Here is a 72,089-nt window from a genome sequence, read left to right on the forward strand (position 1 = left end):
CCGATATTACGAGTGCATCGTTATGTGGTTGCATGATTCCTTCCGCGTCTTCGTTATTAAAGGACAAGGTTCCTTCAGGGGTGTAATCCCGAGTTCGGGATCGCTTTTCTCTTACAACTGACATCTTAGTGCATTTAAGCACCGACCCCTGGGGGTATTGATCCCACCAATGATCATGTGTATGACGTGTTGTGGCTCTTCTTGTTTGTTTTGTCTATTAAAATTCCTGTTTTTGAAATGGTTTTTGGCCCTGTCACTTAAAAATTCTCGAAGGTGCCCTTTGTTGAATAACCGAGCTACCTCCTCTCTTAGTTGCCTGCAATCTTCCGTTCTATGGTCATGAGTGCCATGATATTCACACATTTGATTGGGATTCCTTTGTGCAGGATTAGTCTGCATAGGTCGACGCCAATTAGTATCTTGGATGCGTCCGATAGCCGATACGATAGCGGATGCATCGATGCTGAAGTTATACTCCGATAACCGAGGTGCTTCCTTAGGTCCGGTATGCCTGTCGAACCCATTCATGTTCATCATCCCCCGAGACCCTTGGCCTCGATCATTTCTCTTTTTGCCTCGTACGGGGTTGCGTGAAGGTTTGGTACCCCTACGATCTACGTTATACGGCTGGTATCGATCCTTGTTTGACCTTGGTTCTCGGTAGATATCCCTTTTAATATTGGATCCATAACCCAACTGGTCGTCTTCGACTCTTATTTTGGATTGATACTGATTGTGCACATCAGCCTAAGTAATAGCTGGGTACTCGATCAGGTTATGCTTCAGCCACCGTGAAGCCAGAGTGAAAGCTTGAACAGCCCAATCGTCTGTTACTGGTGGTAGATCCATTCGCTCTATTTGGAAACGAGATACGAATTCTCTTAGCATCTCGTTATCCTTTTGTCTTACCTTGAATAAGTCTGACTTCCTCGTCTCGACCTTTATGACCCCAGTGCGCTTTTACGAAAGAATCTGCAAGCATAGCAAAAGAATCAATAGTGTCACGACCCAAAATCCATTAAGGTCGTGATGGCGCCGGACACCGCTGTCAGGCAAGCCAACAATAAATACTAAATGGGTTATCATTTTTATTACTTTTGAAATCATATTTTCCTTTAATATACATAGTAAAGAATGGGGATTTACATAGTAAATAATAATACTTTTAACAAATTCAATACAGAACAACCCATAATCCTCCCAAAACCCGGTGTCACAAGTGCATGAGTATTTACTAGGAATATAAAATAAAATACAACAACTGTCCGGAATACAAATTAGACAGGAAAAATATAAATAACTCTGAAGGAGACTCTACTGGCTGCGGATCGTAATATAGAATGCAGCACACCTAAGTCTCTGCATTAACCACTCCTCTACGCCCATAAGGCCGCTGGACATATACGTAACTGCACAAAAAAGTGCAGCAAGTGTAGCATGAGTACGTAAACAACATGTACCCAGTAAGTATCAAGCTTAATCTCGAAAAGGTTGGGACGAGAGGTCGACTTTGACACTCACTAAGGGTCAATAATATTTAAAATATAAATATTAAATCAACATGATTTATAGGATTAACAATAATTTTCTTTAACCAGCAAAAATAATTAAATTCCTTCAAATGCGACCATTTCCAATTTATTAATTAATTTCACAAGTTGCAATAAATAGCAAAGAATCGTGTAATTATTATTATTAGGCACGATGTCTGTCGAGGTCGTTCGGCACGATGTAGAGTGTTGTGTACACTGCCGAGGGATACGCAACGCGATCCATAGATGCATCTATACTGTCGAGGCGTTCGGCCCGCTCTACAAAAAAGGAGGACATTTTCTTATGTACCTCCGGAATGAGAATATATTTATATTTACTAAGATTTATACACCAGGAGGTACAGTTTATAGCAATAGTTAAATAATTTGAGCAAAAATTCAAGTGTGTGAAATTTCAGTCTCTTATTATTTCCTCTAAAAATTTACAATAAAAATTCCAATATTTCAATTAACTAAAAGATGCAATTATCACAAGTAATTCATGATTTGAGTCCTAAACTACCCGGACTTAGTAATATTAGTAGCTACGCACAGACTCTCGTCACCTCGTGCGTACGTAGCCCCCACAATTAGCAACAATTATTAATTTAAATCACCTAGGGGTAAATTCCCTCTTACAAGGTTAGACAAGAGACTTACCTCGCTCTGAAGTTCCATAGCTGGCTCCCAAGCCTTTCTAACAACTCGATCAATACCCAACGCTCCAAAACTCGCTTTCGCTTTATTAACATTCACAAGTTTTTAATCCTCCTACGACATCGTAACATTGAGTAAGATTCTTGTACACCACCAACAAATTGATCTCTACAATTACAATCCCAATTACAATCAAAATATGACTCAATTTATCAATATCTATTTATGGCTCACAAGTTGGCTACAAGCCTCTAACTCAAATCGTCCAATAGGTTCACTTACTAGCACATTCAACTCCACTCTTATCATTTAATACTCATTTGAAGTCATCAATGATACTACATTAATTCTCCAACACCGCCAAATTACTATTCATCATCTTCCTTAACCAACATTTTCAAAACATTCAATTTGGTGATTACTTAGTTGAACACTTCCAACTAAGCTAGAAAATGATTCCATAGGTTCATTGCATTCTTTAATTTCATTTCTAAGAACACTATTTATCTTTCCCTCATTTTCTCAAGAACACTATTCATGCCATGAACTAGGGTTTATGAAATCAATTATCCAACCATAACAACTTGAAACAAATATTAGAATTACTCTCACCGACTCATAAGAAATGAGCTTGAAGCATTAGTATTACCTTCTTGAAGTTTTTCCATAAAATTCCAATGTTTGGGAAATTTGGTGTTCTTGAACAACTTGAAAGATTTTTAGGGATTTCAAAGATTGAAGGAGGTTAATACTAGTGTTAATAGGATGTTATTAACTTAAAATATCCAAAAACACCCACCTTGTATTCTTAAGTAGTCCCCAAGGTCGAATCCACCATGAAAGAACCAATCTCTAGCTCAAGCAAATCCCCAAAAATGGATGCTTCCTGTGACTGCCTTACATAGGCACATGTGCTTCAGCGAGTTGTACCTTGCGTTGTGCAGGTTCTACCTCGTATTACAAGTTTTCTCCTGCTGGACACCTTTTACTAAAACGTCCATAACTCCTTGTAGAAATATCCAAATGACGAACGGTTTAAAGCGTTAGAAACTAGACTCGAAGATCTTTCATTTGATAGGTTGTCTACCATATAAATCCATATATATATGCATGCTCGTCCAAAGTTAGATTTTGTGTGTACTCATTTGGAACTTTAGTCTATCATGTACTTTCCAACTTTACTTAGACTTAGGGCTCTCCTTAGACCCCACATCACTTATAATATGACTCTTACACTTATTAACATACGAACTTGCTGGAACCTTCATATCTCGATTCCAAGGTTCTTTTCTAAAAAATCCAACCTTAGTCAATTCTTCCAACTTAAAGCTTTTGAAATGAGAATTTTCTTTCCAAATCAACTCTGAACTTCCCGAAATTAAATTCTGACCACGCGTACAAGTCATAATACCTGAAGTGAAGCTGCTTAGGGCCTCAAATCGTTGAACGACGTGCTAGGGCTCAAAACGATCGGTCGGGTCGTTACATTTTCTCCCACTTAAACATACGTTCGTCCTCGAATGTGCTAAGAAATACTCTGGAGTTATCTGAAATCATTATTTAACACATTGTGCACCTACCCGTGCTACCATAACTTAGTTGAGCTCACTTGCTCAAGCTAGTCTGAAGATTCTCCTTTTTTTAGTCAAATAAGCCTTAGAGCCCAATTCTAACATCCGAAATTCTCCGCCAAGCCCGTTTCCATCATCCGAACACCGTATCAATCACTACACGATGCACCAATACATGGTTGCATACCTTTGCTAAATCCACACCATGCACCGCATAATTCACATAACCATAATAACATCCACTGATAACAATAGCCAAAATTCCATAAATTCGCTGCCCATAACACACCTCATGACACATAAGTCATGCTCCAACTCTTGAAATGCTGCCACGACGGAAGAGATGTGTAGAAATTCATAACCAATTGATGAATTAACTAATCATGGAGTCTCTACTCCTCACAAGGACCATCACCACATTCTGAACTGAATAGCGATATTTTTTTTTAACATACCTTATATAAATCTGATTGCACTGATTTGAGGTCCAGTAGTCTCGTCTCACCCAATATAAGCTACACAGGCAATAAGCCACCTCAAACACTGACCAAGATCTCGTATGACGCCAACAATGCGCCAACAGGCTACAAACTCAAATGTGATACATAAGGAAAAATGAACTCTGGAAAGAACTACTCAACCCGCGTAACTAATTTAACAACTGAAAAGATGTCATGAATCTTTCTCAGAAAATGCGAACAAAGCACACAGGAATAGATATAGGGAACTGTGCTCAGCATCACGCTACTTCGGCGTGCAACCTAATTCGTATATGATACCGTTGTGGTGTGCAACCCAATCCACGCTTAATAACCTAAGGAAAACACACATCGAACCGTAATGCTTATACTCATTAATGTCCGAATATCAACCATAAGCATGCCAAGTGCATAATGCAAATCCTGGGGAGACAAGTAGCGTCATGCGCTATAAAACTCGAGCACAACTAAGGTGCAATATATGATCTGCATCTCGAGAGCCATCTTGCTCACATTACACCACCGATGTGCGGGACCTCAACATATTGTACAAATAATCAAGTCATCTCACAGCCCATACGGCACTATAAAGTATCACACAAAATAGCTGGCGACGAAATTAACATCCCACACCTGAATATTCTTCCATAAGGAATGTTATGCCGAATGAACACACTCAGGCTGGTATAGAGTACACATCCACATTTGGACCCATCAATGGACCTCAAACTGATTCTGATCATACCATGCTTAGGTAAATAATCTCTCAAGGATCCACAATGACCCTTTTTCCATGGCACGTAAGAACAACCGTCGAATCCGGAATAAACTTCCACAACCACAACCAAATGAATTGAGCGCCATTCATGCATAAATTCTCACATGATTGATAGTACCACAATCTCCATACTTGGTTTTAAATCTTTATTCAATCAGGTGACTACATGTCACACTTATACAATCTTTCTGTGGGATGTGCTCCCACGACCTTCTGTACCAGGCACCAAGTCTGCACATCCATACCGCCGGCCACATAAATGTTGTAGAGCAAAATCGAAAATCTGCAAATAAATACACAAAGCCTCTCACACAAAACACCGATCTCAAGTGATGCTAAAAACAATACCAGCTTACTCTAAACATTTGAATCATTCCCTGCTCGTCCGAGCTCGTGACATCCCTGTCAACACTGAACTGCAACCTTGATCCTCAATTTTCAAATTTTGTGCCGCTCACCGCACCCACCTTACCAACACGAAAAAACCCAAAATTTCATCATAACTCCTGAACCACTAATAGGATACACAACTTCATCATATAGAAACCTTTCACTTTACTCGTTTCAAGAGAACTATTGCAACACGTAATTAAATTCTTAATCCGAAAAAAATACAAACCTCAAGTCATGATCTAAGCCGCCATAACTCTTCCGGGATCCATTTACACACTAAAGCCATTCGAATCAGATACCTCCCAAATCAACCAAGTGGTGGTGGCACTCAATCCCAAGTGTATAACTACAAACTACATGTATAACTTCACACTAAAGAAACTGATCACTGCCACAACCATGTTGATTCAACCATTACTAACTGACCCCGCTTCTTTCAATTTATTCTGTACTTGCCTTAGAAATAGTAACAATAGCTCCATTCCAACGTAACAAACCAAATCCGCACTCGTCCTGAGTGACCCCATTTCACGAGACCATACTGTCTTAAAACCCACAAACCATCTCAGACCCTCCTTGTGCGCACATTCACATCTTCAACTGATACGCCCATTCAGATATTTCCTTTATGAATTCGAAGTCATTTTCTCCCATTCCTCCAATGCTACACCGCAAACCGAAGATAACATAGAACATCCCAAACCTTTTTCATAATCTGCTGCAAAAGCTCGATACTTAACCATACTACATGCTCGAAATACTTAGGCACCACACTTTAACGTTTTGAATCCACTAGGACCATTGTTGAGAGTCACCCATTCCGACCTGGTCCCGAATATAATCAACTCCAAGGCTCTGCTAGCAATTAAACACTCTCTCAAAGAAGCACTCGACTGAATCACCTTCCTTGTACATCACATCAACACGAAGCATAGACTCTGAGTCTTCCTAAAGCCTGAACATGAATCGATAAGGCCAAATATGGCACACATTCCCCAAATCCTTTGCTCAAATTACCAATGATAATTTCTTTCCTTAGTTGTAATGACCCACCAATACACCGATAACCAGAAACCTCACATATGGACAACCATGTAATCCAATTGTAGACGGTGGGGCTCTCCCACATAGCTTGAAGGTACAATTACATAACTCTGGAACCCACCAAGACTCCTTATTCCTCATTGACACAATCTCGCATAATCGACCCATCAAATTCCTTGAAATCCTTATGTTAAACATTTCATGAATATTCTGAATCACTAGCCACATTCACATACTTGACCTCTTAATGGATAGTTAGTAAAATTCTTCGTAGGAGCTCCATCAACACCCCGCAATCCGCTAATCTGCTTACGGGAGATATCCCACCTGTGGAAATTCCATGCTGACATCCTCCAACAATGCTACACCGAGTACTACTACCACGAAACCAATAAACCATCCTGAGCTCATGCTCGTTCACCAGCTGTACAAGTCCGTTCACTCCCCGATGACATCAACTACAGGTACGACGATACATCCCAACCCGAAGTCATGTTGCATTCCTTTTCATATCAGGAAAACTCATTTCTGTCGCATCCAATCTTCCCCCAGTATAATAGCCAAAATTCCAAATTAAGTCTGTAGACCTAGTCACTGTCCACCATGAATCCCAAATCACTCCAAACTTTCCTTAAGACGTGTAGTTATCCTACCCTGTAACCCATACGCTACCTTACCACTCTCCCACTTTGGTCAAACCCTCTCCTTTAAGTAATTACTCGACTTCTGTTTCTCAAACTTGGCCTTCTAGGAACTTAACCACCACGAGACACCTCCCACATGTCCTTCCTCATCCTCCGCTGCCCAGTTGTTGCCTTAACTCAAAATTCGTCTCTGTAGAACTTGAACCAATAGATCGCTACCAGCTTTAACCCTCTCTGAAGATCATCCTTCTCGAGCCATCAACAATAGGAACATCGATTCGATCCTGAACCACTGCACACCGTGATTTCTAACAACTGCTTCCCCGACACCAATTCCTAACACCCCGTCGTGAAGGCGAGTTGAAGAAAACCATAACACCGGCGAACCTTAACGCATTTAACAAGGAGATGACACCACATCCCAATTGAGAACTCTACCACGCTCGAAAATATCAAGCCTCATTACTCCATCAACCACAAACCTGAATATTCATAGTACGATTACCTTTCCTTTGCTGGGATTAAACATCGTACCTCTACATCATGTACTGAGAAAAACCTTCTTTCAAGTTGTTCACTGCATCGACACATAAATGAGCACCCTGCCATTACATCAATTCTGTGAGATAATAACTCATGAACATCATAGCAACCTGTGCATAGCCTCAGAACCATACGAAATATAGCTACAGAGCTGAAATGACAAAACATCATTTTGCAAGGCAACGACAATAGCCCAATCAATTACGCAGGGAGAAACATCCTACACCACATCTGTAGTACCATTACAATTCCTCAATTCCCGATTTATAACAAGCATTTCACGTCGCACAAGATTGAATAGGAAAGAAACAAAGGCATAAGCCTTAAAAGAATTAAATCGCACGATGAGGATTCAAGAAGGAAAGTGCTCCTAACAGCCCTGTAGCCTCTCGAAGATAGGTACAGACGTCTCCGTACCGATCCACAACACTCTACTAGACCTGCACATGACTCATGAGACCTAAGTGAACCTAGTGCTCTGATACCATTTTGTCACGACCCAAATTCCATTAAGGTCATGATGGCGCCAGACACCACTGTCAGGCAAGCTAACAAAGAATACTAAATTGGGTTCTCATTTTTATAACTTTTGAAATCATATTTTCCTTTAATATACATAGTAAAGAATGGGGATTTACAGAGTAAATAATAATACTTTTAACAAATTCAATACAGAACAACCCATAATCCTCCCAAAACCCGGTGTCACAAGTGCATGAGCATTTACTAGGAATATAAAATAAAACACAACAACTGTCCGGAATACAAATTAGACAGAAAAAATATAAATAACTCTGAAGGAGACTCTACTGGCTGCGGATCGTAATATAGAATGCAGCTTACCTAAGTCTTCGCATTAACCACACCTCTACGCCCACACGGCCGCTAGACATATACGTACCTGCACAAAAATGTTCAGCAAGTGTAGCATGAGTACGTAAACAACGTGTACCCAGTAAGTATCAAGCCTAATTTCGAAGAAGTTGTGACGAGAGGTCGACTTTGACACTCACTAAGGGTATATAATATTAAAAATAGAAATATTAAATCAACATGATTTATAGGATTAAGAATAATTTTCTTTAACCAGCAAAAATAATTAAATTCCTTCAAATGCGACCATTTCCAATTTATTAATTAATTTCACAAGCTGCAATAAATAGCAAAGCATCATGTAATTATTATTATTAGGCACGATGTCTGCCGAGGTCGTTCGGCATGATCTAGAGTGTCGTGTACACTGTCGAGGGACGTGCAGCGCGATCCATAGATGCATCTATACTGCCGAGGCATTCGGCCCGATCCACAAGAAAGGAGGACATTTTCTTATGTACCTCCGGAATTAGAATATATTTATATTTACTAAGATTTACACACCAAGAGGTATAGTTTATAGCAATAGTTAAATAATTTGAGCAAAAATTCAAGTATGTGAAATTTCAGTCTCTTATTATTTCCTCTAACAATTTACAACAAAAATTCCAATATTTCAATTAACAGAAAGATACAATTATCACAAGTAATTCATGATTTGAGTCCTAAACTACCCGAACTTAGCAATATTAGTAGCTACGTACAGACTCTCGTCACCTCGTGCGTACGTAGCCCCTAAAATTAGCAACAATTATTAATTTAAATCAACTAGGGGTAAATTCCCTCTTATAAGGTTAGACAAGAGACTTACCTCGCTTCGAAGTTCCATAGCCGGCTCCCAAGCCTTTCAAATAACTCGACCGATGCCCAACGCTCCAAATCTCGCTTTCGCTTTATTAACATTCACAAACTTTTAATCCTCCTACGACATCGTAACATTGAGTAAAATGCTCGTACGCCACCAACAAATTGATATCTACAATTACAATCCCAATTACAATCAAAATATGACTCAATTTAACAATATCTATTTATGGCTCACAAGTTGGCAACAAGCCTCTAACTCAAATCGTCCAATAGGTTCACTTACTAGCACATTCAACTCCACTCTTATCATTTAATACTCATTTGAAGTCATCAATGATACTACATTAATTCTCCAACACCGCCAAATTACTATTCATCATCTTCCTTAACCAACATTTTCAAAACATTCAATTTGGTGATTACTTAGTTGAGCACTTCCAACTAAGCTAGAAAATGATTCCATAGGTTCATTGCATCCTTTAATTTCATTTCTAAGAACACTATTTATCTTTCCCTCATTTTCTCAAGAACACTATTCATGCCATGAACTAGGGTTTATGAAATCAATTATCCAACCATAACAACTTGAAACAAATATTAGAATTACTCTCACCGACTCATAAGAAATGAGCTTGAAGCATTAGTATTACCTTCTTGAAGTTTTTCCATAAAATTCCAATGTTTGGGAAATTTGGTGTTCTTGAACAACTTGAAAGATTTTTAGGGATTTCAAAGATTGAAGGAGGTTAATACTAGTGTTAATAGGATGTTATTAACTTAAAATATCCAAAAACACCCACCTTGTATTCTTAAGTAGTCCCCAAGGTCGAATCCACCATGAAAGAACCAATCCCTAGCTCAAGCAAATTCCCAAAAATGGATGCTTCCTGTGACTGCCTTACATAGGCACATGTGCTTCAGTGAGTTGTACTTTGCGTTGTGCAGGTTGTACCTCGTATTACAAGTTTTCTCCTGCTGGACACCTTTTACTAAAACGTCCATAACTCCTTGTAGAAATATCCAAATGACGAACGGTTTAAAGCGTTAGAAACTAGACTCGAAGATCTTTCATTTGATAGGTTGTCTACCATATAAATCCACATATATATGCATGCTCGTCCAAAGTTAGATTTTATGTGTACTCATTTGGAACTTTAGTCTATCATGTACTTTCCAACTTTACTTAAACTTAGGGCTCTCCTTAGACCCCACATCACTTATAATATGACTCTTACACTTATTAACATACGAACCTGCTGGAACCTTCATATCCCGATTCCAAGGTTGTTTTCTAAAAAATCCAACCTTAGTCAATTATTCCAACTTAAAGCTTTTGAAATGAGAATTTTCTTTCCAAATCAACTCTGAACTTCCCGAAATTAAATTATGACCACGCGTACAAGTCATAATACCTGAAGTGAAGCTGCTTAGGGCCTCAAATCGTCGAACGACGTGCTAGGGCTCAAAACGACCGGTCGGGTCGTTACATTTTCTCCCACTTAAACATACGTTCGTCCTCGAATATGCTAAGAAATACTCTGGAGTTATCTGAAATCATTGTTTAACACATTGTGCACCTACCCGTGCTACCATAACTTAGTTGAGCTCACTTGCTCGAGCTAGTCTGAAGATTCTCCTTTTTTTAGTCAAATAAGCCTTAGAGCCCAATTCCAACATTCGAAATTCTCCGCCAAGCCCGTTTCCATCATCCGAACACCGTATCAATCACTACACGATGCACCAATACATGGTTGCATACCTTTGCTAAATCCACACCATGTACTGCATAATTCACATGACCATAATAACATCCTCTGATAACAATAGCCAAAATTCCATAAATTCGCTGCCCACAACACACCTCATGACACATAAGTCATGCTCCAACTAGTGTTAATAGGATGTTATTAATTTAAAATATCCAAAAAAAACTCACCTTGTATTCTTAAGTAGTCCCCAAGGTCGAATCCACCATGAAAGAACTAATCCCTAGCTCAAGAAAATCCCCAAAAATGACTGCTGCCCGTGACTGCCTTATATAGGCATAGGTGCTTCAGCGAGTTATACCTTGAGCTGTGCAGGTTGTACCTCGTATTACAAGTTTTTCCCTGCTGGACACCTTTTACTAAAACGTCCATAACTCCTTGTAAAAATATCCAAATGATGAACGGTGTAAAGCGTTAGAAACTAGACTCAAAGATCTTTTATTTGATAGGTTGTCCACCATATAAATCCTTTATATATATATATATATATATAAAGGCATGCTCGTCCAAAATTAGGTTTTGTCTGTACTCATTTGGAACTTTAGTCTATCATGTACTTTCCAACTTGACTTAGACTTAGGGCTCTCCTTGGACCTCATATCACTTATAATATGACTCTTACACTTATTAAAATACGAACCTGCTAGAACCTTCAAATCCTGATTTTGAGGTCGTTTTCTCAAAAATCCAACCTTAGTCAATTCTTCCAACTAAAGCTTTTGAAATGAGAATTTTCTTCCCAAATCAACTCCGAACTTCCCGAAATTAAATTCCAACCAAGCGTACAAGTCATAATACCTGAAGTGAAGCTGCTCAGGGCCTCAACCGTCGAACGATGCGCTAGGGCTCAAAATGACCGATCGGATCGTTACAAATAGAGTTAGACGGTAAATTATGATACCATATCATTGCTCCCTTTGACAGGGTTTCACCGAATTTTTTTAATAATACAGATTCGATTTCATCGTCCTCTAGATCATTCCCTTTGATAGCACATATATAAGAGGTGACATGTTCGTTGGGGTCGGTCGTTCCATTATATTTAGGAATCTCGGGCACGCAAAACTTCTTTAGGATCGGTTTAGGAGCCGCACTCGGGGGGAAAGGCTTTTGTATGAATTTTTTGGAATCTAAGCCCTTCTATATTGGTGGTTCCCCCAGGATCTGATCAACCCTGGAGTTATATGTTTCTATTTTTTATCGTTTGCCTCGATCCTCTTTTCTCTTCACTCTATTCGTTTTGTCAGTTCTTCGAGCATCTTAACGATTTCGGGATTAGTCCCCGATTCTTGCTCATTTGACCTTACTATAGTTGGACCCGTTTTGTGGGTGACTTCTTAGGGTGGACTGGGCTCGAGTCTGGTCGGTTCCTGGGTTTGGCTCTGCAACTAGGCTGTTGCTACTTGTTGAGCTTGCAACATCTCGAAGATCATACGCAAGTTGATTACGTTTTCCTTAGCGTTTTGGGTATTTCGAGCTGCAGACCGAGTTCTACCATGAATGTTGTTTTCAGGGTCGGAACGTTGGTTTGCCTCGATAGCCGCATGTGAATTGACGTATATTGGCTCTTTGACCCGAGCTCCAACGGGATCGACGAGTAGCCTTCCACCCCAGGGGTTAAGTTGGTGTTCTCATCTTGAAGGCTAGCTCTATTGTTGATAGGTAGGGCCATTACTTGAGAATTCGTCGTTTTCAACCTGAAATCAAAGATACTTCCAAGAGCAAGTGTAAAATGTTGTGTTTTGTAGAGGTTCGTACCAAACAGCCACTGTTATCCTTAGCCACATGGTGGGTGCTAAACTGTTTACCCGAAAAATGGATAAAGTTGAATTTATACGTAGTTCTAAGGATACGTGGTACAACTTGGCACAAATCGGAAAGTAAGTAAAAATATAGTAGGTATTGACTGTATAAAGAATGAAATACAAACCAAACTGAGTGGAAAATATTTTATGAACAAGCAAGATGAATCAATATACTGAGCCCAGAAAGGGATAATCTCTATATGAATATCAGTATGTTTTTCTATGTGAATATCAATAATATGAGAGTGTATCAATGCCTTGATCTCCTTTACATAAATAATAGTCATCCCTCTTATAGTGGATGGATCCTACTTTGGATATAATTAAAAATACACAGTGGGAACCCATGATAAACTAGCTTTTCTCTAATTTCCGTCGAGATTATCTCCCTTAGTGCAGCTGTAACGGCTCTTGTCTCTTGGCTCGATCTTGTTCGGATTTGGTATTGGTCGATTTCCAAGTTTAGAGCTCAATATTGGTTCAAGCTCGATATTGGCTCGGGACCCGGTATTGACTTTGGCTCGGTATTGGTCGGTCTCTGGCTTTTAAGCTCGATAACGCCGCCTCACATCATAGTTCGATTTGGAATCGAGCTTGGTATTGACTTCGAGCTCGGTACTTAATTGGTCCCCGAAACTTGAGCTTGGTAACCTGGCTTCGGATCTCATACTCGATATTATGAAGATGACCTTCGATCCATTATGTTCCAATCTTGACTAATCATACGAAGGTCGAAACCAGTTTTGACTGTATACAATAACACAGAAGGGAATAGTGATGTGGTTAATACATGCAAGAAGTCTGAAATATTTGCTTGTAGTCCTATATGAAATTCTTGAGTTCTTGAATTTCTTGAACACGTGCGTGTCACATGCATCTTGTTTTAATCAATATAAACTTTTTAGAAAATACTTAACCTATATTGTTAATCTGTTATAAAAGTCGAAACTCTCAAAAACTCATAATTTGTATTTTCTTTTATTTATAGTTGAAAACTTTTCTCTTTAGCATCTAACCTTTGCAATAGATACTACTCTTCCCGTTTCTTTTTAACTTGTACTCCATATACTTAAAAACAATGTTGTTTACTTGTCCACTTTAGCTAGTCGGGATAAAATTTATTAAATTTTCTAACTTTACCCTTCTCATTAAGTAATTATTTTTCTAATTGCATGCTTTACATGTGTATCTTGTATCAATTAATATAAATAATTTAAAAATCACATAAATCTATACTATTATAAATTATGAAGCTCCAACATAAAATAATGTTCGGTCTTTTTACCCTATAAAATATATACTTCACAAGCAAAAATATGCATATATTGAATAACTAGTTTGTCTATGCTCTTTTATTTGGAATTACCCTCTTCGTTTATAGTAACCAACACAAGCAAATTTATTAATTCTCTTTATATTGCAATATTTGGACAACTCATTCAAATAATTGGCCCGTTGATTTATACCTCAGAACTTATATATCATATTTTCTGTTTACTAATCTTAGTATACGTGTGTTGTGCATGTATCCATCTCGGTGAATAATATTTTCCTAAAAATCACATGAATATTAAGAGCAAGAAAATACAACCTTTGAAAATTTAAAAGCATTTCTGAATTTTCTTGGAAAGCTATTTTCAAGTTCATCATTTTTTTAAAGTTCATTCTGGAACACGTAACTAACATAAGATAATTTATTTTCTTCCTCTCAAGCAAAATGCAAGTTGTTCTATTTTTTTAATCAATAAGAAATACTATATAAATTATCTCCGGCAAATAAAAAAAAGAATAAAGTACTATTGCAAAAGTAAAATACAAAAAGAAAAATCGAATTAGGAGAAGACCCGTAATTGGTCCGACTGTTGGACCCGACCCAACAATCCCATATATTTTATGTAATAATATTTATCTAAAATAGCATTTTATATATATATATATTTCCTAATGTCTAAATTATAAACCTAAATAATATCATTTGTGTTAAAAGTCAATATAACCGATACAACAAAAACTTATAATTACCTGAAATTTCTTATAAAGAAAATATAATTTATTTCTATTAATTTCGATGTATACATTTTAGTAACAGTAAAGTACATTATATTATTTAATATAATCGTAAATTATAATTCAAAACTTAGTCCTGTCATTTGCATACTTAATTATAGATATTATGTTTACTCATAATTATTTATAGATATTTATAATAAAAGATTGTAAACTTAGTGGCAGGTAAAAATATAGGTTTAGTTTACGATGCATACTAAACTTCTTTATTCTTAGACTTAAAATTAGAACTTAATTTTATTAATAAATTTCAAATGAACTTATATACTTTAAGTAGTAAAGGGGAATTTTTTTGCCTTTAATTATCTTTTAGAGTTATTTGTTGTAAGGTTGAAATATTCACACTAAAAAAGTACTATTTTATAATTCTATCACATTAGATTAAGAAATCCTAAACCTAAAAGATGATAATTATTCTTTTGAAAGTAAAGGCTAAAATTATAAAAATTTCAGAACAATAATAATAAGCAGGCTTTATGTCCTTGTTTGGTACTTATGCTTTAGGCTCCTTATTTGTATTTCTTACGTGCATCAAATGATGAATTCGTCATATGTATTTTTAGTCCTAAAAATTGTTTGGAGTATATGTTGTGAATTTGAGTTGGTCTTTTCAAAATCCAACTAAGAGTTGGTCTTTTCAAAATCCAACTACGACCTTCAAAAGGGAAAAGGGCCAAGTAAACCAGTAATAAATAAATAATTTCTTAGAAAAAGTACAATCTGAATTATTTTTAAAAAAAAATTTGAACAATTCCATTAACTAGTAGTCAATTTTTAAATAGCACCAATTAGACCTGGAACGTGCATCCGCCTATACGAGTAGCCTCCAAATTTATGCTCTTTTTAATTTTCATAATTGAGACATTGATGGCTTACAACCTAAAATGATTTGGTCATAGCCATCAGGTAAAAAGAATTTTCTAGTAGACATGATCTGTTGCAATAAAAATTAACCCGCACCTATATTAATACCGAACCAATAAGATATATACTAGCATTTTTACCCATGAACTTTGATCACATAATGATGCATTATTTTTATAGGTCACAAGTTCGAGTAATGGAATCAATCACTGATGCTTGTATCAGGTAGGCCTGTCAAGTGGGCCGGTCCAGGCCCGGGACCGGCCCAGGATCGCGGGTCAGACGGGCCAAACGGCTAAACGGGCCAGGAGCGTTTGGTCCGGTTTTAGCGGGCCTGGTCTGGTCTTGTGGGCCGGTCCTATGATTGGGCCGGCCAGGCCCGGGACCGTTTGGCCGGCCAGGGCCCGGAACCGGATCGGCCCGGTCCCCTTAGCGGGCCTAGCGGGCCCAACGGCTGATTTTTTGAATTTTTTTTATTTTATTTTTTAAAAAAAACGTTGGACTGTAAAAAATAGTCGTTGGGCTGTCAAAAATAGTCGTTGGCTCATTCCATAGGAGGGAGGAAGACTAAGAAAGATATTACCATGATTTTTAATGCTATAATAAAAATATAACGCATTGATTTGAATATCTCTTTACAATATTTTTGTTCTTTTATATCTTAAGCTATACATATAGTATAGTATACATATAAGCTTATATTTATACTATACTATAGTCTATACTATATATACATCTCATAAGATATATAAACTATATTCGATATACTATATATACATCTTAAGATATACTATACTATATATACATCTTAAGATATACTATATATACATGTATATATAGTATATCTTATGATGTATATATAGTATATAAATCGAATATAGCTTATATATAGTAAGATGTATATATATTATACTATAATTTAGTATACATATAAGCTTATATATATACTATAATATAGTCTATACTATATATACATCTCATAAGATATATAAACTATATATACTATACTACATATACATCTTAAGATATACTATATATACTTTACTATATATACATCTTAAGATATACTATATATACTATACTATATACATCTTAAGATATACTATATATACTATACTACATATACATCTTAAGATATACTATATATACATAGTATACTAGATATACTAGATATATATAGTATATATACATGTATATATAGTATATCTTAAGATGTATATATAGTATATAAATCGAATATAGCTTATATATAGTAAGATGTATATATATTATAGTATATCTTAAGTTGTATATATAGTATATATACTATACTATACTAAAATATATATACATCTTACTATATATATGTATATATAGTATATAAATCGAATATAGCTTATATATCTTAAGATGTATATATAGTATAGTATAGTATATATATATATATAAGCTTATATATATATGTATATATTGTATAGTATATCGAATATACTATGTATATATAGTATAGTGTGTATATAACTATATATATATATATATATATATATATATATATATATATATATATATACACTATAATATACTATATATACTATAATATATATACATAGTTTATAAGTCATACTCGATAGTATACATTTTAAGATATACTATATATACATCTTACTATATATATATATATATAGCTTATATATCTTAAGATTTACTATACTATACTATACTATACTATACTCTATATATATATATATATATATATATATATATATATATAGTATATCTTAAGATGTATATATAGTATATTTTAAGATGTATACTATGTATATATAATATAGTATATATATATTTTAAGATGTATACTAGATATATATAGTAGATATACATGTATATATAGTATATCTTATGATGTATATATAGTATATTTTAAGATGTACACTATGTATATATAATATAGTATATATATTTTTTAAGATGTATACTAGATATATATAGTAGATATACATTTATATATAGTATATCTTATGATGTATATATAGTATATAAATCGAATATAGCTTATATATAGTAAGATGTATATATATTATAGTATAGTTTAGTATACATATAAGCTTATATATATACTATACTATAGTCTATACTATATATACATCTCATAAGATATATAAACTATATATACTATACTACATATACATCTTAAGATATCCTATATATACTTTACTATATATACATCTTAAGATATACTATATATACTATACTATATATACATCTTAAGATATACTATATATACTATACTATATATAGTATATCTTAAGATGTATATATAGTATATAAATCGAATATAGCTTATATATAGTAAGATGTATATATATTATAGTATATCTTAAGTTGTATATATAGTATATATATACTATACTATACTAAAATATATATGCATCTTACTATATTTATGTATATATAGTATATAAATCGAATATAGCTTATATATCTTAAGATGTATATATAGTATATAAATCGAATATAGCTTATATATCTTAAGATGTATATATAGTATAGTATAGTATATATATATATATAAGCTTATATATATATGTATATATTGTATAGTATATCGAATATACTATGTATATATAGTATAGTGTGTATATAATTATATATATATATCTTAAAATGTATATATACACTATAATATACTATATATACTATAATATATATACATAGTTTATAAGTCATATTCGATAGTATACATTTTAAGATATACTATATATACATCTTACTATATATATATATATATAGCTTATATATCTTAAGATGTATATATATGTATATATATCTTAAGATCTACTATACTATATATATATATAGTATATCTTAAGATGTATATATAGTATATTTTAAGATGTATACTATGTATATATAATATAGTATATATATATATATATATATATATATTTTAAGATGTATATATAGTATATAAATATATATATATATATATATGATGTATATATAGTATATAAATCGAATATAGCTTATATATCTTTATTGCTATTGTTTTCTCTAACTTCTATAAAAAAAAATATATAAAAAAAAAAGAGAAAGTTTATATTGGGCCCGTTTGGGCCCGGGACCGGCCCACTAAACCTGGGCCCGTTATTTCGTGGTCCCGGTCCTGAGCCGGTTCCAGCAATAAGCCCGCGAAGCCCAGGACCGTTTAGGACCGGACCGCATAGGACCGGCCCACTTAGGACCGGGCCCGCGAAGCCCACTTAGGACCGGGCCCGACCCACTTGCCACCCCTAGTATCAGGGTAGACTGCTCACATCACACCTTCTGAGATGCGTCCCTTCCCCGAACCCTACGCGAACTCGGATAGTCTCTACACCGGGTTGCCTCGTTGAATTACTTAAATATAATAAGTACTTGATATGATTTACTATAAACACCTAATCCGGGCAAGTGTTTACGGTTTCGATGAACCACACTAGTTAGTATAAGCTTCAATATATCACCGCACGTATGCATTGCTTCTTGGTCAACAAATTGAATAGGTTAATTATCTGAATTATTTCCTCTTTCAGTGGGAGGGGGCATAAGCTTTGAACTTACTAATAATAAAAAAAATAGCTGTCCTTTGAAGAGACATCTCAATTTGTATATCACATACAACGAGAATTCATTTCAGATTCTTTACATGAATGAAGTGTTGACAAACGCTTTACAATAATGCACCACACTGTAGCATGTTCTTGTGTTATACTAGACTTCATAAAGAGTCAATAACGTGTAATTGTACTCAATTCAATATACAAATCAAAATCAAGTCAGCTCTTACCGAGTCGAGACTAATTTATGATATGTAAAAAAAAATGCAATTTGCTAAAACAACTTGAATCATAAAATGAAAGTAAGCGTATCAAGGGGTGCGGTTCAGCTATCAATAAAATGGAAGAAAATTATAAAAACTAAAGTTACAAAAAAATATTACTATATTATTATTTTTAATTTGCCTAAACTTTGGTGGACAAATTTCTCGATACTTGTGCAGCTGTGCTAAGTGGTACAACCATATAGGTATCTAGTAGAATAGTGGACGAAGAATTAATTCAAATAACCGCTCACTTAATCTCTTAAACTAAAAATAGCTGACATGTAATGTGTGTATATATATAACGGGATTGTTACACAAATATATAGCCGATCAGATTCAATATTTACTTTTCCTAGTCAGTGTATATAAATTATACACAGTTATACTCATATTATCCATATATTATATATTCGATAGTTTAAAAGTATAATATTTAGATTGGCTCGAGCACCACCATTATAAAAAAAACGAATCATAAAATGAAAGTAAAAAAAGAAAACGAATAAAAGGACGTTGGGAGAAAAGGAAAATGGTTATTTTGAGAAACCATCGTCAGTGGCGCGTTTGGATTATAAAATATGACAATCATAGTCAAACTATTCTGTCCTCATTCAACAGTGTTACCTATAAATAGCAGAATCTTGAAAGAAAGAAGACATAAATTTTCAATACTAGCAAATATTTTAGCAGTTTATACAACCCAATTGTATAATTTGCTAATTAAAAATGGCAATGCTAAGAACATTATTGAGCTTGGCAGCCATAGCCATGGTGCTTAATTCAGCCATGGCCGCAAATCACACAGTGGGAGGTAATGGTGGATGGAGTCAGGGCGCTGATTATAAAACATGGGCTGCATCCGAAACTTTCTTAGTTGGTGATAATTTGAGTAAGCCATTCCCATCCCATAATTCACCCAATAAAACTTATGCCTCTTAGCACTATATTTTTTCTTTCTCATGCTAGGGTATACATTGGTTTTTATGATTGTTTTAAGGTCGTTTGAATGACATTCCGTCTAAATCTAATCTTAAAAGTTCTTTCTTTTCATTTTGTGCCGGGGTTGCTTGCTCTTGGTCTACTTCCCCTTAGGGGGAGCTCGGGTTGTGTAGGGTTCTAGAGCGAAATCTACTTTATTATTTGATAAAAAGGTGCAAGATTGACACCAACTCTCACTTTTAGAGTCAAAATGTTAGTTGGTGTAAGTCTTATAGAACCCACCTTTCTTGGTATTGAGGAAGGGCTAATATCCCCGTCTTGATCCTCATTCATTTTTCGTTTTCATGAAGAGGGCAAGTCTTTGTCATCTTGAGGTTCCTGTCGTTGGTGGGAGGTAGGGGCAGAGCTAGAATATGGATTATGGGTTCAACGGAACCAATAGTTTTTGTCCAGATTCTATATGTGTCTTACAAAATTTATTGATAATATACAAATTATTAACTTGAAACCTAATAATTTAAGTGGACTAAAATTTTGAATTTATAAATTTCAAATCTTACCTTGTCTCTGGTGGGAGACCCTATCATTCAAGGGATCAACCGTGCATGTTTTGTTAATTATTTTCAATGGGACTCAAAACCTCTAACCTATTGTTAATGTGGAAGTGAATTACAAAATTTACAAATAAGTCGAACCCCTCTCGTTCTCAAACTAACTAACATCTTCTATTTTTGTTTATCTTATTGACAGTATTTTCGTATGGTCTAAGCCACGATGTGCTTGAAGTTACAAAAGCTAATTATGATTCTTGCGCGACAACAAATGCAATATCAACAAATGGTGGTGGGATGACTGTCATTGCTCTATCTTCTCTAGGCAGAAGATACTTCATTTGTGGAACTGGTGGACATTGTGCCTCAGGAATGAAACTTGAAGTCAACACAATTGCCACAGCTTCTCCACCGCCTGCAGCCGCACCTCCGGTTCTGCCACCAGCATCGACACCTTCCACCACCCCAGTGATCAGTTCCCCTACTAAGTCCCCTGCTTCATCACCATCTCCCAAATCTTCAGCGCCGTCGCCAAAAATTGCACCTAAAATTTCCCCTGTTAGTAATCCATCATCCCCTACTGTTGACGCTCCTGCATTGCCTCCTTCTGGTGCTTCTGTTCCGACGCCATCTCAGCCGTCATCAGCTAATAAAATTGGCGTCATTGCTGGTTCTACTGTGGGATTTGGCTTTGTTGTTACGATGACGTTCATTCTTTAAGTGAAATCTATCATCCGAGATGTCCTCTTTTTTTTTAATTGTTTCAATTCTATTTTGTATCATGATTTTACTCAATCTTGTGTATCACGAGAGATCTATTTAACATATTCAGTATATATTGAGCATATGGATGTGCAATTCCTAGTGAGCATACTAGGAAATTCTTTTTATTCAAATATATATGGATTAGTTAATATTTTAGCTAGAATCATGGGATTAAGAAAATTTGGAGAACAAATAAATTAAATATTTATTAATCTAATCATAGTTAAGACCTTGCTTTGGTAATTAAATCTCAACCTTCAATTTTTAACTATGACATTTGGCTCTAATCCAAATAGGAACTTAGAGAAATGGAGAGACATGAAAATAGAGAGGAGTCTCATCCTAGAAATAGCATTAAAACCATATAATGTAAATGAGTAATTGGAAAGAAGAACTTTCAACCCATTGGTCTAATGTAATTTCTAGCATCACAAACCTATTTTTCTGTTTTTTTTTTTTACTCAGTTAAGGTTGCAGTAAATTCCAATCGTGCAAGCAAAGGACCCATGCACACTAGGGCTCATTCAACCTCACAAAAAAGAGCAATTTTTCCCCCACTTGCGTAAACTTGCCTCTGTATAACTTCTAAATACTCAATGTGCAATCTATTTCTTCACAGAAAGACATAATAATTGACTCAGAATCTGAACTTGATAGAGCAGAAGAATGCCTAAGTTTGGATTCAAAAAATTAATTACCTAACCAGTTGATTTGAGAAAAAAAAGTAAAAAACACTTCTTCTGCTATTACTTACCTTTTTGTGGCCTAAAATCGTGAAATGCGTCTTTCATAATTAAATAAACTGAGAAAAATAAGAATGGAGATGCGGGGTATCGATCCCCGTACCTCTCGCATGCTAAGCGAGCGCTCTACCATCTGAGCTACATCCCCTTTGATAAAATTCTTTCGTTTTAACTTTATGGTTGTGATAGAAATGGTCTTTTTATTCTTACTGTTCATCCGAGCTACCTCTTCATAACTTTATTATTTCTGATTTTAGTTTACATTAACCTCAATGAGTACGTTGCCAATAAGCATTGATCGATTCTTTGATGCACAGTTTTGTACTTCAACTCCTTAACATAAGATTTTTCGTTTTCTTGCTACGTACTTGAATACTTTTCAGTCATTAGATGCTTGAATTTGGCCTCATGCTAGTCGGAAATTAAAGTCTTTGAATATCAGGGCACTTAGTTGAGTGCATGTCTTGAAGCATTGATTAACTTCTTCGAATAATATCGATCTGCTTAAGTCGAATGCTTGTCTTTTGTTTGTGTAATTTGCAATTACTTCTCTTGGCAAAACTCAAAAAGCTTTCTTTTTATATTCAGTGAAGCTTATTATTTTATTTACTAGCCATGCATTAACTATAGCAGTCCAACATGCTCGTTGTTTGCAGCTTCAAGTACTAATGATTGGGTTTTACATTTCATATTTATACATGCTCAATGAATTTTTGATACAAAATATACTATTTGAGCAAAAGTTACTGACCCAAATTCTTATGGGGTTGCAGCCCTCGAGAAGACAATTCTTTATAAAGTGAAAAATGGAGCTCTTCCTTGTCAATAAGAGACACTCCGTTTCTTCCAACAATATAGGCATTCCAAAATACTGTACTTCTTCAAATGATTTATTTTCGTGTGCTTTAATTAGTTGAAATATTTGAATTCATGGTAGAGTTGAAATTGCGGACGAATAAGTTGTTTCACTATTCAACGTAGCTGGCCAAATTGTTAATTTCATGAATACTTACAAGACTAACAAGTTTAAGCTGACTTTCTAGGTTAGTTCCCGTTTGAACATAAAATTTGATGGAAGACTTTTTCGAAAGTTTTCATATAAATATAAAAATGATATCGCTTGTCGTTATAGCGATTTATTTATTTGTTTACTTCTTCAAATATTGACACCGCTTACAAAATTCATGCGTACGCTACTGCACACATAGGTCATCTAATAACAAAAACAACAACAAACCTAGTGGTGGTCCACAAGTGAGATTTGGGAGGGTAGTGTGCACCTAGGGCTCAAGAAGATAAAAGAACAATGGAAACAAGCAATAACAATAACATAAAAGGTCCTGTAATAAGCTTCTCAAAAATAAATATGCAATTGTCGTCGGTTTAAAACAAATCATCAAAAACACTTCATCAACCTTGGAGCATCCATAAGTCATATCCCAGCCAAAACTAATTGTCATAACTATGATCTATAATCAGAAGTTACGCCAGATGACAGTTACTCTATCAGTATATCACCAACCTCTAAATGATCAAACAAAGAAAGAGAGAAGTGAAAAATTGAAAACCTCGTAGAGTAAACTACAAGGTTACTTCATAGCAAGAAATTATGAGGAGAAAACAAGAGGAAGCAGGGGTGGATCTAAAACTACTGATCTAGGTTTATTTGAATCCATAACTTTTAACCTAGACTTTGATTTTCGTGTGTCAAATCCACTGGAATTGCTGAAAATACTGAACTGTGAACCCATAACATAAAAAGGTGATGCTTTTGGTTGTTAAAACAGAGTCTTGAACCATAGAAGTAAAATCCTGAGTTTGCCGCCGAGAGGAATAAGTGCATGGTATTGGACTATGCAAGAGTCATAGTAGATGTGGCGTAGTAGGCAACAGAAAAAATGGCATGTACGAAACACAAAATTCCACCAATTGAGAAAAAATGACGATGCCCGAACCCACAGGAAGCTCTCGACCTGTTGTTTGCCATTGTCCCAATCACTAGCATTCCCATTCCTCCTGCCAGTATAATCCTAAAACCACAGAATTCGAACACATTAGCAAATGGTGAGGTATGTCACGCACTTAGAAAAAATGTGAAATAAAGACAATAAGTTCCCTCCTAAATGTTTTTGCTATTAGTTAGAGATTAATATGTTGACCCCACAGCAACTACGGCGGTGTTACATACTCCCTATATCATAATTTAGATATCGTTTTTTACTCTTTTTAAAATAAAATGTTTACAATTAAAAGCAAGAAGACGTTAAAAGCAAGACAAAAGTAGTATAAATTACGACCGCGAAACTCTTTTCCTTCCTCGTCTACCTTTACATCCTCTTCTTCCTCCTCAAATTGTAAACTCGAAGAAGACGTTAGCTTTGCTGATTTGCAGCAATCAATTACTGTCTGGAAAATTCATAAACATCCCCAATCCACCATCTTAAATCTTCAAGATGGGCTTTGACAAGTGACTATCACGTCTCAACCATAGAACAAACCATTCATCTTGAGTCAGATCATGAAGATACCAAGTAGAGTAAGCGGAATTTTCGTAAGCGATATCAATTTTAAAGAAGTGAACAAATGAATAAATTACTGTAACGACAAACGATGTCATTTTTTGTATTTTACTGAATATTTAAATTTTATTTATTATTTATACATATAGATTACAAAAGAAAATTCTCCTCCTATGAAAATATCAAACTTTTAAATTCTATGTCTATAGAAAAGTATAGACGAAAATATAATTACCTCCATTTTCGTTCGGTACAAATTGCAGCTAAATCTCTTTCAAAAGAAGGTTTATACACATCTCTTCTCCTCTGCCTTAGAGACTCTAGATTTCTGGAATTCAACGATTACCTCCTAAGAATGGTAGAAATCAGCCTTTGTAGTGGTCCAATTTACTTTGATTGCTTTTCCAATTTTACAGTACCCTTTAAACACGAATATAGTGTATTCCTTGACACTCAATGTCAAAACAACCAATTATAAAACCAGAACTGGATCTCTCCCAGTTGCTATCATTTATAGAATCAGCCTTTAATTCTGGAACATGAAAACACTTCATAAACTGGTTATTGCAAGAAGCTACTCCAGCCCAACTTCATAACTTCTTTTGAGTGGTTTGAAGCTTATATTGAATATCACCAAATAGAATCTCTCTTTTCTGAAAGAAACTAACATTTCAAAGGTTTGGAAAACTTCCCCCGGAGAAGTCACCTCTGAATTTCCTCTTTCACATAGATTTTAAACAAATTATAGAAATAATTCATTAGTATCTAAACCTTTCAAATTAAAGGGTAGTCCGGTACACATTGCGGGTCCGGAGAAGAGTCGGATCACAAGGGTCTATTGTACGAAGTCTTTCCTATATTTCTGTAGGAGGCTGTTTTTACGGCTCGAACTCCTGATCACGTGACAACAACTTTACCAGTTATGTCAAGGCTCTCTTCGGTTAATCCTTTCAAATTAAAGATTGAAAATGAAGTTATACAGGCAAAGATATTAAAAACAATTTGAACAAAATAACTATACAAAGAAATATTTACAAACTCTTAGTGAATATTTGATAACAAAACCATCTTCACAGCATCCACTAGTTCTAAGCCAACAGAAATCTCCACTTCTCCAATCCCCTTATTTAGCCCTAATGAGATCCTTAGAACGTTCGCTACAGAACTTCAAATTCACCAAGCTAAAGAATTTTCTCAGGTTTCTAACCTTCAGTGTAGGATCCTAAAATATGAGAAAACTCTGATAGCTCAGGACACCCCAACTAAAGATAACACTTCTTATGTATCTGTTCTCCGAGAAGTAGATACTGACCAACAAACCCATTCACAGCCCGAGCACTTTCATGACAATTCTCCGCTATTAGAACATGATCTTTCAACTGGCGTCAACCTCAAAGACTCTATTATTCTAGATCTACCCATACTGATGGAGCCTTATAAGAAGGACCTAACTTTATGCAAAACAATTATAATGCCAAAAATATCTATGAGTGAAATACAGATGGTTGTTCTGAATATAATATTCTGGCCAAATTACAGCAGATGACTATGGTAGCCACTGCATACCGGACTTCTCATAACTGTTCTGACCAGCTTACTACTCATGTCTTAGTAGTAGGTTTTACATGTCAGCTTAAAGGATGGTGGGATACTCATCTTAGCGAGGAAGATAAGAACCAAATTCTCTTAAGTATTCGAGTTGATTCAACGGAAGAAAAAAATCCTTAAGGTTGGTCATACCATTCCCGATTCAACCAACACCCTAATTTATTCTATTATCAAAACATTCATAAGTAGTGCATCTATCTTTAGGGAAAGATCTTCTGAGATACTTAACAACCTAAAATGTAAAACCCTTTCTGATGTCAGATGATATAAAGATTCCTTTCTTACCCGAATCTATGAAAAAACATATGGAAACCTCCCATATTGGAAAGAAAAACTCCTCGATGGCCTACCTAAGTCTCTTAGAGATTTAGTTAAAAAGGAACTCCAAAATCTATACTGTTGATATTATTCCTTAGAAATAAATCACCTATGGCCAACTTACCAGTCTCATTCAACATTTTGCTCTCAAGTTCTGTCGACATGATAAGATATTGAGACAATTAACTAAAGATAGAACACAGACTCACCGAGATCTAGGTAGTTTCTGCGAACAATTTGGCTTACCTCCTTGTAGAATTTAGTCTTCACAAAAGATCTATATTTTGTAATCTCCTTATCTTTAGATGTTCGTCTCTTATGAGGCCTTTTACTACAAGGAGGTAAGCCCAAATTGTTCACAGAAACTACCTAGATCTCGGTAAGTCTGCGTTCTATCTTTAGCTAATTGTCTCAATATCTTATCATGTCGACATATTTTGAGAGCAAAATATTGAATGAAATTGGTAAGTTGGCCATAGGTGATTTATTCGTAAGGAACAATATCACCAGTATACTGATTTTAGAGTTCCTCTTTAACTAAATCTCTAAGAGACTTAGATAGGCCATCTAGGAAATTTTCTTTCCAATATGGGAGGTTTCTATATGGTTTTTCATAGATTCGGATAAGAAAGGAATCTCTATCATCTAAAATCAGAAAGGGTTTTACACTTAAGATTGTTAAGTATCTTAGAAGATCTTTCCCTAAAGATACATACACTACCTATGAATGTTTTGATTATAGTATAAATTAGGGTGTTGGTTGAATCGGGTTGGTTCTCCCGATGTATAGCCATCCTTAAGGGTTGGTTCTCTCGTTGAATCAACTCGGACAGTTAAAAGAATTTAGTTCTTATCTTCCTCGCTAAGATGAGTATCCCACCATCCTTTAAGTTGACTTGTAAAACCTGCTACTAAAACATAGGTAGTAAGCTAGTCAGAACAGTTATGAGAAGTCCGATATGCAATGACTACCATAGTCATCTGCTGTAACTTGGCCAGAATATTATATTTGGAAAAACCATCTATGTTTCACTCATAGATGTTATTGGCATTATAATTATTTTGAATAATGTTTGGTCTTTCTTCTAAGGCTATATCAGAGTGGGTAGCTCTAGAATAATAGAGTCTTTGAGGTTGATACCAGTTGAAAGATCCCGTTCTAACCGAAAATATTTCTAGGGAAGGATTGTCATGAAATTGCTCTAACAATGAATTGGTTTCTTGGCAATATCTACTTCTCGGAGAACCAGTATAATAGAATCGTTAGTTAGGGTGTTCTGAGCTATCAAGGTTTTCTCAATTTCTAGGATCCTACGTTGAAGGTCAGAAAGCCGAGGAGAGTCTTTAGCTTGGTGAATCCGAAGTTCTATAGAGAAAGTTCTAGGGATCTCATAAGGTTTAAATAAAGGGATTGAAGAAATGGAGGTTTCTGCTGGCTTAGAACTAGTAGATGCTGAAGGTGGTTTTGTAATCAAATATTCACCAAGAGATTGTAAATATTTATTTGTATAACTATTTTGTTCAAAAATATTTTTAATATCTTTGCCAGTAATAGCTTCATTTTCGATTTTTAATTTGAAAGGATTAGCTACTACTGAAGTATTTCTATAATTTGTTGAAAATCCTTGTGTCGGAGGGAGTTCAGAGGTGATCACTTCATTTCCCGTGGAAGTTTTCAAACTTTTGAAACGTTAACCAACTTAGAAAAAGAAAATTCTAATTAGTGATATTCAAGATAAGATTCAAACCATTCAAAGTAATCAATTTGTTTTCAATGAAGTTTAAAGATTAGAGATCTTTTCTTTTGTCTCCTTTGAAAATTTTGGAAGAACCAAGTTCTTTTTAAAATATTTTCATCTGAATAAAAAAAAGTAAAATCAGTGATATATATATATATATATATATATATATATATATATAAAAAAAATTTGTGATAGATTATTATTTAACTTTCTAAATTGTATAATAATCTCACTTTCTAAATTGTATAATAATCTCATATGGTAAATGAGAGAAATGGACCAATTGTTCTCTTCTTTTTTTCCGGTCACACCAAGAAGTGTCGCCTCAAATCATGGACAAACTACTTGATTGGAGCAATTCCCTTTACCCCATTCCAAAAATGGTGTGGGGCTCGAAGAAAACTCGATGAAGTTTACTTTATGGTGGTGAACGTAACCCGATATAATTTGTTCTGAACCCACCGGATAGATTGTGGATACGAAAGATGAATTAGATATCTGTCTTTCACTTTATTTTTTCTTCTTCTATTATTGTGGTGAAAGATGGATTTTTTTATTTTTTTAAAAATAAATACATGATTTAAATCAAAGTTATTCGATCTGATCGAACCTGTAATCATCTACCAAAGATACAAATATTATCACATAATAAGAATCCCAATAATAATCTAGCAAAGGTGCTTTTCAAGTTAGATTAATCCAACACAAAATATTCTCCAAAAGCACTTTTTCGAAGAAACACTTAAGATAAAAAGTACTTTCAAAATAAATAAAATTTGAAAATTTAAACAAACAAGAACAGTAATTAGTATCATCTATTAAGACTGTTAATAGATAGTCCGATAACAAAATATTTTAACCCACTAGAAGAGACATGTAAGATTTGAAACACTCACAAACTTAGAACTCCTGCTAGATTTATAATAATAAATCGTTAATTAAAATGCCCCAGTCCCCTCCTTCAATAAATAAGGGACGACGTGAGATATGTAGTCTTAAATAAGTTATACAATATTTGTTAGCCGTACAACTTTTGAAAATTGTTATCTTAAATCTGTCGATAACATTTGTGTGATTATAAATGCTTAATAGTAAAGAAATATTGACTAATAAGGAAATATGGTCATTTTTTTTTTGAAATGAAAGAGTATATAATTTATCACATACCAAGTGAAAAGAAGACAAGCGAGTGATAATTGTCTGCTTGGGGGTGCTTTCTGAATCTCATCGCTAGTACAGTAGAGGCTGCACCCTCCGACGAGGTTGGCAAGAATATGAGCTGCTCCTAAAAGACCTGCTGCAGCTAAACCTAGTATAAATGCATCATGGCTTGGCTCTTTACACTCGAACAACCATAGTTTCATGTGTTTTTCCTTCCAAACCACAAAAAATAAAAGAAAGATTTAAGTTTAAAAACTACTTACAGTAAGGTCAAGTAAATTTCTGTGTAATAAAAATTTATAATTATTAACCTGATAAAAATGTAGCTTATTAACCTACAATAACATATTAAACTTAGCTATTACACTATCAACGCATATAACTTAAATCGAAAAGGAAAAAAAAAACATTTAAGTTTTGTGCATTAGACTGTGTAAAAACTACTTACGGTAATTAAGGTCAAGTAAATTTTTGTACGATAAACATTAGTAATTGTTAACCTTATAAAAATGATAATTCACTAAGCTACAGTCACATATTAAACTAGTTGTTACAATGTCAGCAAAGAATTAAATGTCATCAGACATAACAGATTTCTGGGAGGATTTGAAGGAAGCCATATAATAAAATAATAATAATAATTATTATTATTATTAAAAAAAAATTTTTTGCAATGTTTGGTACAATAATGAGATTGGCATTGGAAGAGATATACCTGGTTTTGAGCTCCTTCGGCTTTAATTCCAAGAAGTCCAGCTACAGCATCTAAAGCCACAATTACTAAACATGCAAAAATTCCAAATACCTTTGCCATTTTTTCTTGAACTTCAAAGACCTTTAAAGAATAACAAGGAAAAGAGTGACTGACTGAGAGTTGAACCTCTCTATTTCTATCGTGTGAAAATGAGTAAAACAAGATATATTGCAAAAGAAGGGATAGTTAAATAATGGACTACACTACCAAGTAGTGAGCTTAATAATAGTTTGAAATTGGATTTTTACTGATAGTGGATATTTGTAGCTTTATAGGAGACAGTTGGATGATGGCTGATTCTACGGAAAGATTCTTGTGACAATACAATTCTATTTTTATTTTTGCCTCTTTTCTTCTGTTTTGTTTTTCTTATCTAGGATTCTCTTTTAGTGGGGAACCAAGAAAAGTTGGGTATAAAAAAAGTCATCCAGCACAGTCAAAAGGTAAATCGGCGAGTGACTAAAAAATGTCCTTTTGCTCAGTACATCAACAATAATATACCGTGTGATCCCACATGTGGATTTAGGAAAGTAAAAATATACCCAAATGTTAGAGAAGTTGTTACCGATAGATTTTCGACTATTAAAAAAAATAAATTTTTTAAATATGTTTGAAAAATACAAGAATTAAAATCTATGATGAAAATACTAAATAAAAAAAAAGTATTGCCAGCAAAAATAGTAAAAAGTAACAATGTATATAAAAGATACAACAATAGTAATAAAATTGAAGATTAAATAATAATAATAATAATAATAGAAGAGGGAGTAAATAAGGTGTTCTAAACTAAAATCATAATGCTCTCCAACAGAAAAGGGTAAAATCGTTGAACTACCTATTAACGTTCTAGCTTAATCTTCGATCTACGAGCTATCCTATTTTCCTTTAGCTCAATCCGAAGTTTAATAGTATACAATTTTTCAAACCAAATATTATTTGCAACTAGTAAACTAGTGTTTCAATCAGTATATATTTACTATTTTGTCAATTATTTCAATTTTAATATGAAATAGGAATATAAAATTGAAAAAACTTGTTTAACATATCTTTAAGTGCTGGTTCAATTTCAGAAGATTGCATGTTGTCTATCTTTGCTTCTGGCGTTAAAAATATTTCAGTTTTGTCGAAATACTTCCATCATAATGTTAAAAGAAAACGAAAGGCAATTTCTCGAGGAACACACTGGATTATAATGAGATCTTTCGAACATTAATTAGAAATTTTAAATTCTAACACTGTGAATAATAAAACTGCTAAGAGAGAATATTTTCCGTTTCCCATTAAATGGAACCTATGCAGCTCTAGATTTGGATTAGAATCCCGGATACCAGATGGTCGATGGTTTATTTATTTATAAAAACTAATCTATATTGTTTGAATTTTTCAAAAATATCCTCTACTCAAAAGCCAGTTAACGACAGGACTAGACAGTAAAACATGCAAGCAGCCACTTTTTCATTCTATTTGGCATTTAAATTTAATAGTGTGAAAACTGTCTTCTTAGACAGACTTTTCTGCCTCAAACGAATCAGCCTGATGATGATATTCGGTGGCAGTAAATTGCTGCTTTTATGTTTCTCCTCATTTAGGCCCTCTTTGCCTCCATTTTCTCTACCAAAATAGAGTAAATTCTAAAATTGAGTAAAATTACTTCAATTATTACTTTATTTTTTACTCCAAAATATAATATTTTATTTTATATTCTTCCCTTTCTTTAATATTATATTCTTATTTTTTATTTAAAATTTTATTTTCTTATTTCTATTAAAGAATTTTTTTCTTTTTTACATATTCATCACATATAATTTATATTCCTTTCTTATATAACCATTTAATATAAAATTATTTTATACCATATATTTTGAAATAATATAATTTGTAAGCAAATATTATAGATTATATATATTAATGAATAATTCAAATAAAAGTAAAATCGTTGAGATACAAGATAATTAAATACATATTACATTATGGTAAAATTCAGATTAAATACTACATAAATATTCAACTTCCTCTAGTATGCTCCCATAAATGATTTGTTAATGCGTTACGAAGTACAAAATGAGCATCTTTGTCCTCAATTCTTTTGTGTCGAGCTAAAAATTATTCAAATCGGTGATTTTCATCTACTATCATTTGTACCCTTGGAGGTGGACATTCTCAATCATCTTGAATTGGTGCATTAAGATCACGTTCATTCTCGATTATCATATTGTGCAGTATAATACATGTAGTTATTATTATTTCGAGAAAAAGGTCCCAAATCAACCTTCATTACTTTTAGAATGTCGGAGATAAGCAGACCATGGGATAAACAAGCATCAGAGGATGATATATCTCTAATACTTTCAAGTATATACTGACGAATCTACACAAACCAGTCAAGTCTTTTGTTGTTCATATGACAATAAGAACAAAAATATCCCTAGTGGTTAAAGTGCTGAAAGATCCAGTCCTAGTAAGAAGAGTGATTGCAATCATGTGAGCTAATACACAACGTTCAAATTTAAGACTTTTGGAACCAATATCAAGGGGGTTTTCAGACATGGTAGCTTTTGCCTCTTCTAAGGTCACTTCGAAATCTTTTGGCCATAAATTCTGAACAAACACATCATAACCATAAAACTTAGCAGAAAAATATTTCTCAAATTGATATGCATCAAGCACAATACGAGCACCTAGGACCATTGACTCCAAGTCATCTTTGTCATTCACAAACAGATTTGCATAGAACATTCGCACATGTTTTTCATACACAGTCTTTCCAATAGTATCAAACAGAGGAGAAAGGCGCTGAAAGTCAAAAGTTTAAACAACATCACAATGAACATACTTCATAAGAGAGACACTTATAATGCTCCCATAAGTCATAGATTTTGACTTTAGGATTCAAACCTTGTTTTCTCAGTTGGACTGTAGAAGTTTAATTTGTCCTCAGGCCCAAAATTAGTGCTTTCCACTTTTCCCTTTTTGCATGCAGGCCTTTTGGGGGGTTTGATCCATGGGTCTCTTGCCGGCTCTTTTTTGGCTTAGTGCTTGATCCTTCGATGAGTTACTACTCTCATTATCAGTTTTGAGAGCATCTGAATCAAGAGATAACTCAAGGTTGATAGTTTCTTCAAGATTTTAAGTCTTTTGGAACTGTCTGCTTCATCTTGTGACAGTGGAGGAGGAGAGATTTTTCTTAGCCATGGTAGAGAAGTTTGGTGAGAAGTGGGGGAGAATGAGATAAAATGGGGTACTTATTTAGCCGTTTGGTAGATTGAAGGGTTGCATTGGTTAGAGGAAATGTTAGTAACAGATCGGAGTTATATTTCTGAGGAGTTGCTTCGGCGGCACCAATGGAAAGTAATAATTACACTCACATCAAATTAATGAAGGCAATCACTTTGGCAAACATATAAAAGAAAGTAAAATATTTTGTAAATATTAAAAGATCTTTTCATGCAATAAAACAAAATTCCAATATTACTACGCAGTAGGCAAACCGTTCTTCCAAAAGAGATTTTATAAAAATATCAGTAAGTTGAGACTTAGTATTAATATATTCTAATACTATATCACCTTTAGCAACATGATCACGAATAAAATTATGCTTAATTTCTATATACTTTGCCCTGGAATGATGCACATAATATTTTGATAAATAGATAGTATTGATGTTATCACACAAAATAGAAGTAGAAGTAAGATTGAGATCATAGTCGATAAGTTGATTTATAATCCAAAGAATTTGAGTGCAACAACTTCCAACAGCTAAATACTCTGCTTCAGTAGTCGACAATGCAACACAATTTTATTTCTTGGTATGCTAGGAAATTAGTGCATTTCCCAATTTTTGGCAAGTTTCACTTGTGCTTTTCCTGTCACTTCTATCACATGCAAAATTTGCATCTGAAAATCCTTTTAGATCAAAATTGTTAGAATAAGGATACCATACACCCAATTTAGTAGTCCCAATAAGATATCTAATGATACATTTTACCGCAGTCATATGTGATTCTTTTGGAGCCGAATGAAATCTTACACACTTACAAGCACTGAACATTATATCTGGTCGACCATCCGTAAGATATAAAAGGGATCCAATCATTTCCCTGTACATGGTTTCATCAACACTTTTCCCGTCGTTGTCTTCTTCAAAAATTATTGACGAACTCATAGGAGTTCCACTAGGCTTTGTATTTTCCATACTAAACCTTTTAATAAGCTCTTTTGTGTACTTGATTTGGCTAATGAAGATTCCTTTGGAGGATTTCTTAATATGTAACCCAAGAAAAGAAAGTCAGCTCTCCCATCATGCTCATTTCAAATTCTCCTTTCATAGTATGAGCAAATTCCTCACATAACACAGAGTTAGAACTTTCAAAAATAATATCATCTACATAAATTTGAGTAATGAGATTACCTGATTTTGAAAGCTTAATAAACAAAGTTGTATCACTATTACCTCAGTTGAAGCCATGATTTAACATAAAAGAGTTTAGTCTCCCATACCAGGCTCGGGGGGCTTGTTTGAGACCGTATAAGGCCTTTGCTATCTTGAAGACATTATTTGGGAGAATGTTGTCTACAAACCCATGAGGTTGTTTCACATACACTTATTCAGAAATATATCCATTTAAGAAAGTATTTTTGCATCCATCTGAAATAGTCTGAACCCTTTATAAGCAGCAAAGGAAAGCAATATTTAAATAGATTCCAACCTTGCCAAAGGGGCGAAGGTTTCTTCATAGTCAATTCCCACTTGCTATGAGTAACTTTGAGCGACTAGTCTTGCTTTATTGCGAACTACTTGACCAGACTCATTCAACTTATTTTTGAATACCCATTTTGTTCCTACAATTGATGCATCAGAAGGTTTTGGAACTAAGTTCCATACCTTATTTCTTTCAAATTGTTCAAGTTCTTATTTCATGGCTATGACCCAGTTGTCAGCCTTGAGAGCTTTGTCAACTTTCTTTGGCTCAATTTGAGATATTAGGATCATGTGAGAGTTCAACTTCTGAGATGTTTTGGTGCTAATGCCTTACTGTGGATTTCCTATGATGAACTTATGAGGATATTGAGGTTCACTTTTTCATTTATTTGGGACAACTGAGGCTGACTCCTTTTCGATGGGAATTGATTGTTCAGTTGTAGGTGATTCCTAATTTTTCATGTGACTGTCAGTCGACTGATGCTACTGATTAGTCACCTCATCGTGAATGTCCGTACTTGTATGAACATATTTTGGAACTATGAAAATTTTATCATATTTATGAAGTTTTTCATTCCTTGAGCGAGGGTTAGTATCCACAAATACAACATGTATGGATTCTTCAATAGATAAAGTTCGTTTATTAAAAACTCTATATGCTCTACATGAGGGATAGTATCCAAGAGAAATACCTTCGTCGCTCTTTGGATCAAACTTTCCAAGGTTGCCTTTTTCATTTTTGTGAATAAAGCATTTGCAGCCAAATAGATGAAAGTAACTGACGTTGGGTCTTTTACCTTTTCATAGCTCATATGGAGTCTTTTTTAGAATAGGTCGAATCAAGCATCTGTTAATGATGTGACATGCGGTACATGCAACTTCTGCCCAGAAGTGGTGTTGAAAAGAGTTTTCTACAATCATAATTCTTGCCATATCTTACAAGGTTCTATTTTTGTGTTCTACCACTCCATTTTATTGAGGTGGTCTTGGGGAAGAGAAGTTGTGAGAAATTCCTTGATCATTGCATAAATTTTCGAATGCTCTGCTTTCAAATTCTCCTCCGTGATCACTCCTTATGGCAGAGATGTAATATCCCTTTTTTCGTTGTACCTTCTCGCAGAAGACTTCAAAATTCCTTAATGCTTCATCTTTATGACTTAGAAAAATAACCCAAGTAAATCGAAAAAAATTATCTACTATAACAAAAATATATTTTCTACCACCAATGCTAGCAGTTCTGGTTGGACCAAAGAGGTTCATATGCAAAAGTGGAAGAAGTTTTGTAGTACAAACTATGTTTTTGACTTTAAAAGAAGAACGAATTTGTTTTCCTAATTGACATGCATCACAAATTTGATCTTTTAAAATATCTAGTTTTGGAAGACCAATGACAAGATCGCATTTGGAAAGTTTTTGAATTGTATGCATGCTAGCATGACCAAGTTTTCTATGCCATACCCCGGGATCATCAACATAGAAGCTAGACAAATTTTATTTCCTAGGCTATCAATATTACTGAGAGTATAGACATTCCTATCACTATTCCCGGATAGAATGATTTTACCTTATTCGTCTTCAATGAGCCATCCATGCTTTTTTAAAATAAACATCATAGTCATTGTCGCATAGTTGACTGATGCTGAGTAAGTTGTAACCAAGTTCATCTACCAAGTAGACTTTGTCTACATCACATGATGAGCTGATGGGGACTTTTTCAACTCCAATTGTGTTTCTTTTTTATTTGTCTCCAAAGGTGACTGATCCACCATCTAGTTTAGTGACAGTTTTGAGTAGTTGTTTGTCACCTATCATGTGTCTGGAACACACGCTATCGAGATAATATTTTCCTTTTCGATTTTTCTTGCGGTGTTCCGGTAAAAACAAATTACTTGTTATTAGGTACCCAAGCTTGCTTGGTCCCGGATGGTTAGTATTCTGATTGTTAGCCTGATTTGAGGCCTTGGGTCACCGACCCCACCTTCTATTGTTCTTAAACCTGCAATGGTTAGATGTATGGTTAGGTTTTCCACTAAAAACAAGATGGATCACTAAAATTTGCAGAGACCTTTTCTCTGCCTTTTCTAAACCTGCAATGGTTAGATTTGTGACTATCTTTGCCACAATGAATGCATGCAGAAAGATGTCTTGTCCTAGAAGAGTTTTCATGAGAAGTTGACTGGTTTGATTTGATGGAACTGTGACTGGTGGATTTTTGCAATTCATTCAGTTGAAGTTGAAGTTCATGAACTTCTTCTTGAAGCATGTCTCTTTCAATTTCACATATTTCTAGTTTCAGTGACCAGTCTTTCTTTTCTCTTTGAATCTTTCGAAGTTCATGTAGAACTTTCTCAATGTCTACAAGAGCAATATCAATAGATTCTTAAAGTTCATTACATTTAGGACACATAGGTAAACGTACCTCACTTGTTCCTTCATCTGCCATGAAGCCAAGCTCACCTGAATCTTCATCACTATATTCTTTGATGGCCATAAAATAAATGTTGGCAATTTCCTCAAGATCAGATTCTTCATCATCACTCCATGCTCCAAATGACTTCTTCTTTTGGAAATTTCTGCGGGTATTCTACTTGAATGTGTCCGTATTTTTCACATTCATAGCACCTTCCATCATTTTTGTTATTCTCATTTCCCATTTTTTCTTTTCTGAAATTTTGTTTACCTCTTCTACTATTTCTGTTTTCACTCATCATGCTTGTTACAACTTTAGAGAGCATAGCTATATATTCATCTTGTTCTTTTTATCCTCCTCCTCCTCCTTCCCCTCCCCCTCCTTCTCCTTCTTCTTCTTCTCCTTCTTTTTCTTCTTCTTCTTCTTCTTCTTCTTCTTCTTCTTCTTCTTCTTTTGCTTCTCCTCCTCCTCCTTCTTCTTCTTCTTCTTCTTCTCCTCCTCCTCCTCCTCCTTCTTCTCCTGCTTCTTCTTCTTCTTCTTCTTCTCCTCCTCCTGGTTCTTCTTCTGCTCCTTCTCCTTCTTCTTCTGCTCCTCTTTTTTCTTCTTTTGCTCCTCCTTCTTATCCTTCCCCTTCTCCTTATCCTTCTCCTTCTTTTCCTTCTCCTTCTCCTTCTTCTTCTTCTTCTTCTTCTTCTTCTTCTCATCCTCCTCCTCCTCCTCCTTCTTCTTCTTCTTCAGATTTTTCTTCAGACTCAGCCACGGTTGCTTTAAATGCGATTGTATTTTTTTTTCTTGCTGTACTTGCCTGTCTAAATGAGTTTTTTTAAAGGCAATTAGATCACCTCTAAGTTCATCATATGACATCTTGTCAGGATCCTGACATTCCAGTGTAATAATTTTGGGTTGCCAAATGGTGGATAGGCTTCTTAGTAGTTTTCTAACATGCTCTCTACTTCTGATTGGTTTACCAAAGGATTTTAAATCTCCAATAATTTTGCTGAATTGTGAGAACATTTCTTCCACTGATTCTCCGTCTTTCATTTGGAATAATTCATAGTCACGAACTAGGAGATTAATCCTTGTTTCTTTAACTTTATTTGTTCCTTTATATGTGACTTCTAACTTGTCCCACATTTTTTTCACAGTTTCACAACTTGATATCTTTCATACTCTTCTCCGCTTATGGCATTGCATAGGAGATTCTTTGCCTTAACATTCACTTGAATAAGGACTGCTTGTTCTTCAGTGTAATCATCTAAATCGAGAGAGCCATATGATACTATGATCTCACCGTCTTTAACCTTCCTTGGTGGAATTGGAATATTTCCCTTTTTTATCACATGCCATATTTTACTATCATATGATATAGTGTAGGTTTTCATTCGCACTTTCCAGTGTAAAAGTGCTGACCGTTGAAGTAGGGTGGTCTTACTTGAGAGGTTCCTTCTTGGAATAGTGCTCAAACGACTGTGTTTGATCCCATGATATTTTTCGCACTTACTGTTAGGCAATACTTGTGAGTCCTTGCTCTGATACTAATTGAAACACAAGAGGGGAGGGGTGAATTGTGACCAATTTAAAAACTCAGTTGACTAGAGAAGGGAATAGTCGACTAAACTTTTCCAGCAGGTTCGATCACAACAGAAGTAAATTGTGCAGAAGTAAAAACAATAAAGACACATAAGTTTTATACTGGTTCAGCACCGGTGTGGTACCTACATCCAGTTCCCTTGGATCACAAGGGTTCTCTTAGATCTTCAATAATGAGTCATTACAATAGTTGTGGTTTTAGTTCGTTCACCACTAACGATATTCAGCAACAATGTTTGTCTATGCTTGACACAACTCTTGTTTTGTTTTCTAACTTTTCCTATCTTTTGTGACCCTTGTAAACTCAAGAATACAATATTTGTACTAAGAACTAGAAAGATATAGAAACATGTACATTAAGTTGTGTAACTTTTTCTTCCGTCTTCCAACCTTCTTATAGGAATGTCTTGAGGTCTTGTAATTTTCTTTTGAACTAGCCGTTGCATATTGACCATTGATTGAGGCAAAAATATTCTAAGAGATTTGACCCAAGGGTTGCCTCTGAATCTAGCTTACAAGAAGGACTAAATTCAATGATCTTCTTTCCTTCTTGCGTTCTTGATATATAGGAGTGATTTGCGACTCGATTTGATTGATCTATCATCAAAATCTTCTCATCTCTTTCTACATGAACTCTCCTTAATTTATGAATTGACTTCCCCATATCAGTTGCACTTGATCTTATTTCCTTTTGATAGCATTGCCTCCCCGATTTCCTGTAATCAATTAGAATAAATTAGATTAGTGTCATCGTTAAAACTTAAGTGTAATAGAATTGACTTATTTGAATCTAAACTTCATAGCGGTGGATCGAATAATTCTGCGTGCAAATGTTTTTTGAACCTATATAAATATGTATGTGTGGGAAAAAGTAATAATATCAAATTATCAATAGAGGTTGACGTGCATTTCAAACACACTCTCTTAGTTCGAATTTTACAGTGTTTAAATTTTACAGTGACCAGGAAACAGAAAAATCAAATTACAAACGACGTCGAAGAAAACGTAGATACTGTCATGATCAGATCAGGGACGTAATTTCCTGCCTAACATAAAAGCCACAAACTTCAGCTCACTCATTTCTACAATATGTTCACAAGTAATATGGAAAAAATAAAACACACTGTTTCAAAAAAATAACAAGAAAAAAAAGAAGTCATAAGTGTGTTTAGAATGACGGAAAATATATTTTTGAATAATATTTCTTGAAAATATAAGTTTGTTAATTAATTTGCTAGAAAACGTTTTTGAAGGAAAATATTTTTCTCCAAATTTGAAGAATGACTTATCTCACCTTTAGTGGAGTTTATTTTCATCCACAACTATTTTAACTCTTTGTTTGATATCATCACTTTAACAATACTAAGATTTTATTTAACACTCCAAAAATTTATCGATTCAAATACAACAACGTACCCAGAATATTCTCACAAGTAAGGTCAGAAGAGGATAGTGTGCTCGCAAATCTTGCCCTATCTTGTGACCATCGGTATCGACTCAAATAAATCTTTAATAAATAAATAACTTCAAAATGAGAATTCTCAAACACCATACTTAGGTTGTTTAGAAAAATATATTTTTAAGAAAATACTAGTAAGTCGTACCAAACAATGCACCAAGTTAAATAGTATTACCAGAAAATTTAGCCATGCATGGAAGATGGTATAGAAAGTTTTCTAACTGTAGATTTAGCTTTGACTTTAACAGCCGTTTTGCCTTTGGAATTTCTTTGATCAACGTCACAAGTCACTCTATCTTCTGCTATAACACGTAGTGAAGGTCTCCATTTTTTAGTGTTCTTTGGCTTTAGCCTTGACCTCTCCTGATGCGGAAAGAGAGTTCGGGCAGCGGTTTCCGCAGTTGGCGTCATCGTGGCGCCGCCGCGCCCAACATGCACCGAAGTTCGGCAGATACTTCTTTGGTCACAATAAATTTTAAATTATGTTTTTTGATCTTAGAACAGATAACTTTTAAGACTGATATATATAGACTTACAGTGTGTATGTGAGAGAGGGGGCCAACCTACGTAATGCATTGACTTTGTTAATTATGTGTTATTCTTTTATTTATTTATAATCATGATTAATTAAATATTTGAACAAAGTATTTTAAACTTCCATACAAATTTTCATATAAAAATGAGTTAATACCCTAAAACCCGCCTAAATTATACAACTTTTGTCAGTTTTCTACCTAAACTATCGCTTGTCCCTGAAAACCCCTGAACTATATCCCCGTTCATAATAAAACCCTTTCATCGCTTAGGTGGCATAATTTGTGTAATAAATCTTAATTGAGTCTTTTTTTAGATTAAGCTAAATAAATATCCACGTAGATTGCCACATGACAGATTTTAAAAATAATTTGGAGAGTGTATTATACGCACTAGTAAGAATATGACGAGGGGATTTTATTATGAAGGAAAATATAGTTCAGGGGGTTTTCGGGGACAGGTAATAGTTTAGGTAGGCAACTTGTAACACTTCGTAAATTTGGATTAGGTGTGAACGTGTTAAATGAATATTAGTATAATATTTTAAACATGTGAAGTCCTATCGGGATGATTATGAGAGGTAATAGTTGTTTTGGAATCAAGACGGAGAGTGAGGTGCATAAGATTCGATAAAATCGACTACGTTTATGAAAGGTCTTCCAGCCTGATTTCGTAAATATCTGTTAGGAATTTGAGAAAACTCATCAAAGTTGTAGCCATTTGAAATACCTTTCCAATGATAAATTGTGGAGCCCAAACGAATCTCTATACAAAAGGTTATGTGCGTTTTACTGAACAATGTGCAATATGCGTGCCCAGGTGTGCGCCTAGCTATCCCGTGCGTGGCAACGCACTTGTGGCAGGGCTATTGCCCTTGCTGCGCGTTCAGGTGCATGTTTGGGCCTTTAGCTGCGTGGGAGCGCACCCGAGGGATCGTTTTAGAAGCCCTACTTCGTCCCCCACACTCCAAAACACAAAAACTTGCTCTGAAAAAGGAAGCTCTCAAGAACCTAACTTCCTCCAAGGTCCCTCCACCATCCAAGGTAAGTTCTAATGGTGATTCTAAGTTAATTTTATTCTCCAATACCTTATTAACATGAGTAAACCCTTCAAATCATTAGATATTCGATTGGGACATCATTGTTGAGCAAAGAAACTCTAGAGCTCGAATTTAAGAGGATGAACATCAAAAGGGTAATATCTTTGCCCTCTAATTGATTATAGCATTGGATTAATGATTATACACTCTAAGTTCATGAGGTATGAGTAGATGAGTTTGATAGAAAAGCATAAATGGTTATAGGTTTGGGTTGTTGATTGATAATTATTGATTATTGATTATTGATTATTGATTAAGGGTGTTGTTTATCTTATGAGTGATGAAGAACGATATTGATTATAACAAATTGAGATTTTAGAATTTATCTAGGAGCAAGAGAATGGGTTGTTAGGTGTACAAACACCATTAACGAGGGTTATGAGGCTTTACGCCCATAAGGTGTTTGATAAAATGCCCAAGTGACCAAAACATGAGCATTAGTGCTATTATTGATTCCTCTTGATATATATATATATATATATATATTATTATTATTATTATTGAATGAGGCGACGAATATTTTGATACGCCTAAAGGGCCAGAGTTAAGGTATGTGAGGCTAACTCTATTTACGTTTGGGAATATTTATGATTCTCCCTACGTCTCATTATTTATGACTATTACGAATTTTCTCAGAAAGTAATTATGCCTCAGTATTATGAATAGTTGTAGAACTTCTATTCTCTAGATGGCAATAGTTTCATAATTCATTCAATATCCTATGAGTCTCAGCTATAACAAATTAGTTCATTATGAATACATGTCTCAGTCTAGTTCTATTCAGCATTCCAGTATCATGTAACTCAATATGGTTCAGTATTTCAGTATCATGTATTGCAGTATGATTCTCAGCTCCTGATTCTATATCCCTGAATGTTGAACACATGTATTTGGGCCTGAGGCCGTAATTTATGCGCATATTTGGGCCAGAGGCCGTATTTTATGTTTTATGTATATTTGGGCCTGAGGCCGTAGTTTATGCTTTATGCATCTTTCGGCCTGAGGCCGTAGTTTTGTATACATATACTTGGGACTGGGGCCATAGCTTGTGCACATTTAAATTGGGCCCGAGGCCATAGTTTATTTATTCAGATAAACATGTGGTTCATCATTTAAAAGAGAGAATATTCATATCCTTACTTCCTTGTTCAGTTATCTGTTTATCAGCTATCAGTTATCAGTTATCAGTTATTAGTTCAGTTTCAGTATGTACAGTTCTTTCTTTTAGTTATTTTACATACCAATGCAATTCAAATGTACTGACGCCCCTTTTGCCCAGGGCCTGCATCTCGCGATGCATGTAGAGATTTATAGGTTAATGATTCTACTTGCTAAGAGATCTCGTATCAGCTATTGGTGAGCCCCAGTCTTTCGGGGCATTATCCCTCCTTTTCAGTCTTTGTAGTATTTCAGTTAGTAAGGTATGCCGGGAAGACCCGGTAAACAATTAACATTTCAGTATTCTGTAGAGGCTTCGTAGACTATTATCCAGTCAGTCAGATGTTAGCAGACTTTTATGTGTTAGCTTTGTTGGCTACTCGTTTATCCTTAAAGACTTTTAATTACTTTCTGCATTTATGATATTTCAGTCAGACTCCTTAGTAGATCATCATGTTGCATGTTTATATTCAGCTTATAGTTATATCACATGTTGATCCATCCATCCAGTTGGTTCGCACGGTCACATGTAGTTAGTAACCAAATGTCGTGTTATCCCCAAGCCATTGTTCGGGGCATGACAAAGCTTGGTATTAGAGCCTAGGTTCAAGAGTCCTAGGGAGTCTATGAAGCCGTGGCCAGTGGGGTCACTTTTATGTGTGTATGCGCGCTACATCTGTAAGCAGTTGACCACCAAGACATCTAGGATTGTTTCATTTTTTTCATACTCTAGATAGTGCAGTTAGAACTATGCTTTTAGGAATCCTGCGTATTACGTATTTCATAAAATGCCTGTAAAAAGAAAGTACACCAAAAGGGCCTCAACTACTAGCTAGGGGACTACAACTAATGGTGCTCAGGAGGAGGACACTCCGGCCCAGAGAGTTATATCGGGCTCAGTGCCCAGTGCTTCGGACATAGATGTCAGGGGATCTATCCAGTTGCTCACCCAGATTGTTACTACTCAGGCTCAAAGTCAGGGAACAAGTGTTGTTGATAAGACGGGTAGTTCCAGATCCAGGGAATTCCTCAAAATGAAACCTCCAGTTTTCAGAAGGTCCACAAAGGATGAGGATCCGCAAAACTTCATTGATGATGTTCAGAAGATATTTTGAGTGATGCATGCTACAGACATTGAGGCAGCAGAGCTTGCTGCGTACCAGCTGAAGGATATTTCTAACACTTGATATAAAATATGGGAAGAGTCCCGAGGGGAGGATGGAGCTCCCGCAACTTGGAAGGAAATTACATATGAGTTTCTTGAGCATGTTCTACCCATTGAGGTCTTGGAAGCTAAGGCTTTAGAGTTTGAGAGACTCAAACAAAATGAGATTAGTGTGAATGAGTACTTCCTCAAGTTCGTCTCTCTAGCCAAGTATGCTCCGGAAATGGTACGTGATATGAGGGCCAAAGTTAGGCGGTTTGTGTTGGGGCTTTCAAATGGCTTATTTACTGATGCTAATATAGCTGCTTAGAACAATGACATAACCATTACCAAGATGGTTGCCTTTGTTCAAGGGAATAAAGACAATTTGAAGGAAGAAGAACATCTACTGAGAGAGAAGGATATGGAATTCAACAAGAGAGCAAAGTCTGCAGGAAAATTTAGCCATGGGGATTTCAAGGAGGTGGTAATCGTCAGTTCTTCAGGAAACAAAAATCAAGACCTGCTCTAACTTCAGTTAGTGCACCAATTTAGAGGTCCAAGTTTAACAAGAAAAGCCAGAATTCCATAGCAGCATGCTCACAATCACATGCTAGTATGGGCTAAAGATCCCTTGAGTACCCTACGTGCACCCAGAGGTGTGTCGTTCGGGAACAAATGATTGCTTTGGGTGTGGTCAGCAGGGCCACTTCTTAAGGAATTATCCATCAGCAAAGCAGAACAATGGAGGCAATATAGCTCAGTTCACTAATTCAACAGCCACTCATAACTTTCATACCCAATAAGGGCGTGATGCAGCAAAGTCCGATAATACAGGCGATGATCGGAATTGCTTGTATCTGATGGCAGGCCGTCAAGATACAGAGGCTCGTGGAGATGTCGTCACATGTATGCTAATAGTCTTCACCTTTGATGTTTACGTAATTATGGATTCGGGATCTACCCTATCTTATGTAACCTCAAATATTGCTAAGAAATTTGGGATATAACCAGAAAAGTTGTCTGAACCCTTTGAAGTGTCCACTCTAGTTGAGAATCAGTTATCGCTAGACGTATCTATAGGGAATGTCCAGCCAAAGTGTATCATTGCCTTACTGTAGCAGACTTAGTAGAATATGAGATGGTAGGCTCGAAGTAATCATGGACATGGATTGGTTAGAGTCATGTTATGCCATAGTGGGTTTTAGAACCAAAATAGTAAGTTTTGAATTTCCCGGTGAACCAGTCTTAGAATGGAAAGGTGATGTAGTAGCACCTAGGGGTAGGTTTATTTCCTATCTTAAAGCCAGAAAGATGATCTCTAAAAGGTATATCTATCACTTGGTTCGAGTTAGGGATGAAGATGCTAAGATTCCCATTCTTCAGTCAGTACCAATTGTAAATGAGTTCCCAGAAGTGTTTTCCGAAGATCTTCCTGAAGTCCCTTATGATAGAGAGATTGACTTTGGAATTGATCTACTCCTCGACACTAAGTCGATATCTATTCCTCCTTATAGAATGACTCCAACAGAGTTAAAAGAGCTAAAAGTTCAGTTGAAAAATCTTCTAGATAAGGGATTTATAAGGCCAAGTGTCTCACCTTGGGGCGCAACGGTCTTGTTTGTCCGAAAGAAGGATGTGTCTTTGCGCATGTGCATTGACTATCGTCAGTTGAATAAAGTCACCATTGGGAACAAGTACTCTTTTTTCCAAAATAGATGATTTATTCGATTAACTTCGCGGTGCCCAGTGGTATTCCAAGATTGACCTCAGATAGGGGTACCATCAATTGAAGGTTAATGAAGTTGATATTCCTAAAACAACTTACAAGACTCGATATGGGCATTTTGAATTTTTGGTAATGTTGTTTGGCGTAACAAATGCACCAACACTTTCCATAAACCATATGAATAGGGTATTCAAGCCTTATATTTGTTCGTTATTGTGTTTATTGATGACATCTTGATTTATTCCTGTAGCGAGACAGACCATGCAGAACATCTCAAAATTGTATTGCAGACACTGCATAGTCAAAAGCTATATGCGACATTTTCTAAGTGTAACTTTTGGTTCAAATCAGTAGCGTTTTTGGGCCATGTTATCTTAGGTGAAGGCGTGAAGGTGGATTTTATAAAATAGAGGCAGTGAAGAATTGGCCTAGACCCACCTTAGTATATGATATAAGAAGTTTCTTGGGTTCAGCAGGCTATTATAGGCATTTCCTAGAGGGATTTTCCTCTATCTCGTCCCCTTTGACTAGACCGATTCAACAGAAGGTCTAGGTTTAGTCGTCAGATTCTTTCGAGAAAAGTTTTGAGGAGTTGAATAAGAGGTTGACTTCAGTTCCAGTCTTGACACCACTGGAAGGAATCGAAGGGTTTGTTGTTTATTGTGATGCTTCAGGGGTTGGTCTTAGGTGTGTGTTAATGCTGCACGGTAAAGTCACAGCCTATGCATCTAGGAAACTCAAGGCTCACGAGAAGAATTATCCGACTCATGATCTTGAGTTAGCAGCCGTGGTATTTGTGCTAAAGATCTGGCGCCATTATTTGTATGGGGTGCATGTTGATATTTTCACAGATCACAAGAGTCACCAGTACATATTCAAATACAAATAATTGAATCTTCGTCAGAGAAGGTGGCTCGAGTTGCTCAAGGATTATGATGTTGATATCATCTATCATTGGGGGAAAGAAAATATTATAGCTGATGCTCTCAGTCGGCATTATATGGGAGCTTAGCTCATGTTAAAGCAGACAAGAGAACTATGACGAAGGAAGTCCACCCTTTAGCATGTCTAGGAGTTTGACTTTTGGACTCTGATGATGGTGGCGTTATTCTTCAGAACAAGGTTGAATCCTTCTTAGTAGCCAAAGTGAAGGAAAAGAAGTTCAGTGATCCCTACTTATTGCAGCTGAATGAGGGGATTCACAAACACAAGACTACGACTTTTGAACAAGGGGGAGATGATGGTACTTTGAGGTATAGAGGCAAACTATGCATTCCAGACATAGATGGGCTCAGAGAGCGGATTATGTCAGAAGCCCATAATTCTAGGTATTCTATTCACCCAGGTTCCACAAAGATGTATCATGCTCTGAAGGAAATTTATTGGTGGAACGACATGAAAAGAACGTAGCAAATTTTGTGGCTAAGTCTCCAAATTGTCAACAGGTGAAAGTCAAACACCAGAGGCCTGGTGGTTTGACTAAGAGTATAGAAATTCCCGTTTGGAAATGGGAGATGATAAATATGGACTTCATAACAGGTCTACCTTGCTCGTTTCGGAAGCATGAGTCGATTTGGGTTATTATAGACCGACTTACCAAGTCAGCTCACTTCTTGTTAGTGAATACTACATATTCAACAAAGGATTATGCCAAGTTGTTGTAACGACCCGACCAGTCGTTTTGAGCTCTAGCGGATTATTCGACGATTTTAGTCCTTGAGTAGATTCACTTCAGGTATTATGACTTGTACGTGTGGTCGGGATTTAAGTTTGGGAAATTCGGAGTTGATTTGGAAAGAAAATTCTAATTTTGGAAGCTTTAAGTTGGAAGAATTGACTAACGTTTGACTTTTAAGTAAACGGCCTCGGAATCGGGATTTGAAGATTTCAATAGATTTGTATGATAATTCCGGACTTGGCTGTATGTTCAGGTTGAGTATCGGGTGGTTCTGAAGCATTTCGGCACCTACTGTGGAAAGATGGCAATTCGAAGGTTTTAGAATTTCTTAAGTTTGATTTGAAGTGGACTTTGGTGTTATCGATGTCCGTTTGAGTTTTTGAGTGTTGGGATAGGTTCATATTATGATTTATGACTTGTGCATAAAGTTTGGCGTCATTCCGAAAAGTTTAAGTATGATTCGGACGCGTTCAATGAAGTTTGGATGTTTGAAAGTTAAAAGGAGGATTTAATCGCCGATTCATGTTTTTGATGTTGTTTTACGTGGTTTGAGTCTTCGACTAAGTCTGTATCGTGTTTTGGAATATGTTGGTATGCTTGGATGGGATCCCGGGGGCCTCAGGTGCGAATCGGGTTGGAAACAGATCGAGATTGGACTTGGAAGGATAGCCGAGGCAACCGAGATGTGGTACAATCACACCTGCATAGAAAGGGTCGCAAGTGCGTGTCCGCAGAAGCGGCCAAAAGGGTCGCAGAAGTGAAGGGGGGTGAGGTTGGGTAGATCTTCAGGTGCGAGGAATTTACCGTACCTACGAGCTTGCAGGTGCGGGCAGTGGAGCCTGGGATGAAGACGCGCAGAAGCAGAGAAAAATCTGCAAAAGCGAAACCTTGTCCGCAAAAGTGAAGCATTGGAGGCAGTGGGGTGTTCGCAGATGTGATGGTTGGACTGCACCCGCGAGACCGCAGATGCGGTCAAGTGGCCACATGTGCGGTCAAGTGTCCGCAGGTGCGATGATCGATGGGCAGTGGTGCTTTTTAATCGAGACCTAGATCTCATTTCTCTAATTTTCTCTTGGATTGGGGGAAGTTGAGGAGCTATTGTGAGGGAGTTTTCATCGAGCCTCGTGAGTTAAGTAATTTCTACAAGTTATGAATTAAATATACGAATGTGGGCTTGTAAATACATGAAAGATTATGGAATTTGTGAGATTTTGGTAGAAAAACCTAGAATTTGGTATTTTTGAATTTTGACCACGAAATTAGACATGGAATTAGGAATAAATTATATATTTGAGTTCGTGGTGTTATGGGTAAAGTTTATCTTCAAAAATTTCAGAATCCGGCCACGCGAGCCCAAGGGTTAACTTTATGAACTTTTCGAGTAGAGTTGGAAATTGTTGTAAATTGATTAATTATGGGTAATAGAGTATATATTTATGGATTTGCACATTTGTTTGACTAGTTTTGGAGAGACGAGCATCGATTTTAGGTGTTGGAGCCGGTTATGGAACTTTAGAGTGAGGTAAGTCTTTTGTCTAACTCTGTGAGGGGGAAACTACCCCTAGATGATATATTTGTTATGTGCTACTTGTTACGGGGGCTACGTACGCACGAGGTGACGAGAGTCCGTACGTAGCTAGATTCATGTTATGTCCAGGTAGACCTAGGTTCCCGCCATGCTATAACTGTACTATTTGAGTTGTCTCTTGTCTATTAAATTCCTTTATTATTCATTGCGACTTAAGACTAGACTTGTGCAAAGTGATAGACTTGCTATTGTAGATATTTGACGGGCTTCATGATTAGCCGCGAAATAATTGTACTCCTCTTACGAATTTCTCACGCGTTATGCGTTCTCATCGAAAGGTTTCCCTTAAAATTTATAACTCACACGTCTATTCGTGAGTGGGGTCAAGGACACGTCAAAGCTTCTTATTTTAATGGGATCGAGCTGTTCGTCTCGGCAGTATAATAGATACATCTATGGTTTATGCCGTTTGACCCTCGGTAATACGCATATTATGATGGGATCAGGTCGTTCGCCTCGGTAGGATTATGTATCACACTTTCATGGGAGAAAGTCGTTCGCCTCGGCAATACAATATATGTATCAATGGTTCGGCAATATTATGATGGATCGGGTCGTATGCCTCGACATTTTTATAAAAAATACTCTTATGAAATCGTGCGTAATAATTGGCAAGAAGCCAGTATATCTATGAGTTTTTCCTGATTTGAACTGTGACGACCTAACTGGTGAGGTCCATTATATATATACCCCGATGGAGGAGGTAACTACTAGCTGAGAGCTTGAGTCATTGTTGAGAGGAATATTTTACCACGTACTTATACTTGTTATTTCGTTTATTTACTCTAACTCGCATATCTTTACTTCTACTGTATTTGTCTTATTGGACCGCTAGTATGTGTCAATGTCGATCCCTCGTCACTACTTTTATGGGGTTAAACTAGATACTTATTGGGTACTCTTTGATTTAAGTACTCATGCTACACTTGCTGCACTTATTGTGTAGGTACATATATGTCTGGTGGTCTTTTGGGCGCAAAGGCGCGGCTATTGCTGGTGCTTTACCGTGCGTTGCATTTCATGTTATGATCTGCATCCTGCAGAGTCTCCTTCAGAGTTATTTATATACTCCTATCTAATTTGTATTCCACACATATGTTGCATTTTATTATATTTCCTAGTTGATGCTCATGCATTTGTGACACCGAATTTTGGGGGTTCTTGTAGGTTGTTCATCATCGTAGTTCGTGCCAATATTATCATTCTCCCTGTAAATTATATTTCATACTATTTAATTAATTAAAATTATGATTTTAAAATTGCTAAAATGAGTAAGTAAGTTGATAGATCACCGTTGGATTGCCTGATGGCGGTATTAGGTGCCATCACGACCTTTAGCGGATTTTGGGTCGTGACAGTTTGGTATTAGAGCGTTAGGTTCACTTGGGTCTCACGAATCATGAACAAGTCTACTAGAGTCTTGTGGATCGGTACGGAGACGTCTGTACTTATCTTCGAGAGGCTACAAGGCTGTTAGGAGCACTTCCCTTCTTGATTTCCTCATCGTGCGGTTTGATCCCATTGAGGCTTGTGCCTTTATTTCCTTCCTAATCAATCTTATGCGACGTGAAACGCTTGTTATAAATTGGGCGTCGAGTAGTTGTATTGGTACTGCAGACATGGTGCAGGATGTTTTTCCCTGCTTGTTCGGGCATGCTATTATCGTTACCTGTGGAAGGGTGTTTTGTTATTTCAGTTCAGTATCTGTACTTCCTACGATTTTTAGGCTATGCATGGATTGCTATGATGTTCTTGTGTTGTTATCGCACAATGTTGGTGTAATGGTAGGGTACCGGTCTATGTGTCGAGACAGTGAATGCCTTAAAGAGAGGATTTTTCAGTGCATGATTTAGAGGTTCAGCATTTAATTCCAGCAAAGGAAGGGCAAACGGACTATGGATTTCAGGCTTGGGTTGATGGAGTAACGAGGCTTGATATTTTCGAGCGTGGTAGAATTCTCATTTTTGATGTGGCGTCGTCGTCCTTGTTGGAACTCATTAAAGTCCGCTGGTATTATAGTCTTCTTTGATTTTTCCTTCGGGGCAGGGTGTTGTGAAATGGTGCCTAAGACACGGTTGTCAGAGATAGTGGTGTGTAGCGGTTCTGAATTGAATTGGTGATTTTAATGTTGATGGCTCGAGAAAGATAATCTTCCAGGAGGTTTAGAGTTGGTAGCAATTCATTAGTTCAGGTGCTACATGTATGGATTTGGTATAGGGCAACAGTTGGGCAGCAAAGTATGAGAGAGGACATGGAGGGAAGTGCCTCGCGGTGGTTGAAATACTAGCAAGTCAAGTATGAACAACAGAGGTCGAGAAGTTTCTTAAAGGAGATGGTTTAACCGAAGTAAGAGTGGAAGATTAGCATATGGATTCTGTGGTAGGATAGCCGCGTGTCTTGTGAAAGTGTAGAACGGTTTGGGAATCATGATGGAAGGTGATTTGGTCTACGGATTTTATTTGGAATGGTGGTTACTCTACGAAGAAAGATTTAATATGGCAGAAAGGAGTTTACTTGAAATGAAGAAGGGGTGAAGATTTGATAATCGTTTCAGATGCAACATGACTTGAGTTTGGAAGTTATTGTTGAACTTTCAGTTGATGTCAATGGGGAATGAACGGACTTGTACAGCTGGCGGATGAGCACGAGCTCATGGGGGTTTACTAATTTCATAGTAGTTATAACCAGAGTAGCACCGTTGGAAGATGTCGGCATGGAATTCCACAGGTGGGTTATCTCTTGTGAGCAGGTTAGCGGTTGCGCGATGTTGATGTCACGCCCCAAACTCGGGGAGCGCGACCGGTGCTCAACCGAGAGAACCCGGCCGAGTAAGCCTGTTAGATTACCTTCTACCCAAACTCATCTATGAATAAAGAAGAAATATACTCCATTACTCAAACACTGAAAAGATTCTATTAGCAACTACCTTTTTATTCCCATTAATAGCTTCATTCATAACTTACAAAATATTATGAGTTTATAGAATTAATGTAAAACATGATTTCTAAATACCAACATTTCTAATTTATTTCCCAACATCAACCACAACCCACAACCTGTCTATGGAGCCTCGAAGTACAATAGAAGAGTAATATGGAAATGCCGGCAATAAGGCTCCGGCTATACCTCAAAACACAGTACATGAGAAACGAAAGTTACATGACTCCGAAATGAAGTGGGGCTCACCAAATCAGCTGAAAAGAGTGTACTGCTATCGCTGATCAATGTCACCTGCTGTAGAACTACCTGCATCCATTAAAGATGTAGTGCCCCCGGCAAAAAGGGACGTTAGTACTGTTAAATAGTACTAGTATGTAAAGCTAAGAGTCCTCTTTCAAAATAAAATGACCATTTAAGAAAAGACAACGCATATAAATGGCAAGTCACAATCAACAATATCCAAATGTTCAGTAAAAATATAATAATTTTCAAAATATGAACTTCATATACAATTTTTGGTTGGAAGATCATTAGCACCGATATACCACCGTCTTTGTTAGTACAGAGTCCGATCATGCCTGATAGGCTAGGCCATCTCCCCACGAACAATGTGGTTTGACAAGTGATGCGAAAGAAAGTTGTTACCAAGAGTAGTACCATATTGTGTGCAACATGGCATCCGATCTCCACCCGATCAGCTAGGCCGCTTCCTACATATGCCGCGTGGGTTGACTTTTCCAATCCACATTTGTTACCAGTTTCATCCCAATTAAGGGGAATAATATCACAATCTCTCCAATATTTCAATTTCATCCCAAATAAGGGGAATAATTACAATCCAACCCTACACCGGCACGTGTAGTTTCAGGTGTGGGCCTTATGACCCACCCTTCCTCGGTTTTGCTAATGATGCTCCCAAAAATATTTTTCTTGATTTGATTTGCATAAAAAGGTAACATAACCACAATTGTACTCACCTCAACATCTTTCACATTGTATAAATTCTTATTAGTATTTTCAGTCACTCACAACAACAATATTTTCTTGGCTCATTTGGCTATTCACAAGATTCTTTATTCCAGGCACGGTGGCCATATTTCATATTCCACACTTTCACCTCTTTCAATTTCAAAGGTCACCATCAAATATCAACATATGGAATATTTCAGGAATCATATACCTCAAATTTATTAGTAATGCAAACTTTAAACACACAAGGTTCCTTCCCAAATAATGGGGCATACCGACCAACAATACAAGTACACATCAAAATCATAAGCAATCAATACACCATTTATTCTTGAAATACTCCTTCCCAGAAATGACAATATACAATTTCAATACCTGAGTATGTAAGAACTCGAATCACAGTGGATATATTTATAAAGCAAAGCATTGGTTAAAACATCCACTTATGGGCATGAATTGAGTACAAAAGCCTCTAGGCACTTCTATTTTCGAAATCGTTTTTAAACAATTGAGTCGAGACTCATTTCATATTCTTTGTCACATTCTCTCAAATCATTTGCACTACTAGCCACAGTCATAACTTAAATTCTTGGCACGTTGGCCACACTCTATTTCTTCAATTCGCTTATTTTATTTTCAAGCATCATTAAAGAATAGCAACAACACGACACTTCCAATCAAGACTTTAGGTACACATATAAGCAATTATGAGTCTTAGGCATATCGTGTTTTTCTCAGCCAATTGGTATACTAGTTTTCATTTAAAACATGACTCAAAGCCACAACATTTTAATACGCAAACCATACTTTGAACATCTATCTTTAGACATAAGGCTCATTCGGAATGAACAAGTTTATAGGGAATAACCTGGAATATATAAGTTAGGAATCCTGAGCCAATCATACTTGATCTTACGAAAACAATATGGAACTCGATTTTAAGAGAGAAATTTTAGCCAACATACCTCAATTGAGCTTCCTTACACTCAAAATATTCCGGAAATCTTAGCAACTTCAATCTATTTTGAAAATGTAACAAATTGAATCAAAATTAGGAAGATAATTATGGTTCTAGCTCATTTGAGTATTTTATCAAACACTAGGTGTGCATTAAGGTTCTACGGCCCTTTTGTGGAAGATTCCATCATTTCCCAACCCATTCTATACCATTTTTTAGCTCACAACCTTTCCACATACTTCAAGAATACATGCATGCAAGGTAAGCACCCCCATCCCCATGAACTACCTGAATAATTACCCATTCTAGTTACCTTTCAAAATTAAGAGTTTGGTGATAGAACATTACCTCTTAGGATGAAGACCTAGGGTGCTTCTCTTGATAATCTTCAAGGGTTTATGCAAGAATTGAATAGTAACTTGATGAAGATCACTTTCTCCCTCTAGGACTCTCTCACTCACTCTAAGGTATCAGATTTTACTCAAAAATAGTCTCTGGGATGTGTTTTAACGGAATTGGGTTGGGTTTAAAAAGCCCCAAAATGAAGCTCCAGAATAGGTTCTACGGTCGCATATGCGACCGCATAATGGTTATGCGGTCCGCGAACCGACCGCAAAATTGGGGTGCCAGAACTGGAAGAAAACTGACCTGGTCCGCGGTCACTATGCAGCCCGCAGACCTGTTCTACGGTCGCATAATGCACCGCAGAATGGTACTGTGGTCGCATAGTGCACCGCAAAACGGTTCTGCGGTCGCATAATGCACCGCAGAACCTCCCTCCGAAAAATCACAAGGCTAGATATGCGACAATAGTACGGCCCGCGAAACGGTTATGCGGTTGCATAATAGCCACGAAATTGACATCAAGATGACCCAAAAAGTTGCCCCACTCTGCGACCAGTCTGCGGTCCGCAGAGTGGTTCTGCAGCCACAGAATGGGCCGCAAAAATGTCTACTTCTGCCCAACATTTTCTTTAACTCCCCAGCGCACTGTTCAATCCAAAAAGTCCGAACCGCAATTATTAACCTCTACGCCTGCCCCAACATCATAAAACCTCGGTTTTTAGGAAATGTTTTCACGGGGCCTTACAGTTGATGAAGCTTATTCGAATAATACTACTTGTTACCTGGTGAGAGGTCGAATATGTGATTGTAACGGATGATTCAGAATGTTCATGAAAGGCTTAACCAAAGACTTCGAGAAATTTGGCGGGTTAATGGTACAAGATCATGGTAATTGAGGAGGAGGAATCTTTGTGGGCTCTACCTTATGTAATGGTAACTTAAAGCTAAGTGAGGGACCCCCACCGTCTATGATTGGATCGTGTGGGTATCTGCTTGTGCGGTTTCTGGTTATCGGTATATTGGTGGATTATATATGACTAAGAAAAAAACATATCAGGAGTAATTCGAGCAAGAAACTTGATGAATCTTTGCTATACTTCACCTTATCGATTGAGGTGCAGGTTTTGGGAAGACTCAGAGTTTATGCTTCTTGTGGATGTAATGAACAAAAAAAATATAATTCAGTCGGTTGCTTCTTTAATAGGGTGTTCATATGCTAGCAGAGCGTTGACGTTTGGTTGTATTCGGGATCAGGTCAGAGTGGATGACTCTCAACAACGGTCCTAGTGGGTTCAAGAATCTAAGTGCAGTGCCAAAGGATTTCACATCTGTTGTGTGGTTAAGGATCGAGTTTTCACAGACTTGGTATGTTCAATGTTATCATCGGGTATGCGGTGCAGTATTGGAAAAAAGGAAGAAATAGCTTCGGATTCGCAGAAGGTCTTGCAGAATGGGTGTACCAGTTGGAGATGCTATTATGCGCATAAGTAGAGTATGAGATGGTTCATGAGTATTGAGACGATGTGGTCTCATGATGCAGGTCACTCGACATGAGTGCGGATTTGGTTCGTTACGTTTTTAATGGAGATATTATTATTTCTAAGGCAAGTCGAGAGTAAATTGGAAGAAGTTTGGTCGGTTAGTTAAGGCTGAATCAGTATGATTGTGGAAAAGATCAGTTCCTTCAGCGTGTGAAGTTATACATGTGGTTTGTGGTTGTACGCGCATGCTTGACAGCCACCACAACTTGATTGATTTAGGAGGTATTTGATTCAAATGGCCTTGTGGTGTAAATGGACTCCGAGGAGTCATGGCAGTTTTGATCATGACTTGAGGTTTGTATTTTCTGCGGTTTGGGAATTCAGTTGCGTGTTGTATTGGCTTTTCTGAAATGAGCTGAGTGAAAGGTTTCTAGCCAATGAAGTGTTTATTCTACTGGTAATTCAGGGGTTATGATGCGTTCTTGTATTCTCTCGTAGTGGCATGATAGGTGCAGTGAGCGGCATGTGAATTTGAAAGTTGAGGATCAAGGTTGCGGTTCAGTGTTGACAGGAATGTCACGAGCTTGGATGATCAAGAGAGAATTTAGATGTTCATAATAGGCTGGCATTTCCTTTAAGGTCACCTGAGAACGGTGTCCTGTGTAAGAGGCTTTGTGTATTGATTTGTGGACTCTTGATTGGCGTTACAAAATTAGTACTATTGGTGGTATGGAGGTGCAGACCTTGCTACCTGGAGCAGAAGGTTGTGGTAGCGTATCCCACGGGAAAATTGTATAAGTGTGACATTTTGGTCACTCGATTGTTAAAGATTGAAACCAAGCACGGGGATTTTTGGTAATATCGTTAATGTGAGAGTTTATGCATGGAAGACACTCTATTCCTTTGGTTGTGAACTGTCGGAGTTGTTCCGGATTGAGATGGCTTGATTATTCGAACATGTGTTGTGATCCCATGTAGCTTGTGGTATTAAATGAGTAGGATGGCTCTCGAGATGCAGGTCATTTATTGCACCTTAGCAGTGCTTGGGTTTTGTAGCGTATGACGCTATCTGTCTCCCTAGGGTGGTATTTTTGCACTTGGCGTGCTTCTGATTGATATTCGTTATTTCGTAGGTATAAGCATTATGGCTTAATGGGAACCTCCTTATTTATCGTTATGTGTGGATCAGGTAGCACGCCACCATGGGTACATTGTTTGGTTCGGGTTGCACATCGCAACGGTATCATGTTTAGATCGGGTTGCATGCCGCAATGGTATCATGTGTGGATCGGGTTGCTCGCTACAACAGTGAGATGTTGAGTACGGTTCCCTATATCTATTCTCGTGTATTTCATTTCTCATTCTCTGAGAATGGTTCATAGAGTCTGTTCGGTTATTTTATTCGTTACGCGGGCCGGGTAGTTCTTTTTCAGGGTTCATTTTTATTTATGCATCACATTCGAGTTGTAACGTGTTGGCGCATTGTTGACGTCATATGAGATTTAGGCAGTATTTTAGATTGCTTATTGCCTGAGCAGTTTGTAGAAGTTGGAATTCAGTTCTAAGGCTTATAGACTAAATAAAAGGGAGGGGCTTCAGTATGGCTCGAGCTAATGTGCTCAACTGGGTTATGGTGGCACGGGTAGGTGCACAAGGTGTTGCACAGTGATTTTGGACAACTTCGGAGCAATTCTTAGCACGTTCGAGGACAAACGCATATTTAAGTGGGGGAGAATGTAACGACCCGACCGGTCATTTTGAGCTTTAGCCTGTCGTTCGGCGGTTTGAGGCCTTGAGTAGCTTCACTTCAGGTATTATGACTTGTATGAGTGGTCTGAATTTAAGTTCGGGAAGTTCAGAATTGATTTGGAAAGAAAATTCTAATTTCGAAAGCTTTAAGTTGGAAGAATTGACTAACGTTTGACTTTTGAGTAAACGGACTCGGAATCGGTATTTGAAGATTTCAATAGGTTTGTATGATAATTTCGGACTTGGGTGTATGTTTAGGTTGAGTATCGGGTGGTTCTGAAGCATTTCAGCACCTATTGTGGAAAGTTGGCAATTCGAAGGTTTTAGAATTTCTTGAGTTTGATTTGAAGTGGACTTTGGTGTTATCGATGTCCGTTTGAGTTTCTGAGCGTTGGGATAGGTTCATATTATGATTTATGACTTGTGCATAAAGTTTGGCGTCATTCCAGAAAGTTTAAGCGTGATTCGGACGCGTTCAATGAAGTTTGGATGTTTGAAAGTTAAAAGGAGGATTTAATCGCCGATTCATGTTTTTGATGTTGTTTTACGTGGTTTGAGTCTTCGACTAAGTCTGTATCGTGTTTTGGAATGTGTTGGTATGCTTGGATGGGATCCCGGGGGCCTCAGGTGCTAATCGGGTTGGAAATGGATCGAGATTGGACTTGGAAGGATAGCCGAGGCAACCGAGATGTGGTACAATCACACCTACATAGAAAGGGCCGCAGGTGCGTGCCCATAGAAGCGGCCAAAAGGGTCGCAAAAGCGGAGGGGTGAGGATGGCTGGATCTGCAAGTGCGAGGAATTTACCGCACCTGCGAGCTCACAGGTGAGGGCAGTGAAGCGCAGAAGTGGAAAGGAGCCCTGGATGAAGACGCGCAAAAGCGGAGTAAAATCTACAAAAGCGGAGAAAATCCGCAAAAGCAGACTCGTAGAAGCAGAACCTTGTCCGCAAAAGTGAAGTGCTGGAGGTAGTGGGGTATTCGTAGATGCGATGGTTAGACTGCACATGCGAGGCCGCAGGTGCGATGATCGATGGGCAGTGGTGCTTTTTAATTGAGACCTAACTCTGATTTCTCTCATTTTCTCTTGGATTGGCCGAAGTTGAGAAGCTATTTTGAGGGGGTTTTCATCGAGCCTCATGAGGTAAGTAATTTCTACAAGTTGTGAGTTAAATAAACAAATGTGGGCTTGTAAATACATGAAAGATTATGGAATTTGTGGGATTTTGGTAGAAAAACCTAGAATTTGGTATTTTTGGATTTTGACCACGAAATTGGACATTAAATTAAGAATAAATTATATATTTGAGTTCGTGGTGTTATGGATAAAGTTTATCTTCAAAAATTTCAGAATCCGAGCACGTGAGCCCGAGGGTTGACTCTATGAACTTTTCGAGTAGAGTTGCAAATTGTTATAAATTAATTAATTATGGGTAATAAAGTATATATTTATGGAGAGACGGGCATCGATTTGAGGTTTTTAGAGCCGGTTATGGAACTTCAGAGCGAGGTAAGTCTCATGTCTTACTCTGTGAGCAGGAAACTACGCCTAGGTGATTTATTTGTTATGTGCTACTTGTTGCGGGGGCTATGTACGCATGAGGTGACGAGAGTCCGTACGTAGCTAGATTCATGTTATGTCCAGGTAGACTTAGGTTCCCGCCATGCTATAACTGTACTATTTGAGTTGTCTCTTGCCTATTAAATTCCTTTATTTTTCATTGTGACTTAAGACTAGACTTGTGCAGAGTGATAGACTTGCTATTGTAGAGAGATTTGACGGGCTTCATGAATAGCCGCAAAATAATTGTACTTCTCTTACGAATTTCTCCCGCGTTATGCATTATCATCGAAAGGTTTCCCTTAAACTTTATAACTCACTCGTTATTCGTGAGTGGGGTCAAGGACCCATCAAAGCTTCTTATTCTAAGTGGAGCGGGCCGTTCGTCTTGGCAGGATTATGTTTCACACTCTCATGGGAGTGGGTCATTCACCTCGGCAATACAATAGATGTATCTATGGTTCGACAATATTATGATGGATCGGGTCATACGCCTAGGCATTTCTATAAAAATACTCTTATGAAATGGTGCGTAATAATTGGCAAGAAGCCAGTATATTTGTGAGTTTTTCCTGATTTGAACTGTGACGACCTATCTGGTGAGGTCCATTATATATATACCCCGATGGAGGAGGTAACTACTAGTTGAGAGCTTGAGTCATTGTTGAGAGGAAAATTTCACCATGTACTTATACTTGTTATTTCGTTTATTTACTCAGACTCACATCTATTTTCCTCTACTGTATCTGTCTTATTGGACCACTAGTATGTGTCGATGTCAACCCCTCGTCACTACTTCTCTGGGGTTAGGCTAGATACTTACTGGTTACGCGTTGATTTACGTACTCATGCTACACTTGTTGCACATATTGTGCAGGTATGTATATGTCTGGTGGTCTTTTGGGTACAGAGGCGCGGCTATTGCTGGGACTTTATAGTGAGTTGCATTTCATGTTACGATCCACAGTCTGCAGAGTCTCCATCAGAGTTATTGTTATACTTCTGTCTAATTTGTATTCCAGACAAATAGTGCATTTTATTATATTTTCTAGTTGATGCACATGCACTTGTGACACTGGTTTTGGGGTTCCTGTAGGTTGTTCATCATCGTAGTTCGTGTCAATATTATCACTCACCCTGTAAATTCTCTTCCATACTATTTAATTAATGAAAATTATGATTTTAAAATTGCTAAAATGAGTAAGAAAGTTCATAGATCATCGTAGGCTTGCCTGACGGCGGTGTTAGGTGTCATCATGACCTTTAGCGGATTTTGGGTCATGACAGTTGTATATCAGGAAATTGTCCGATTGCATGGGACTCCTTTTTCCATCATCTCAGATCGTGGCACTCAGTTCATATAGAACTTTTGTAAATCCTTTTAGAAAGGATTGGGCACAAAGGTGAATCTCAGCACAACTTTTCATCCTTAGACAGATGGCCAAGAAGACCATTCAGGCTCTTGAGGATATGTTGAGGGCGTATGGTATCGATTTTAACGGTAATTGTGATGATCATCTACCCCTCATTGAGTTTGCTTATAATAACAACTACTCCTCTAGTATCAAGATGGCACCATACAGAGCTCTGTATGGGCGAAGGTGTAGATCACCAATTGGTTGGTTCGAAGTTGGCGAAGTGGAGTTCCTAGGACCCGATTTGGTCTATTAGGCTATGGAGAAAGTCAAGTTGACTCAAGAGTGTTTGAAGACGTCTCAGATTCGTCAAAAGTCATATTCGGACGTGCGGCATAGAGACTTAGAGTTCTACGTTAATGATTGGGTATTTATGAAAGTTTCACCTATGAAAGGCGTTATGAGATTTGGGAAGAAGGGAAGCTTAGTCCTAGCAATATTAGGCCATATAGAATCCTGCGAAGGATCGAGCAGGTGGCTTATGAGTTAGAATTGCCACAAGAATTAGCTGTTATACACTCAGTGTTTCAAGTGTCTATGTTAAAGAAATTCATGGGAGACCCGTCTCTTGTGGGTCCTACAAAGATTATAGGGGTTAAAGATAGCCTGACTTATGAAGAAATTCCGGTGGCTATTCTTGATCGTCAAATACGCAAGCTCAGAACTAAGGAAATTTCTTCAATGAATGTGCTTTGGAGGAATAAGAAGGCCAAAAAGGCTACGTGGGAAGCCGAAGAGGACATGAAGTCCAGATATCCCCATCTCTTTGAAGAACAAATAGAAAATGTAGAAGGTAATTAACCTTTTCACTTATACCATATATTATAATATCCATGTCTTTTAGTATTTAGTGAGCTCAATATTCAGTCAGTTCAATAGTCATTCAGTTTATTATCTCAGAAGTTCAGTTCAGTAATCATGTATTCATTCAGTTTAGTATGTATGTGTTCATGATAGTTCAGTGTTCATATGTTTCCATCAGACCCATTTAAGGTCCAGAGTTAGCCGTGGTTACATAAAGGACAACCATTCGAGGAAGAATAATCCCAAGGGGGAGATAATGCAACACTCCATAAATTTGGATTAGGTGTGAACATGTTAAATGAATATTACTATGACATTTTAGACATGTGAAGTCTTATCAAGATGAGTATGGGTGGAAATGGTTATTTTGGAATCAAGACAGAGAGTGAGGTGCATAAGATTCGATAAAACCGACTAAGTTTATGAAAGGTCTGTCTTCCAACCAGATTTTGTAAATATCTGTTAGGAATTTGAGAAAACTCATCAAAGTTGTAGCCATTAGAAACACCTTTCCAATGATATATTGTGGAGCCAAACGGATCGTTGTACAAAAGCCTATGTGTGTTTTACTGAAAATTGTGCAGTATATGCGCCCAAGTGTGCGCCCAGTTGTCCCATGTGTGGCAGTGCTACTGCCCTTGCTATGTGTTTGGGTGCGCGTTTGGGCCTTCATATGCGTGGGAGCGCACCCGGGGGGTCATTTTAAAAGTCCTACTTCGTCCCCCACACTCCAAAACACAAACACTTGCTCTGGAAAGGGAAGCTATCAAGAAACTAACTTCCTCCAAGGTCCCTCCACCATCCAACGTAAGTTCTAATGGTGATTCTAAGTTAATTTCAATTCTCCAACACCTTATTAATATGGGTAAGCCCTTCAACTCATTATATATTCGATTGAGACATCATTGTTGAGAAAAGAAACTCTAAAACTCGAATTCAAGAGTATGAGCATCAAAAAGGTAATATCTTCACCCTCTAATTGATTATTGTATTGCATTAATGATTATAGACTCTAGTTCATGAGATATGAGTTGATAGGTTTGATAGAAAAGCATAAATGGTTATATGTTTGGGTTGTTGATTATTGATTAAGGGTGTTATTTATCTTATGGGTGATGAAGAAAGATATTGATTATAATAATTTGAGATATTAGAATTTATCTAGGAGCAAGAGAATGGGTTGTTGGGTATAGAAACACCATTAATGAGGGTTATGGGGCTTTACGCCGATAAGGTGTTTGATAAAGTACCTAAGTAACTAAAACATGAGCATTAGTGCTAATATTAGTTCCTCTTGATATATATATATATATATATATATATATATATATATATATATATATATAGCCATAAATTATCGTTGAAAGAGGTGACGATAATTGTGACACGCTTAAAAGGACAGAGTTAAGGTATGTGAGCCTTACTCTCTTTAGATTTGGGAATGTTTATGATTCTCCATACGTCTCATTATTTATGACTATTACGAATTTTATTAGAAAGTAATTATGCCTCAGTTCCATGAATAGTTGTATAACTTCTATTCTCTAGATGGCATAGTTTCATAATTCGTTCAATATCCTATGAGTCTCAGTTATGACAAATCAGTTCATTATGAATACATGTCTCAGTCTAGTTCTATTGAGCATTCCAGTATCATATAACTCAGCATGGTTCAGTATTTCAGTATCATATAATGCAGTATGATTCTCATTTCCCGATTCTATATCCCTGAATGTTGAACATCCGTGTTTGGGTTTGGGGCCGTAGTTTATGCTTTATGCATATTTGGGCCTGAGGCCGTAGTTTTGTATATGTATACTTGAGCCTGAGGCCATAGCTTGTGCACATATAAATTGGGCCCGAGGACATAGTTTATTTATTCAGATAAACAGGTGGTTCACCATTTAGAAGAGGGGGTCAGCCCGGCCCATCCCGGTCCCGACCCATCCCGGCCCACTTAGTCTTAAAGAGGACTGGGCCCATATTAACCAGACACAAGATGGGACGGGCTGCCCATTTCGTCCCGTTTATTCCGTCCCGCCTGTCCCACCAGCCCGCGTGAAATTTTGTTTAATTTTGTTTCTTTAGAAAAAGAGCCATTGGGCAACGACATTCTTTGCAAAATTAGTCGTTTCCAACAGCTATAAACGACCATTTTGGCCCCCATCCCTCCAAAACACCCCCTACACCTAACTTTTAATTTAACCCTTAAGTTTATTAAATTATATTTTGACCCTATTTTCAACTATAAATACCCCCATCCTTCTTTATTTTTTCCACAAAATTCAATCATTCTCTCTTATATCTTTTATATTCTATCTATATTATTCTCTCAATTTTCTCACCATCAACTACGTTTCAAGTATTTGGGCAAATTCTTGGAGCAACGTTCAAGCTTCAAATTAATTCGTCAAGTATTTGGAGCAAATTTTTGGGCAATTTCTTCAAATTTTAATATTTAATCACGATGCACTTGTTCCATCTCCTAATTTTAATATTTAATTTTTGCGTATCATTTTAGTGCTTAATTTTTGTGTTTACTTTACGTGTTCTATTTTCGTATTTTATTTGTGTGTTTAATATTTGTGTTAACTTTTCTAATTTAATTTCATATTTAAATTATGGCTCCTAAAAGTGTATTTGATATATTAAAAAAAAGTAGTAAAAATAGTAGCAGAGGTGTTAGTGGTAGTAATCCTAATCCTAATCCTAATCATAATCCTTCTCCTTGAATTAAAAAACATATAGATGAAATGACTCATGTTGATGAAACTTTATTTTCCTAACCCCATGCATGTTAGAATATTATTTTGGGAGAACAACTAGATCATGAAACTTTACAAAGATAATTTGTCAATGTTATTTTTATTTAGGAAGAAGAATTAGATGAAACACCCAGTAGTCCAGCAACACAAGCTCCAACTCAGAGTCAATCTCGGTCTAGAGCTTTACCTCCTGTAAGGGGTAAGCTTAAGGTTGAACATACCAAAACATCAGTTGTATGGAATTTTTTCAAACATGATAAAGTCAATGAACTTACTATATGTGAAAAATGTAAGGCACAATTTGTACATGGCAAATCAGGTGGGGCTTTAACTAGGCACTTAGTTAAGGAACACAAATCTTTATGGATACAAGCTCAAATAGATGCCGTAAAAATTCCAGATCCTAGTAGCAGTATTGGCGCTCCTAGTAGATATAGAGAGGGTTCTAACTTTTTACAACAACAACTTCACCCTGCTTCTGATAGTATTATACGTCCCTATAACAAAGATAGAGATCGTGAAAATTTAGCAAAAATGGTCGAGATCTGTGGCTTACCTTTTACTTTTCCTTCTCACCCTGCTTTTGTGCTTTATATACAAGAAACTTATAATCCTACTTTTTATGGTTTTTCTAAGACCACAATTAGAAATGAAGTTTTTAAATTTCAAACTAAATATCTTCAGTATATTCGCTGTGTATTTTTTTACTTAGATTATAAAGTGTTTATCACATCTGATATACGTCGTAGTTGTCATATTTTACTTTAATTGATTTCTCAACTTAAACTCCTTACCATATTTGATGTTTTTACTTTACTTAAAAATGGATATTATGTTTTAATTTAACAAATTCTATATTTAATTCAATAGCTTATCTGATGCTTTATTTTATTTGAAAATATTATTTTCTTCACCCAAATGATTTCTAAAATAAACTCATTTTTACATTTGATTCCCTACTTTATTCAAGGTTGTTATTATTCCTTATCGTATATAAATAAATCTCTTAAGCTTTTTAATTAGCATTTGACACGGATACAATGTACATGGTACGCGTGAGTTTCGCCGTGCGAAAGTGATTTGGAAATAATATGGGCACAGGGTGCCATACGTGTAAGATTTGAAAGTTGTGAATTATGATTTAAGATTATGAGGAGCGGTACCTCAGGTAATTCTTATTGTAAATTGTGCATTAAGAACGATTTGATCGATTGAGTTGTCACTCGTTTCTTTATTACTCATTTATTTCTTGTTGCTATTCGTACTTTTATTATTTTTGCTATTGATTGTAAATTCGTGATCCTTCTGATGTTGGTCTTACATTGTCGTTCTTTCATTGTTAGCTTTAAGTTATATCCTACACAGGTTTACATGTCTGGTAGGTGTCTTGACTTGGCCTCATCACTACTCTACCGAGGTTAGGCTTGATACTTACTGGGCACCACTGTGGTGTACTCATGCTATGCTTCTGCATATTTTTGTGCAGATCTAGGTACTTATGATCGAGCTAGTTTTAGACTTATGTCTACGCGACTAGAGACTTCAAGGTAGACTTGCTTGACGTTCGCAGGCTCCGAAGTCACCTTCTATTATATTTTATTTCCATTGTTTCCTATTATTCCGGGACAATGATGTCTTGTTGATTCTAGTGACTCTTAGAAAGGTTTATGACTTGTACTACCGGTGTAACGACCCGACCGGTCGTTTCGAGAGTTGTAGCCCTGTTCTCCTATTTATTACTCCTTTTGTGCTTTATAGCTGTTACTACTTTTAGTCTAAAGTTTGGATTTGTTACTTATTGAGTTTGTTGTACTCACCCTACACCCTGTACCTCGTGTGCAGATCCAGGTGCTTCCGATCACGGCGGTTGCTGAGTGAGGAGTTGAGATCTCGGAGACTATCGAGGTAGCTGCATGGCATTCGCAGTCTTTGATTCTCCTTCATTGTCTTTATTTGTATTTCAGTTCTTATTGCCTAGACATTGTAGTAGACTGTATCCCGGTATAGATGCTCATGTACTTGGTGACACCCCGCTTTTGGGATAGATTATATTGTGTTGCGGATTTAATTCTGTTTCAAATAGGATTTTCTTTAATATAAATTGCTTTCGTATATATTTCCAAAGCTTTTACTGTGTTGAAATGATTGTGTAGTGGATTTCCTAGTTCCACGATAAGCAGCATCACGACGGTTGGTTTTGGGTCGTGACAAGTTGGTATCAGAGCCTAGGTTACATAGGTCTGACGAGTCATGAGCACGTTTAGTAGAGTCTTGCGGATCAGTATGGAGATGTCTGTACTTATCTTCGAGAGGCTGCCGAAACATTAGGAAACTTTACATTCTTGAATTCTTGTCATGCGAATCTGTTGATTCTGGTAACTAAACTTATGTTATTTTATTCTCTCACAAATGGTGAGGACACATACTACTGGGCAGGATGGACTGTCACCAGTACCACCAGCTAGGACCGCGATAGGCCAAGGTCACCATAGGGGCAGGGGTGCAGCTCTTACAGCAGCTAGGGCAGCACCTGCAGACCCACCAGTCGCTCCAGCCTAGGAGCAGGTACTTGATACAGTTGAGCCAATGGGGCCAGCTCAGGCACCAGTTGTGCCCATTGTGATTCCAGGCCGTCAGGAGGCTTCTCAGGCCGGGGGAGGTACTCATACCTTTGTTGCTTGTACTCTAGAGCAGGTAGTGCAGGAACTTCAGATACCGGGGACACTACCAGCCCAGCCGGCTGCAGCTGCTCAAGCCACGATAGTCCCCGTTATGGCTGATGAAGAGCAGAGGAGACTTGAGAGATTTGGGAAGCTACAACCTCCATCATTTAGAGGTGCTGAGTCAGAGGATGCTCAGGGAGTTCTGGATAAGTGCGAGCGGATGCTTCAGACAATGGGTATTCTGGAGACTAGTGGGGTCTCGTTCACTACTTTTCAATTTTTTGGGGCCGCCTTCAGATGGTGGGAGGTTTATGAGAAGCGTAGGCCCGTTGGTGTAGCACCACTTACATGGCAGGAGTTCTCCATTCTCTTCTTGGAGAAGTTGGTGTCGCAGTCTCGCAGAGAGGAGCTGCGTAGAAAGTTTGAGAAGCTTTGTCAGGATGTCATGTCCGTGACGCAGTTAGATGAGGTTTTTGGAGTTTGCTCGTCACACAGTTTGGCTGGTTCCCTTTAATAGGGAGAGGAATTGGAGGTTCATCGATGGCCTCACATATTAGTTGCGGTTGATTATGACTAGGGAGAGGGTATCTGGTGCTACTTTTGATGAGGTTGTAGATATTGCTCGGCAGATAGAGATGGTCCGCAGTCAGGAGCGGGGTGAGAGTGAGTCCAAAAGGCCTCGGGGGTCAGGAGGTTTTAGTGGTGTTCCTTCTGGAGGTCAGTTCAACCACGGCAAGGGTCGTCCTTATAGTCAGGCTCAGATAGCTTGTCCAGTTCACCGTGGTGCATCATCCGACCATGGTTCATACAGTACACATCAGGGGCAGTCATCTCTTAGTGCCCTTCCAGCTCATAGTTCGTCCCATGCACCTTCAGTTCAGAGCTCGTCGACACCGGGTTCTTCTAGCGGGTATTCTGGTTCTCGGGGCTCCCTCCAACCCCCACCATCATTGCAGGGAGGGGTTGTTACGAGTGTGGGATATGGGTCATATCAATAGGTATTGTCCCCGCCTTATGGGAGGTACATCTCAGCAGAGGAGTCACCCTGTAACTTCGACACCCGTTACTTCACCACCCGCCTAGCCAGCCTGAGGTGGAGCTTAGTCAGCTAGGGGTCACCCTAGAGGGGGAGGCTGATCAGGTGGCGGTTAGGCCCGATTCTATGCTATTCGTGCCAGACTAGATAATGTTGCTTCAGACGCAGTGATCACAAGTATTGTCTCAGTTTGCCACAGGGAGGCCTCTGTACTATTTGACTCTGGTTCCACTTATTCATATGTATCGTCATATTTTGTTCATCATTTGGATATGCCTCATGAGTCCTTAATTTTATCTGTTCATGTCTCTACGCCAGTGGGTGATACTATTATTGTGGACCGTGTATATCGGTCATGTGTAGTGACCATTGGGAGACTAGAGACTAGAGTTGATCTCTTGTTGCTTAGTATGGCTGATTTTGACGTGATCTTGGGTATGGATTGGTTGTCTCCATGTCATGTTGTTCTAGATTGTCACACCTAAGACTGTGATGTTGGCGATGCCGGGGTTTTCACACATTGAGTGGAGAGGTTCTATAGACTACGTTCCCAACAGAGTGATTTCATATTTGATGGCCCAACGGATGGTTGGGAAGGGTTCTTTATCTCATTTGGACTTTGTGAGGGATGTTAGTGTTGATACTACCACTATTGATTCTGTTCCTGTGGTGTACGAGTTTCCGAACGTATTTCGTGTAGACTTGTCGGGCATGTCGCCCGACAGGGATATTGACTTCGGTATCGACTTGGTGCCGGGCACTCAGCCTATTTCTATTCTACCATATCACATGGAACTAGCTGAGTTGAAGGAATTGAAGGAGCAGCTTCAGGAACTCCTTGATAAGGGGTTTATTCGGCCTAGCGTGTCACCTTGGGGTGCACCAGTTTTGTTTGTGAATAAGAAGGATGGTACTATGAGGATGTGCATTGATTATAGGTAGTTGAAAAAAGTTATAATCAAGAACAAGTATCCTTTGATGCGTATTGATGATCTGTTTGACCAGCTTCAGGGAGCGAGGGTGTTCTCCAAGATTGATTTGAGGTCTGGGTAACACCAGTTAAAGATTCAGGACTCGGATATTCTAAAGACATCCTTCAGGACTCGTTATGGTCATTATGAGTTCCTTATGATGTCTTATGGGCTGACTAATGCCCCAACAACGTTTATGCACTTAATGAACAGTGTGTTTTAGCCTTATCTTGACTCGTTTGTTATGGTGTTCATTGAAGATATCCTGGTGTACTCTCGTAGCTAGGAGGAGCATGCCCAACATTTGAGGATTGTGTTGCAGCGGTTGAGGGAGGAGAAGCTTTATGCCAAGTTCTCCAAGAGTGAGTTTTGGCTCAGCTCAATGGCATTCTTACGACACGTGGTGTCCAGTGAGGGTATTCAGGTGGATCCGAAGAAGATCGAGGCGGTTCAGAGTTGGCCCATACCGTCCTCAGCTACGGAGATTAGGAGCTTTCTCGGCTTGACCCAAAAAGTTGTTCCTTTTAGGTGGTCAGATGAGTGTGAGGAGAGATTTCAGAAGCTCAAGACTGTCTTGACCATAACTCTAGTTCTAATTTTGCCTATAACTTCAGGCTCTTATACAGTATATTATGATGCTTCTCAGATCGACATTAGGTGTGTGTTGATGCATGAGGGTAGAGTGATCACTTATGCTTCACGTCAGTTGAAGCCTCACGAGAGGAACTACCCTGTTCATGATTTGGAGTTAGCTGCCATTGTTCATGCATTGAAGATTTGGAGGCATTATCTCTACGGTGTGTCTTGTGAGGTGTTTATGGATCATCGGAGTTTCCACCACTTGTTCAAACAAAAGGATCTAAATTTGAGGAAGCGAAAATGGTTGGAGCTGCTCAAGGACTATGATATCACAATTCTGTATCATCCCGGGAAGGCCAATAAGGTGGTCGATGCCTTGAGTAGAAAGGCGGTAAGTATGGGTAGTCTCGCATTCATTCCCATTGGAGAGAGACCTCTTGCAGTTGATGTTCAGGCCTTGGCCAACCAGTTTGTGAGATTGGATAATTCAGAGTCTAGTCGGGTCCTAGCTTGTGTGGTTTCTCGGTCTTCCTTATTTGATCGCATCAGAGAGCTCTAGTATGAGGATCCTTATTTGCGTGTCCTCAAGAACAGGTTTCAGCACGGTGATGCCAGAGATGTGACTATTGGGGATGACGAGGTATTGAGGATGCAGGATCAGATTTGTGTGCCAAATGTGGATGGGCTACGTGAGTTGATTCTTGAGGAGGCCCACAGTTCGCGGTATTCCATCCATCCATGTGCCGCGAAGATGTATCAGGACTTTTGGCAGCATTATTAGTGGAGAAGAATGAAGAAGGAAATAGTGGGATTTGTAGCTCAGTGCCTTAACTGTCAGCATGTGAAGTATGAGCATCAAAGACCGAGTGGATTACTTCATAGGTTAGAGATTCCAGAGTGAAAATGGGAGTGGATCACCACGGATTTCGTAGTTGGGCTCCCATGGACTTCGAGGAAGTTCGATACAATTTGGGTGATTGTGGATCTGCTCACCAAGTTCGCGTACTTCATTCCAGTTGGTACTACCTATTCTTCAGAGCGGTTGGCTGAGATTTACATCTGAGAGATTGACCGCCTTCATGGTGTGCCTGTGTCCATTATCTCAGATCGAGGCACGCAGTTTACATCACAGTTCTGGAGAGCAGTATAACAAGAGTTGTGCACTCAACATGCTACGTGCATGTGTCATTGATTTTGGGGGTTCTTGGGATCAGTTTCTTCCACTCACGGAGTTTGCCTACAACAACAGCTACCCGGCGGGCATTCAGATGGCTCCGCATGAGGCTTTGTATGGGAGACGGTGTAGATCTCTGGTGGATTGGTTAGAGTCGGGGAGGCTAGGCTATTGGATACTGACTTGGTTCAAGATGCATTGGACAAGGTTAAATTGATACAGGAGCTTCTTCGCACGACGTAGTCCAGACAGAAGAGTTATACCGACAGAAAGGTCTGTGATGTTGCTTACATGGTTGGGAGAAGGTTCAGCTAAAGGTTTGACCCATGAAGGGTGTTATGAGATTTGGGAAGAAGGGCAAGTTGAGCCCTCGGTTTATCGGGTCGTCTGAAGTGCTTCGGAGAATTGGAGAGATGGCTTACGAGATTGCCACACAGTTTGTCTAGTGTGCATCCAATATTTTATGTTTCCATGCTCCGGAAGTATATCGGCAATCCGTCTTATGTTTTGGATTTCAGCACGGTACAGTTGGATGGTGATTTGACTATGATGTGAAGCCGGTGGCCATTTTGGATCGGCAGGTTCGAAAGTTGAGGTCAAAGGATATAGCTTCAGTGAAGTTGCAGTGGAGAGGTCAGCTCGTTAAGGAGGCTACTTGGGAGACCGAGCGGGAGATGCAGAGTAGATATCCACACCTATTTGAGACTCCAAGTATATTTCTAGACCCGTTCGAGGATGAACGTTTGTTTAAGAGTGGGAGAATGTAACGACCCGGCCGGTCATTTCGAGAGTTATAGCCCCGTCTCCCCATTTACTGCTCCTTTTGTG

The 72,089-nt window shown here is 37.2% G+C and overlaps 4 protein-coding genes and 1 non-coding gene across 5 annotated transcripts; 2 read left to right on the forward strand and 3 right to left on the reverse strand.

Annotated features, from left to right (window-relative positions):
* The first annotated feature begins 20,320 nt into the window (after positions 1–20,320).
* On the forward strand, positions 20,321–21,999 carry LOC104097828 (uclacyanin 1-like). The gene is made up of 2 exons (XM_009604449.3): positions 20,321–20,553; positions 21,354–21,999. The coding sequence occupies exons 1-2, from the start codon at positions 20,391–20,393 to the stop codon at positions 21,872–21,874; spliced, it is 684 nt and encodes a 227-aa protein (XP_009602744.1). The 5' UTR covers positions 20,321–20,390; the 3' UTR covers positions 21,875–21,999.
* Positions 22,000–22,737: 738 nt separating this feature from the next.
* On the reverse strand, positions 22,738–22,810 carry TRNAA-AGC (transfer RNA alanine (anticodon AGC)). The gene has a single exon. It is a non-coding gene; the product is annotated as a tRNA-Ala (tRNA).
* A 1,401-nt stretch (positions 22,811–24,211) lies between these two features.
* On the reverse strand, positions 24,212–30,986 carry LOC104097819 (protein VASCULATURE COMPLEXITY AND CONNECTIVITY-like). The gene is made up of 3 exons (XM_009604439.4): positions 30,726–30,986; positions 30,017–30,222; positions 24,212–24,692 (listed from the first exon to the last, which is right to left on the reverse strand). The coding sequence occupies exons 1-3, from the start codon at positions 30,822–30,824 to the stop codon at positions 24,515–24,517; spliced, it is 483 nt and encodes a 160-aa protein (XP_009602734.1). The 5' UTR covers positions 30,825–30,986; the 3' UTR covers positions 24,212–24,514.
* A 6,506-nt stretch (positions 30,987–37,492) lies between these two features.
* LOC138893628 (uncharacterized) lies at positions 37,493–39,007 on the reverse strand. Its single transcript, XM_070178272.1, has 3 exons — positions 38,397–39,007; positions 37,921–38,036; positions 37,493–37,818 (listed from the first exon to the last, which is right to left on the reverse strand). The coding sequence occupies exons 1-3, from the start codon at positions 39,005–39,007 to the stop codon at positions 37,493–37,495; spliced, it is 1,053 nt and encodes a 350-aa protein (XP_070034373.1).
* A 7,011-nt stretch (positions 39,008–46,018) lies between these two features.
* Positions 46,019–62,070, forward strand: LOC138893629 (uncharacterized). Its single transcript, XM_070178273.1, has 8 exons — positions 46,019–46,554; positions 46,837–46,978; positions 47,703–47,914; positions 56,319–56,429; positions 56,605–56,668; positions 60,621–60,731; positions 61,292–61,443; positions 61,650–62,070. The coding sequence occupies exons 1-8, from the start codon at positions 46,019–46,021 to the stop codon at positions 62,068–62,070; spliced, it is 1,749 nt and encodes a 582-aa protein (XP_070034374.1).
* Positions 62,071–72,089: the final 10,019 nt, after the last annotated feature.

The sequence above is a fragment of the Nicotiana tomentosiformis genome, chromosome 6 (assembly GCF_000390325.3).
Source record: "Nicotiana tomentosiformis chromosome 6, ASM39032v3, whole genome shotgun sequence".
In the NCBI taxonomy this organism is placed as follows: domain Eukaryota; kingdom Viridiplantae; phylum Streptophyta; class Magnoliopsida; order Solanales; family Solanaceae; genus Nicotiana; species Nicotiana tomentosiformis.

Excerpts from the sequence above, each read along its gene's own strand:
- LOC138893628 (XM_070178272.1), bottom strand. The coding sequence starts at position 39,007 with ATGTGGGACAAGTTAGAAGTCACATATAAAGGAACAAATAAAGTTAAA. Across the intron at positions 38,037-38,396 it reads AAGAAGAAGAAGAAGAAGAA|AAATTTCCAAAAGAAGAAGT; the intron begins GCAGGAGAAGAA and ends GAATACCCGCAG. Across the intron at positions 37,819-37,920 it reads ATATAGTGATGAAGATTCAG|ACATTGAGAAAGTTCTACAT; the intron begins GTGAGCTTGGCT and ends TTGCTCTTGTAG.
- LOC138893629 (XM_070178273.1), top strand. The coding sequence starts at position 46,019 with ATGGACATGGATTGGTTAGAGTCATGTTATGCCATAGTGGGTTTTAGA. Across the intron at positions 46,555-46,836 it reads AAAGTCACCATTGGGAACAA|CGAGACAGACCATGCAGAAC; the intron begins GTACTCTTTTTT and ends TTATTCCTGTAG. Across the intron at positions 56,430-56,604 it reads ATCGAGTTTTCACAGACTTG|GTCACTCGACATGAGTGCGG; the intron begins GTATGTTCAATG and ends CTCATGATGCAG.
- LOC104097828 (XM_009604449.3), top strand. The coding sequence starts at position 20,391 with ATGGCAATGCTAAGAACATTATTGAGCTTGGCAGCCATAGCCATGGTG. Across the intron at positions 20,554-21,353 it reads CTTAGTTGGTGATAATTTGA|TATTTTCGTATGGTCTAAGC; the intron begins GTAAGCCATTCC and ends TCTTATTGACAG.
- LOC104097819 (XM_009604439.4), bottom strand. The coding sequence starts at position 30,824 with ATGGCAAAGGTATTTGGAATTTTTGCATGTTTAGTAATTGTGGCTTTA. Across the intron at positions 30,223-30,725 it reads CCGAAGGAGCTCAAAACCAG|GAAAAACACATGAAACTATG; the intron begins GTATATCTCTTC and ends GTGGTTTGGAAG. Across the intron at positions 24,693-30,016 it reads GCTTGTCTTCTTTTCACTTG|GATTATACTGGCAGGAGGAA; the intron begins GTATGTGATAAA and ends CTGTGGTTTTAG.